General features: G+C 56.4%; 1 pseudogene across 1 annotated transcript; it reads right to left on the bottom strand.

The window, feature by feature from the left end:
• Positions 1-24853: 24853 nt before the first annotated feature.
• On the bottom strand, positions 24854-26812 carry LOC309583713 (olfactory receptor 14C36-like; annotated as a pseudogene). The gene is made up of 2 exons: positions 26791-26812; positions 24854-25835 (listed from the first exon to the last, which is right to left on the bottom strand). The product of its transcript is annotated as an olfactory receptor 14C36-like (transcript).
• Positions 26813-69972: the final 43160 nt, after the last annotated feature.

The raw sequence follows: 69972 nt of genomic DNA, 5'->3' as shown, positions 1-69972 counted from the left end.
TTTTGCAATGCAGAGGGAGAAACTGAGTCCCAAGGGGTGTCGCTTTCCATCAATCGCTATTTCTCCTCTCTTTTCCATGATGGATTTCACAGCGCTTCCTTTCGCCCCAGAGATTTGGAAAACAAAATTCCCGGCTGCCCCGGCATCCCTGCAGCTCTCCACAGCTCCAGCCTCGTCCCTCCTCTCCGTTTCCTTCTCTCCAGTCTCTCCCGCCTGGCCCTGCCGGCTCGGAGGAAGGAGATTCCCCCGGCACCCCCTGCCTCCTCCTCCTGTCCCGTGGGGCGCAGTTGGTGCTTCTGGAGCCGCCTGCCCGCGCAGCCGGACCCGCCCTGCGGCCGCTCAGCGCTGCAGCCGAGGGAATGAATTGCAGGCACCGCTGCGCTGGGCTGGCCCTGGCCGGGTGCCCGGGGCCACCAAAGCCGCTCTGGCACTCTGCTCACAGCTGCAGCACACAGAGCACTGAAGGAAAGGCTCGTGGGCTGGGATCGGGGCAGGGAGAGCTCACTCACTGCTCACTGCCAGGGCCACAACAGACCCAAACGGGGGAAATTAATGGAATTTATTTCCAAACCAATCACACCAGGACAAGGAGAACTAAAACAAATCCTAAAGAAACACCTTCCCCACCCCTCCCTCCTTCCCGGGCTCCCAGTCTCCGCCCGCAGTCCCTCCTCTGCCCTCCCTGCACGGCAATCGTGTCACCAGCCATGAACTTGGCTTTTGCCTCATCCCGGGATCTCTTCCCGGACAGGAAGAACTTTCCCCAGCACAGATTCAGGCTGTGGCGGCCTTTGAGGCTCAGGGTGTTTCTCCTGCAGCTCCTTGCAGGTCTCCTCTCCCCGTGCCGGCTCTCCTGCGCCACAGAACTCTGCCGGCTGCAGCTTTGCAAACGTCAGGTCCAGGTCTGGATGTTCCTGCACGATTTGCTCGAGGTCTTTGGGGGCTGCATCCGATCCACTGTTGTTGTGTTCCCCCTCGGCACGGAGCCCATGGATCTGATGGCCCCTGGCCAGGGCCTGGCACAGGAGGTGGAACCTGGGTGCTGCTGCAGCGGCGCCGGGGGAGCCCCAGGACTCGCTGTGGCCGCTGTGGCAGCCGCAGCACAGCCCGTTCCCAGCGAGGAGCCCAGGGCTCCGTGGGGCTCTGCAGGACCTCGGCCCTGGGGCTCGTCTGCATCAGCCCGGGCAGCTGGGCTGGACTTGGCTTCCTTTGTGTCTCTGGCTGCCCTGGCACAGCAGCTGCCCAGCGCCCAGGGGACAGCAATGGGAGCGGGGCAGGTCGGGGTGAGCTTCAGTGTCTGTGCCCGGCAGAAATGCCAAAGCCTTCCCTAAGGAGCAGCGAGTGCTGCCAGAGCACAGGATGCTGCTGCTGCTGCTGCTGCTGCTGAGCACGGGACGGCCCCAGGGCTGATGCCAGACAAAGCCGGGATGGGAGCCACAAACAACGGGAGGAGGGGGGGAGGGGCAGGAGAGGACGAGGAAGAGCGAGGGGGGAGGGCGGATGGAGGAGCAGGAGCGGGAGGAAGAGGAGAGATAAAAGGGGAGGGGCGGGAGGAAGAGGAGAGATAAAAGGGGAGGGGCGGGAGGAAGAGGAGAGATAAAAGGGGAGGAGCGGGAGGAAGAGGCAGGACAGAGGAGGCAGGAAGAGGAGCCTCCACGTGCATCCATCGCTCTCTGTGTCCGCAGCTCTCGGCTCCCCCCATCCCGCAGGTGACCGGGTAGGGACAGCTCGCCCCAAATATCTTGGGCGGTCACTGGGGATATTTTTGGGAGAGGGGGTTTTTGGAGCTTGGAGGACTCCAGCACCGAGCCCCAAATATCTTTGTTGGTTCCTGGGGGAAGGGGGTTTGGTGGGGCGGGGGGGGGAGGCGGATGTTTGGATCTTACAGGGCTCCAAATGTGAGTCGGAAATGCCCCTTGGGGGATATTGGGGAGCCCCCGGCACGCGGGGTTTTTGGGGTCCCGGTGGCGGCTGCCGGGAGAAATGGGATGGGGCGGGATGGGGCCCGGGAAGGGTGGGATGTGGATTGGGGGGTGGGATGAAGTGTGGCGGAGGGGGATGGGCGGGATGGGGCCTGGGCTGAGGCAGCCGAAGGTTGGGGATGATGAGGCCGGGGGGACCCCACTCCTGAGGGGCGTGCGGGGTATCCGGCAGCTCGGAGGGAGTTTTGGGGCACCCCTAATCCTGAGGGGGTGGTGCCGGCAGCGGGGGACACGTGGCTCCGGCAGCTCTGGCCCCAGCTGAGCCCCCCCCGCCGCCAGCGCCCCCCGGAGCGGAATTTGGGGAGGGGGAGGTGGGGGCGGCCAGGCCGGGCCCCCCCGCGCTGTCCCGGCGGGGGCCGAGTGCGGGCGGGAGCCCCGCGGGGCCCGGCCCTGCCCGGGCACGGCTGATGCCGCCCGCCCGCGCTCCGCACTGGTCCGGACTGGTGCTCCCAGTGCCGTGCGGGGCGGGGCCGCTCTGGGGACCCCCCAGGGCACAGCGCGGCTGCTTTGGGGCTGTGGGCAGCGCCCGGCGCTGGGCATGGGGCGTGTGGGGGCAGCTGGGGCCGCACTGGTGGCACTGGTGGTGCTGGGAGCCCCCTCGGCCGCGGGGTGAGCGGTGAGAAAGGGGGCGGGTCTGGGACCCCAAATTGAGCGAAATGGGGAATGGAACCCCCAAAGTGAGCAGGAGGGGCCTGGAACCCCCAAAACCAAGGCCGGGGGAGGGGAGGTGGGGATTGGGGATGGGGAAGGTGCAGAAGGGGGGGGGGGCGATAGGGGGCTGGGAGCCCCAAACAAAGCGGGAGGGGGCTGGGACACCCAAATTGAGCTGGAATGGGGCTGTGGATTGGGGGAACGCTGAGAAAGGGGAGGAGAGGGGAGGGAAAGGTGGAGTTGGGGCAGAAGAAGAGCGGTTCCATGGGGGTCCAGTCCTGTCCCCCAGCACCTGAGCCCTGGAGCGATTCCCTGGGGCTCTGGGGAAGGGAGGGATCCGCACTGGGGGGGTCCCCAACCCCCCTGTCCATGCCTGGGGCTGATCGGGGCTCCCCCCACACAGCAGCCGGTGCTGCGGCAGCCGTGGGGCAGAGGGGGTGGGAAAGGGGGGGCAGGGTGGGAGTGGAGGAGGAGCGGGAGGGAGAGGAGGGAGAGAGGAGGAGGAGGAGCAGGAGAACCACGAGGTTCCACCGCCCGCCCACTGTGTCCACAGCACCCCCAGCCCCGGTAGCATCTTCCCCCCCATCCTGCAGGTGAGCGGGGAGGGGGAGCTCACCCCAAATCTATCGGGGGGTCAGCAGGAGGGGTTTTTTTGAAGGGGTGTTTGGAGCTTGCAGATTCTGGAATCGAGCCCCAGATGTCCTTGCATGTCCCTGGGAGGGATTTTTTGGGCCAGAGGGGATATGTGGGTCTTGCAGGACTCCAAAGCTGAGCCATAATTGCCCCTTGGGGGGGTCAGCAGGAGGGGTTTTTTTGGAGGGGTGTTTGGAGCTTGCAGATTCTGGAATCGAGCCCCAGATGTCCTTGCATGTCCCTGGGAGGGATTTTTTGGGCCAGAGGGGATATGTGGGTCTTGCAGGACTCCAAAGCTGAGCCATAATTGCCCCTTGGGGGTCCATGTGAGGATCACCCGGTACTTGCAGGGTTGGACGTTGGCTTTGGGGATCCCCAGGAGAGCTGGGGGCTGGAACATGGGACCCCTGGAGTGAGGAGAGCAGAGAGGGACGATACCAGAGCTGGGGGACCCCAAAGAGCCTGGAGGGGTGGGGGGGCCTGGAGATGAGGTGGGGCTGGGACCCCTCAGCCCTGAAAGGGGGTGGTGAGGAGAGGGGGGAGCCCCCAGTGCCTGGAGTGGAGGGAGGCTGAAGAGGGGACCCTGGGACCTCTGGGAGCCGAAGTAGAATCAGGAAAATAGGGACCTGTGCGACCCCCAAAGCCCCCCAGCATCCCTAAGCAGGACCCCGGAGAGGGGGATCCCCAGGACTCACGGGACCCCCAGCAGCCCTGACAAGGGGGACCCCCAGAACCCAAAGTGAGGAGACTGGAAAGGGGGGACTCCTGGAGGATTCTTTTGGAGTCACTGTCAATTTCTTGTTGGTTTTTATGGACACCGGTGACTTGTAGAGATGGACTTGAGCAGTAGGAAGCCCCAACCCAACACACTCATCCCTTGTTTTCCCCAAACCAGGATTTCCCACTCCCAGCCCTTGACCAGATGGAGGAGGAGGCTGTGAGGAAGAGGAAGATGCCCCGGGAGCCCCAGGCAGGTGAGGAGGAAGTCAGTGCCTCAGTGGGGCAGTGTGGGGAGTGTGGGAAGAGGTTTCACACCAGCTCCACTCTCCTCCGGCACCAGCGGATTCACACGGATGAGAGGCCCTTCCGCTGCCCCGACTGCAGGAAGGGCTTCAGGTACAACTCTGACCTCGTCACCCACCAGCGCATCCACACCGGGGAGAGGCCCTACGAGTGTCCTGAGTGTGGGAAGAGGTTTCAGAGCAGTTCCAATCTCCTCAAGCACCAGCGGATTCACACGGATGAGAGGCCCTTCCGCTGCCCCGACTGCAGGAAGGGCTTCAAACAAAACTCCCACCTCGTCACCCACCGGCGCATCCACACCGGGGAGAGGCCCTACGAGTGTCCCCAGTGTGGGAAGAGCTTCTCCAGGAGCTCTCACTTGACCCAACACCAACGGAGGCACCGCTAAGGGAAGCCCTGCGAGTGCCCCGACTGTGGGAAGAGCTTTGTCCTCTGCTCCAACTCCATCTCCCATCAGAGGAGCCACGTTTGGCAGAGCCCTGGTGACCCACATTCCCTGTGATCCGTGTTGGGAAGAGCCCTGGCTGGTGCTCTCCACGTTCTCCTGGATCCCTGTAGGCACCTGGGTGAACGCAGGGGCAGGAACATCCATCGGGACTCAGATCAACATTGGAGATCCATTGGGATGAGCTGATTTTTTACCTTTACACCCTAAAATTTTCATCTGCTCTGTCCAATTGTTTTCTCTGGTGGTATCAAGCAACCCTGGATGATCTTGGAGATCTTCTGCAGCCTAAGTAATTTCTGTGTTAATCCTACTGAAACAACCAAAATTGGAGTAAAAATAAAGAAATGAAACAGAGAGATCTAAAGTTCCACCATTTTACCGGAATTTGGGGGTGACTTTACTGTTCAGGGGAATATTCGGGAGGATCTGAGTGTTGTGGGGCTGTGAAGCCAGATTGGGGCCACAATCTCGTAGTTGTGCTGGCCGAAGGTGTCCACCTGAGCCCATCTGTTCTCCAGGAATTCCAGTTGTCTGTCCCAGTCCCTGCCCTGGGTCTCCCCCTTTGGGGTGTGACCTCCAAAGTGCCCAAATCACTGCTGAAGTGCCTGAGCTGCTCTGGGCTGTGGATGTTCCTATCCCCCAGCCTGTTCTGGTCAGTGCTATGGGGGAGGGTGGGAGGGTGTCTGGGGGCTCCTTGGGGGACTCGGAGGGGCTTTTGTGTCTCTTGAGGGCATTTGTGGTGCTTGGAGGGGCCTTTTGGGGTGGTCTCTGAGAGAGTTTTGGTGATCTTGGCTGGGCTGTGTGGCTTGGAGAGAATTTTGTGGTTCTTGGGGTCATTTATGATGCAGAGTGTGGTTGGCGGGTTCCTGGCCGGGAGCTGTGGGGTGGTTTGAGGGGTCCGGGAGTGGCTGTGGGGCTGGGAGGGGGTTTTAGGGCAGTTGTGCTCTCTCCCCCAGACCCCCAAAGCTGCCACCAGACCCCACCCCCAAGATGCTGCTGGGGGTCAGGGGCTCCATGTTGGGGTTAATCGTCCTGGCACTGCAGGAGAAGGTGAGGGGGGGTCCCCAGGAGCCGTGTGTGTCCCCCCAGAGCGTGTGTGAACCCCCCCCTTCCCGGACTCACCCCCTTTTCCCTGCCCACAGGGCTCCTGAGGCAGCCCCTGCTGCCCCGGGAGGGAATTTGGGGAGGGGGCAGAGGGGGTGCGCAGCCCCCGCCGGGGGATGACCCCGGCCCAGCGCCCTTCGTTCAGCACCGAGCTGGGCTTGGGGCCGCAGGAGGAAGAGGCCGATGGGAAGCAGATCCTGCAGGGGGGACAGGGCTTGGGCTCAGGGCAAGGTCCTGCCCTGCACACCTGGCTCAGGTGTGAGCCTGCCCCGGGAAGGGAGCGGGACATTGCCATCCCCACGGATCAGGGCTGGGAGCAGCGCTGGGAGCACGGACATGGAAATCCTGGGAGCCACTGGGACCGCCCTGGGGGGTGAATGATCCCCCCCAGCACCTTTCCAGGCCGCCCTGCGAGCTGAGAAATGCTCGCTGGGCCTCGGCCTTGGCCAAGAGCCCCCGGGCTCAGCTGCTCTGAGCTCAGGCGCTGCCGGCTCCCGCAGCCCGCCCAGGGCCACCCTGCCCGTGCCGGGGCTGTGCTGGAATTCTCTGCTGCTGCTGGGCCACTCGGGGGCTCTGGCCCAGCAGGAAAGGTGACCCTGAGCCAGGAGCTTTCCTTGGCCGCAGCAAAGCCTCGGCACGGAAAGACCTTCCCAGCGCTGGGCCCTGGGCCGGGAGGGATTGTGCCACCACAGCTGTCCCTCCATTTCTTCTGCCAGGCAGCTTTAGCACAGGAGAAGTGGAGAAGCCAGAGCTGCCTCTCAGCTTTCCACAGCGCCCGCAGAGCTCCAGGGCAAGGTCCTGGCCCTGGCTTGGGGCTGGGCCGGGGCCAGCGGCAGAAAATCAACTTGCAGCTTGGGCCCCGCAGCAGGGAGGAGCAGCAATTGCTGGCTGAGAGAGACTCTTGCCAAGGGCCTGCGGGGCCGGGCCCCAGGGAACGGCTTCCCGCTGCCCGAGGGCAGGCTGAGATGGGATGTGGGGCAGCAATGGTTCCCTGGCAGGGCGCTCAGGGCCTGGCCCAGGCTGGCCCCAGAAGCTGCGGCTGCCCCCGCATCCCTGCAAGTGTCCCAGGCCGGCTCGGCCATTGGGGCTTCCTGCCCAGGAGGGCTGGGCTGGGCTGGGCTGGGGCTGCTGAGGGCGGGATGGGCTCTGCCTGAGACAGCTGAAGGCTGCGCATGATGAGGCCGGGGGGACCCCGTTCCTCAGTGGGTTCTGGGGTATCCCACATTCCTGAAGGGATCTCAGGGTATGTCCCGTTCCTGAGGCAGTTTTGGGGTCCCCCCAATGCTTAGGGAGGGGTTGTGAGAGGGGGTCTCTGGTACTTGGAAGGGGGACCTATTGTCAGGGATGCGGGGAGCCCATTTTGGGAAGGATGCTGCTGTTTGTGGCAATGTTGAGAGGTTCTGAATGGGCTGTGGGGCCCTGGCTCTCATTTTGGGACTTGAGGTGAGCCCATGGGCACAGCAAGGGCTCAGGAGAGGTTCCAAGCTCCCATTTGGGATGGAGGGATTGAGCAGGAGCCTCCAATCAACTCAATGCCAGCCCCAATGTGTCGATGGCAGCCCCAAATGGCTCGATCCGTCAGCCCCAAGGCCCGGCTGTGGGGAGTCAGGAAGCACAGAAGGGGAATTGGTGTCCAGGAGGGGTGGGATGGGATGGGATGGGGGTTGGTTGAAGTTTGGGATTGATGGGGTGGTTTGGGCACTTGGAGTGGGGCATTTCAGGGAGGGAAAGCAGGAGCTGCTTTTGGGGAGGCTCCTGCTGCTTTTTGACAATTCTGGGGCCTCTAAGTGGCTTCTGGGAAGTTGCAGTGAATTTGGGGAAGGTGCCGTAAACCCCCTGCAATTTGGGTGGCTGAGGTGAAGTCCCCACATTTTGGGAGGGTGAGAGGACCCCAACTGGGAGGGGATCCTGCTGCTTTGCACCCCTTCAATGTGGCGAGAAGCAGCCTGTGAGGGAGGGGGGGAGGGAAAGAAGGAAAGAAGGAAGGAAGGAATTCGGAAGGAAGGAAGGAAGGAATTCGGAAGGAATTCGGAAGGAATTCGGAAGGAAGGAAGGAAGGAAGGAAGGAAGGAAGGAAGGAAGGAAGGAAGGAAGGAAGGAAGGAAGGAAGGAAGGAAGGAAGGAAGGAAGGAAGGAAGGAAGGAAGGAAGGAAGGAAGGAAGGAAGGAAGGAAGGAAGGAAGGAAGGAAGGAAGGAAGGAAGGAAGGAAGGAAGGGAAAGAAAGAAAGAAAAGAAAGTAAGAAAGAAAAGAAAGAAAGAAAGAAAGAAAGAAAGAAAGAAAGAAAGAAAGAAAGAAAGAAAGAAGAAAGAAAAAGAAAAAAAGAAACAAAGTAAGAAGAAACAATAAAAAAAAAAAGAAAGAAAAAAGAAAGAAAGAAAAAGTCCTAGAACAAAAAGCCAGTGCTGCCTTTCATAGCCCCTTTGCTGTCTAGGAACTAGAGGAAACAAGCTCGTGATACGCACTTTCTTTCTCAACTCCATCGAGCGCATCCTTCTCGCAAGGTGGCAGAGTCCTTGGTGGAAGTGAAGCATCTCCAGCTGCCGTTCAGACTGAGACATGTGCCAGGACAGGAAACATTTGCTGACCTTCCCTCTTCCCTGTGCAACATGATTCTTGCAGCCCAGTCACTCTCGCACACTTTCGGGATCCCTGAGTCCAAGCACCTGAAGCTCCCACAGACAGACGTGTCAGGAAGGAAAACGTTCCAAAATCACCCCCTTCTCTTATCAGCATAGAAATTGTGCACAACACGCTGCGGCACTGAACCTTCCTTCTCAGATAGACATGCCATCACACTTTTCACTCCTGCAGCTCGGTTGAAAATGTCCACCAGCTGCTCCCGCAATAGCAAAAGGTTCTCGAAGTGAAAGCCAGCTCTGGGCTGCAGCTTCTCCTTGCCGCATGTAAGCCACACCAAACTCACTGATGCACTCTGTCCTTCCCTTCTCAAACGAGTACACGGCGGCCATCAGGACACACCTGTGTCCCAGCAGCTGCGTGCCCAGCCGGGACCAGCAGCAGGGCTGGGGCTGCTGCCAAAGTTCCCCTGCCCCAATGACACAGCCGGGCTGATGGGGGGCTGGATCAGGCTTTCTTGTCCACCTGCATGCCAGGAGGGAGCACAAAATCTACCTGCATTCTCTGCAGCATGCCATCCTGGAGCAGAGCCATTCCCAAAGGAAGCCGTGAGCCCGTGACAAGCCAGTGCCGCAGGGGCATCCTAGCAGCACCTGTGGAAGCTGGGAGAGAGGAGCCCACCTGGAGCAGGTTCCTGCCAGCATTAATCATCCCGTGGCTTCCCACCAGGGTCTCCTTGCTTCCAAAAGGCCCCAGAGTGTCACTGTAGCCCCTCCATTCCACCAGGTTCCACAGCGTCACTGTGGTGCCCAGGCTTCCGTCAGCTTCCCCAGCATCCCCACGGTCTGCAGGGATCCCCGAGCTTCTGTGCTGGTGTCACAGTGGAGCCAGGGTTCCGTGTAGGTCCCCAGCATCACAAAGGCTCTCCTGGCAGCCACGGGTCACAAAGCACCGTGGCTTCTGTGCAGCCCCGCTGGGTCACAATGGCCGCTGGCTTCCACGAGCCCCCGCAGTGTCCCAGTGGGCCCGTGGCTTTAGGAGTGGCTGGCTGGGAGTTGGTGCCCCGCCAGCGGCTGGGCGAGAAGCAGCAGGGACAGCGTGCGGACAGTGCCATGGCCACTTCTGTGGCCACTCGTGTCTCTGTCCCAGGCACAGCCGTGGTGGGGAACACCGGCTCCTTTGGCTGTGCAGCTGGCAGTGACGGCCTGGAGCATGGCTGCTCCCGGGGGACACTCTGGGGCAGGAGGCTGCTGGAGATTCATCCCCACACGCTGCAGCTCCTTGTCATGAGGTGCTTGGAGTGATTCTAAAGGCTCCTCCCACCAGGCTTAGAGCTGTTGAGCTGTCAGCGGGAATGCAAAGGCCAAGCTCGGGAGCCTTTTGTCCTGGTGCCTTTCGTGTGTGAGCAGTCCCTGGTGCCGTTGTCTTTGGATCCTGACTCTGGCAGAGGGAAGGCTTAGGATGGTGCCTAGAGCTGAGAAGGAAAGTGCAAGTTAGGGCAAAGGAGTTCATCTTGCTCTTGAAGTGTGGGTGCAAAGAGGAGTCTGCACTTGCAAGGGGAAGATGAGGGAAATCTTTTTGTCCTGATACCGTTGATTTGAGAGCAGGGAAGTTTCCAAGTTGCCTCTGCCCTTGGGCTGCTTTCGAGCTGGGCTCGCAGTGATTCCTTCTCCTGCAAGTGGGCAGCGCTATCGTGTGCTTGTTTCCATGAGCGCTGACAGTGGCCAGCAAAAAGCCAAGCGCTTGGCTGGCGCGGCCCGAGTCGTGTGCGAGCAGTGGGTGGAAGAGCTCGGCTGTGCATCCTGCCTCTTGGAGACAGAAAGGAATGGGATCCTGCATGGAGCAGGCAAGGAGGAGGAGGAATCGTTTTTGCTGTTGGCTGTGCAGTTTCTAGGCTGCAAAAGAAAAGGCAATTCCAGCACGGCCTCTTTCTTTAGAACCTTTTCTGTGCCATCAGCTGCTCAGCATGGAACTCACAGCCTCTGAAATGCATCCAAATCCCTGAAGATAGGCTTTTTCTCTCAAGCTCAGTGTACCATCTTACCCTCTCATTTTTGCATATCTCAAACGCCCTTCCTAACATCCAGCAGCTGCTTGTCAAGAAAAAGTCCTAGAACAAAAAGCCAGTGCTGCCTTTCACAGCCCCTTTGCTGTCTAGGAACTAGAGGAAACAAGCTCGTGATACGCACTTTCTTTCTCAACTCCATCGAGCGCATCCTTCTCTCCAGGTGGCAGAGTCCTTGGTGGAAGTGAAGCATCTCCAGCTGCAGTTCAGACTGAGACATGTGCCAGGACAGGAAACATTTGCTGACCTTCCCTCTTCCCTGTGCAACATGATTCTCGCAGCCCAGTCACTTTCACACACCTTCGCTATCCCTGAGTCCAAGCACCTGAAGCTCCCACAGACAGACGTGTCAGGAAGGAAAACGTTCCAAAAGCACCCCCTTCTCTTATCAGCATAGAAATTGTGCACAACACGCTGCGGCACTGAACTGATTTTGGGGGGTCGTGTGTCCCCCCCAGCCCCGCTGTCACTCTGCCCCTGCCCGGCTGCTCCCAGTGTTCCCAGGAAGGCTTCCCAGTTCGCCCCGGTCCCGTTTATTGGGGAACAGTGGGAAGGGACTTTGGGGGATCCCGCGCGGGGACCGAGAGTGGAGGGGGCGGAACCGGCCCCAGGATGGATCGGGAATGGGACCCCCGTGTGTCACCCGTGTGTCGCCCCCCCCGGGGGGTCCTTGGGAGGCACCTCAACCCCAAATCGCCACCCAGCGAACCCCAAAGGCGCAGAGACCCCACCCCCCCCAAGCCGCCCCACAGCCCCCAAGGACCAACCAAAATTCCCCGCGAGTGTCAGAGAATCAGAGAAGGCGCTGAACAACCTTCAGCCAATCAGAGCGCGCGGCGCTGGTGACTCACCAGTTGCCAGGCAGACCCGCAGCGCCCAGCGCTCCCCCCCCGGACCCCACCTGCGCCCCCCCTCGCCCCCAGCGCCCCCCGCCAGGGGAATTTGAGGAGGGGGCGCGTGGGGGGCTCCCAGGCCGGGCCCACAGCCCAGCCCTGCCCCAGCCCGACCTGCCCCGGCTCCATCCCGGCTCCTCCCGCGGGATGCGACCGCGCTGGGAAAACGGGGGGCCAAGGGTGGGCGCTGGGCCCGGGGGGAGCAGGAGAAGGGATGGGGGAGGAGGAGAAGGAGAAGGAGAAGGAGGCATCTTTTAATGGTATTTTATTGAGTCACATTTTTTAGAGACCAGGATCAATACTCCCCGGGCATCAGGGCGAGTCCCTCAGGGCTCTGGGGCCCTGCTCCCGGCTCACCCCGTGCCAGCGCAGCGCCAGCGCTCAGCGGGGCTTTGGCTTCCCGTGCCCTTTCCCGTGCCCTTTCCCGTGTCCCCAGCCCACCGTCACCACCCCCGTGTCCCCAGCTCGTGCCCCACCCCTCCCCCTCTCCCGCTCTGTCGAGACATGGAGATTGAGAATTTCCCCACCATCCACCCCAAAGGTTCCCCCGAGGCCATTTCCTCTCGTCCTTTCCCTTGGCAGCAGAGCTCCAGCCCTCCTGGCTGCCCCCTCCTGTCAGGGACTTGGAGAGAGCCAGCTCCCCCCTGAGCCTCCTTTCCTCCAGGCTCAGCCCCCTCAGATCCCTCAGCTGCCCCTCAGAAGTCCTCCAGACCCTTCCCCAGCTCCATTCCCATCTCTGGACATGCTCCAGCCCCTCCATGTCTTTCTTGCAGTTTGAAGCCCAATCGCTACCCTGTCGCTGCAGGTGCCAAAACCCCAGGGAGACTCCTTGGAAATGGGAGGAGAGAGGAGCCCTTCAAAGGGAAACGTGTGCAAAAATGCTCCCAAAGGCCGAGCGGGTTTGCTGTGGCTGCGGGAGGAAGAGATGCTCCGGGACTCCGCCTCGGCCCCGGAGCGGAGCGGCCCGTGCTGCCCCGGGGCGCGCGGGGCTCGGCCGTGGGGCGCGCGGGGGGCAACGGACACACGGGCACCGGACACACGGACACGCGGACAAACGCTCCCAGCGCTTCAGCGGCAGCGGCAGCAGCGGCAGCAGCGGCAGCAGCACAAGAGCAGCAGAAGAGCAGCGAGTCCACGAACCCTCTGCTAAGTCCCTTCTCCTGCTCCTCCTCTCCCTCTCCCAGGGTCTCGCACCCTCTCCCGCTCTCCCTTTCGTTCCCCAACCCCCCCGTCCCGCGGCCTCCCTCTCCCCGTGCCCGGCCGGGCCATGCCCCCGGCCCGGCCCCGGCCCCGGGCGGGGCTGCCCCCTCCCCGCCCCCGGGCGTCCCGCCGCGGTCCCGCCTCCGCCCGGCTCTCGCCGTCCTGGCTGTGGCGCTGCTGGGCGGGCATCAGTGCCTGGCTCCTGGGCACCATCGCCAGCCCCTGGCTCCAGCTGGCCCGAGCCCGACCCCCACCCCGACCCCGGCCCCGGCCTCGGCTCCTCCCGGGGCCCGCCGGGGACACAGGCGGCGCGGCCGCTCCCGCCGCCTCGGCAGCGTCTTCCCCGCTCCGAAGTCCGCCGCTCTTGAGCGCGGCCGCCGGCCCCGAGCCGCCGGTGTCCGCTTCAAAAGAGGCAACATGTGGGGATGGCCGGCCCGGGGCGGTTGAGCGGCGCTCGGGGGCCGTTCCTGGCCCCGGGCCGAGCGCTGACGGCCGCGTCTCGCCGGCACGGAAGGCGCAGCAGGGCCTGAAGGAGCGCTACCGGCTGGGTTCGCTGCTGGGGCGAGGCGGCTTCGGCAGCGTCTTGGCGGCGACGCGGCTCTCGGACGGAGCCCCGGTGAGTGGCGGGGCCGGCGGCGGGCGCGGGAGGCGGGGGGCAAAGGAGGAGGAGAAGGAGCATGGGGCTCGGCAGGGCGGGCGGCGAGCTCAGCCCGCTGCTCCCCTTGCCTTGCAGGTGGCCATCAAACGTGTGCCGCGGAACCGCATCCACCATTGGGGCCAGCTGGTGAGTGAGCGAGGGGCAGCGCGAGAAGCCGGGGCGCGACGGGCGGGGATGAGCCGAGGCCCGGCAGGGTGGAAGCCGCCAGAACGCCTCGAGGGAGAGCGGCCGTGGGGCCAGCGGAGCGCGCAGAGCGTCCCCGGCTGGCTGAGGGCTTGCCGAGCCCCGGCACGGCATGGGCCCCGCTGACGGCATCGTGCTCCTCCCGCAGCCCGACGGCACCCGAGCACCACTGGAGATCGTGCTACTGGCCAAGGTGTCCGCTGGCTTCCCTGGCATCGTCCAGCTCCACGAGTGGCTGGAGCTCCCCAACAACGTGGTGATGGTGCTGGAGCGCCCGGAGCGGTCTCAGGACCTCCTTCATTTCATTCGGGCACGGGGCTTCCTGTGCGAGGAGGTGGCGCGGCACCTGTTCCGCCAGGTGCTGGAGGCCGTGCGGCACTGCACCAGCTGCGGGGTCCTGCACCGGGACATCAAACCAGAGAACATCCTGGTTGACCTGGCCACCGGGCAGGCCAAACTCATCGACTTTGGCTGTGGCACCTACCTGCAAGCCGCAGCCTACACCAGCTTTGCAGGTGAGCCCACGCAGGGGGAGGCTCCTGGTAGCGGCATCTCAGAGCCCAACAGCTCACAGCCCAAGGCAGCTGTGGCAGGGGGGATTCTTCCTTTTGCTGCCAGTCATGGCAGCCGGAGTCTTCAGCCTTGCTGCTTTTGAGCGGCGCTGGCTGAGGGGCCATCTTCCAGCCCTGCTGGCAGCCTTTGCCAGCCCCTCTGCCCAGGACTGGCGCTGGGGCTGGGGCAGCCAGCGCCACAGAAACACCCGTGGGTGGGGGTAGCAGAGAGGGGGGCCCAGAACCTGTGCTCCAGCCCGTTTGGTGTGCAGGCGAGACAGGGCTCAGACTGCTCTGCTGCCCGTGCTTGCCTTGCCTTAAGAATGGTTTCTGGGGCAGTGCAGGCAGGGAGGATGAAAGCGTGGTTTTTCCCCAGCACCAAGTGGGTTTTTCCTTTGCATGGAATGCTCGGGCCTTGCCAGGGCTTCCGCTGCCCTCTTGCGACACCGGCGGCTTCTTTTCCAACCCCCAGTCTGTACACAAGCCCCAGGTGCTGGCGAGAGGGCAGCGGGTCAGGCCGCGTGCCGCTGGTGCGGCCCCCGCATGCCCGGGGATGCTGGGGCGAGGCTCTGGGAGCAGGCAGCGTCCCCCTGAAGAACTCCATCTCTATTCCATAGGAACACCGTCCTACAGCCCCCCGGAATGGACGCACCTGGGCTGGTACCACGGCGAGGCAGCGACCGTCTGGTCCCTGGGCATCGTGCTGCACCAGATGGTCTGCGGGGAGCACCCTTTCAGGAGGGGCTGGAACAGCACCTGGGGCCGGCTCTCGCTCCCACGACGGCTCTCTCCAGGTGGATCCTCGTCTCTGCAGCACGGGGGGAATAGCAGTGCTGGGAGGCAGCAGCGGGCTCAGGAGCATCCCACACTGGCAGCTGCTGAGGAGGTGGCAATGTCCTGCTCTCCTCCAAAAGAAAGAACTGATGGCAAAGTTTAGGCAAAGCCCTGAGCACATGCAGCACGGCCTGGCCATGGCAAGAGTGGGGCAAAGCAGACAGGAGCCTTCTGCGACTGACTGGTGCTTTCTGCTTTCTCTGCACAGAGTGCCAGGATCTCATCCGACGGTGTTTATCCGTGCTCTCCTCGGAAAGGCCCTCATTAGAAGACCTGTCCTGTGCTCCTTGGATGCAGGATATTCGCGTGCCATAGGAGAAGGGAGAGAGCCACACGCACGCTTTGAGCCAGGGAGCCGGTGAGTTCCAGCTGCACACGCGCCTTGGCAAGGAGCAGCAAAGAAAGGCAGAGTTTTTGTCCTGCCTGAATCGCTGCGCAGGGCTCCTCAGCTGGGCACGCGCAGCCCTGCTGCTGGAGCTGAGCTGCTCTTCCCAGCACTGGTGGCCCCCGTGCCAGCTGCTTTTGCTTGTCCTGCTTCAGCAACAGCCGGGGCCCTGGGCAGAGCACTGACAGCCTGCTCCAGCCCCAGGGAAGAAGAAGCCCCTGGAGAAGCTGTGCCAGGTGCGGCTGCTGCTGCTGGAGACATGGAGGGTGACATCAAGGATGACAAGCTCTTCCTCCACCTGGCAAGCTGAAGATGATGGACTTCAATTGTGGCACCTTCTTCAAAGCCAGGCTCCACAGCGAATTTACAGATGAGTCCACACCCAGGGGGATGCTCCCAGATTTGGGCATTGCACGGCCTGGCCAGGAAGCAAAGGTTCCTCCCTTTGCTGGGGCGGATGCAACCAATCCTTCAGCCGGCTGCCAAGCTGCTTTTTGGCAGGGTGGGCGGGATGGGCTGGGGTGCTTACGAAATGGGAGTCAGCCCCTGGCCCTGCCAACAGCCCCCACCACCCACTGTTCCCTGGGCTGGGGCTGGGGCTGGGGCTGGCAGCCCGACACAAACAAGCCCCCATGGCAGGAGCAGAGGTGGCACTCCAGGAGCTGTGCACGGGCTGCTTTCTTTTGCAGGAAAGGAAGGGCTTGGGCTGCTCCCCTCCCCTTGTTTGCTTTGGGCTCGCCGTGCCTGTTGGGGGGCAGTGCAGGGGGGAAGGGAGAAAGCGTGGGCTTCCCTCGCCCGTGGGTGGGTTTTTCCCCAGCATGTAGGGAAGGTTGGGCCTTGCTCAGGCCCCTGACAGAGAGAAGATTTTTTAGCTTTTTTCTTGTTTCTCCTTTTTGTCTGTAATGCCTTTTCTTTAATTTGTTGTTTTTCTTCAAGGAAGCATTGTAGGTGGTGTCCAGTCTGGATCGGGAAGTGCTTGGGAGCAGCTGCGGCGTGGATGGGACGTGGCCTTGGAGAAGGCCGAGGACATGGCTTGGGAGCAGCTTTTCTTCCGGCGGCGGGTGGCGTGCGGTGGGTCCCCGTCTTCTTGGCACGGCTGGGATAAGGGCTTTTGGGAGATGGCAGCGAGCACAGCAGCATCCCGCTCTGGGCGGCTGCTGAGGAGGTGGCTGTGCCACGGCCGGCTGCAGGCTGGGCACATGTCCTGCCCTCCTGCTCTCCTGCCAAAGGCAGCAGGGACGGGCGGCTTCGGGCACCGCTCTGAGCACGGCCAGCACGGCCTGGGCACCGCGGGCGGCTGGGACAAGGGGGACGGGAGCCTTCAGCTGACGGGCGGTTTCTGCTTTCTCTCCTTGCAGCCGGGCTCTGTGGATGCTGAGGCTGCTCTGGGCTCCGCCAGGGCTCTGCTGCGGCTCAGCACCGGGCCGGAAGAAGCCAAAGAAGAACCGGTGTGAGCTGCAGCAGAGACGTGCCCGAGCATTTCGGCAATGCAGCTCAAGCCTGCAGAGTGCACGCCTCCAGGGGAAAACATGACACCCCCCCGCCCAAAATAAACTTGTTCAATAACTTGTGAAATGAAATCAATCTGGGATGACCCCAAATGACATTTTTCAGCTTGCTCAAGCTTTAGCTCAGCCCTTCTCTGCACAGTTCTCTGCCCCACCTGCCTTTACTTCACAAGTGCTCCCTCTTTTCCCCCAGTGAGTTGCCAGCTCAGGGCAGTCTCTGTCGCACTGTAGCCTTCCTTGATGCCCCTGACCACGAGGAGGAGCGAGCCCCAGGTTTAGGGACTCATCCTTTCACTGGCAGAAGAACAGCAATGTCTCAGAGGTCCGGTGAGATTTGAGTGTCATTCAAGAGCTGCCCTCCAGGCCTCAGCTCTCCTCACTGTTAGCTTCCCACTGCCACTTTTGCTCGTCCTTGCAGCAGGATGAGCTCTGGGAATCCCCTTGACCCTTGCCACTCCTGCCAGCCCAGCCACCCAGCTCAGTTTGGCTTAAGCTGAAGCTTCTCTGTCTCCTCTGGCACGGCAGTGCAGTTCCCTCTGCGGGGAGCAGCAGCCCCAGAGCACAGCAGGCAGCAGCGCAGGCCGCACCTGCACCAGCTCCCCTCCACGCGTGGCTGGGCTCTTGGTGGCAACTAAATGCTCCCTGTTTGCAGCTGTCACTGGAGGATGGCCCCAGGGCAGAGCCCAGCCGGGCTCCCAGTGCATCCCCCGGAGCTTGGGGCAGACAGTGGTCCCAGAGCTGAGGTTAATGGTGCGCAGCCGGCGCTGTGGCTCGCAGTCAGTGTTTGCAAGTGTTGCCTTCTCACCTCCTGCAGCTTGTGGGGAAAATGAGCTGTGCGGCCGGGCCAGCACTGCCCCTCTGGGCAGTGACAAGGCTGAAGGTCTTTGCTGTTGCAGAGGAGCCGGCATTGAGCCTTAGCAGGGCCCGGCAGGTGCGGAGCCGGATCTCGCCCGCTGCCCGGGGCTCGCTGCCCGCCAACCGCCCCCAGCCGCCGCGCTCCGTTCTGCAGGGATAGAAGGCTCTGGCTGCACAAGGGTTCCCAGAATGTCTTTGTACCCGTGGCTGCAGAACGAACACGGAGAGGGAAAGTGTCAGTCACGTTGCTGGCACATTCCTTCCTTTAGATACAAGACCCATCTGTGCGCACCCCCGTGTACAGATCTCTTCAAAGGATAGGCAGGGATAGAGATTTCCCACATAGCCCTTCTTTGGCGTAACTCACCTTGTAAGCTGGCATCCGGGGCATTTTTGTCCCAGCTCTGTGTGAGTAGGTGTCCAAGAGCTGAAGTGAGCAGCATTTAGAAGCAGTTTCAAGATTTCTAGGCAGGCAGTGGAGCTGACAAGCATCTGTGTAACTCACCGTATTCATTGGGAGGGGCTGCTGGTTCTTTAGGAATATGGCACAATGGAGACACGAGACCGGGGAAAATCCCAGCTCTCTGTGGATTTGTGCAAAAGGGGGAAGCAGCAGAAACACTTTGTGTCTGCTTGTGTGGACACAAGGTCCAAGGAGCTGGGGTGGCAAAGGGTGGCCTGGGCTGGTGGCAGGTTAAGTCCTGTTTCATGTCATCATAGAGTGGCACAGGACAAAGCTAAAAGCACCCACAGCCACACTGATGAAGTCTTTCTGATGCTGCACATCCTATAGGAAATTGTTGCTGTCACACAATCCATTGGTATTTATAACTTTGATTTGCAATACTTTAGGTCCAAGTTTCAAACTGCAATATTTTTACACTCAAGACACGGTCATGCACAATCCATATTTCAATTTCCTATTGCTTCAACCACAATTTAAAATAACTTAATATTGGCAACAAACCCCAAAACCTTTAAAAAAAGGCTGCTGAGGTCAGTGAGATGGATCCATGCCATCAGCACATTTGCAAAGTAAATAACTTAGTTCTCTTTTTAAAAGGATCAGTTACCACTTAAACCAAAGTTACAAAAGATTTTTCACTACACATTTGGTTTTTTCCTCTTTCATATTTTTTCTGTTTTTTCTTTTTTCTTTTTTTTTTAAAAGAGATAACACGTTTTAAAAAAGGATTGTACAGCAAAATGAGATACATTTCTGCTCAACAACGAAAATGTAGCCTCCTCCTCTGTTTCCTTTTGTCTGGATACCCTGAAGAAAAAAACCTAGCAGACACCAGCAGAGGTGTAAACTGGTTGCTTTGGACTAAAGTGGAGTTCAGCACTGGTGACATCCTGACCCAGTCAAGAGTTGCAGAATTCTTTTGCAGATCTCGAACCATGTGCTTGCGGGCACAGCAGCTGCAGTGCTGATGCACCAGTGCACGAGAATAACTCTGTTATTGCCCCACCGAATCTGGGCTCTGCCCAAGAAGGAGGTGCTGCAGTCCTTTGCTCCTCGTTCCCGTGTGGAGCAGCTCCCTTCCTGCTGGCTGAGCTGCTCAGGCAGAGCCCGGCAGCTCCTGACACTGAAGGGCTGAGGCCTTTCCCCTGCTGCTGTGCTACAGACGGATTGAGCAGCATTGCTTAACGTGGCGATACACAGCGGGACCAAAAGCAGTTGCCTTTGTAGACCTTAAGCTCAAAGGTGAAAAATCCCAAGAGACGAGGATGGAAGAGACTCGCAGGCTGCCTGTTTGCTGTGCTGCCCCACTTGTGAGCGGCCCAGCTTTGCGTGAGGCAGAGTGAGAACAAGGGGCAGCTCCCTGCCAGCCCCGCAGCCAAGGGGCCCCTCCAGTCCCGGGGCTTGGGGCACCATCAGAACCTTCCCAGCAAAGGTTCTCTTTGAACTTGCTCATTAATGAAATGTGCATGGTCATTAGCGCTCTGATAGATGTATCCACCCATTAGTGAAACATGGATTGACCTTTCTGTATTTGGAAGCTGGACAAGGCCATGAAATCTGACATCTGGCCTTGTTTGGGGCTGTATGGTCAAAGTCAACTCCCTTGCTTCCTCCTTGAGCCCTGGCCAGGCTTGGGGAGAAACCAATCAGGAGAATGAAACCAGATATTCCCACACTAGAAGTGCTGTCGGTTTGTCAGTTCAACACTATCAAAGCCGGGCCCTCTCCCAGCGGGGTTGGAGCCTCAGCTGTGGCTGGAGGCAGCTGCAGGAATTCCCAGTGTCCGTGAATGGCTCTCCAGTCCTTGGCTGGGACAGCTTCCCCCAGCTGATGTGTGCATGTGGGCGATGGTAAAGTCTGAGGGGAACTGGGGCTGTCTCTTTCTTAATCACTACGGGCAATCTTTGGCAGTGATGATTGGGTGCATTGCTGAGCTTCTCCTTTTGTGATTCTCTGCTGCTTTGAACTACAGTAAATGACGCTGATTCCTTGAGTTGGTGTCTGTGTCTGGTGCTGACCCTGCCCACTGGTAAAACAAATTTGGTATGGTCTGGCTGGATCCCAACAAAATGCTGCTTTTTAAATGAAAGTGTAAGGAATCAGTGCCATCCAAAATTCCCGGATGGGAAGACCTTCCCGAGGGTTTGCTGGCTGTGGCGTGGGCTGAGGTCGGAGCACCGTGCGAGCAATGAGGACGTCAACTGAAAGAAGCTGAAGCACTGGATGTATTAGAATGCATCCAAAAATTGCATATGGAAAAAGGAAAAGAACTTGTGGGTTTGGGAAGATGAGGGTGAATTTTGTTAACAGCATCTCGGAAACAGCACCAACAGAAGGAACGCTTGTTGTTGAAACGCTCCCACATGGAGCCACAGAAGAAGTTTTTAATCTTGAGCTTGGATTTGTTTGAGCAAAGGAAATAATAATAATAACAACAAGAATAAAAATAAAAAGAATTATCTACATGTATATAATATAATAAAAATTGTATGTTTATGTTTTCACATGTATATAATGACATTGTGAAATAATGCTCCAAATACCAATTTGTTAGCTTTGGCTGCTCAGGGATATAAGACTAAGTACTCTACAGAAAATGATTGGCCAGGACCCCAACATTGCTGGGAAACTGTGTGAGATTGTATACAAGAGATGAAGGAGGAAGGGATGAAACTGGCTGTTTTGATAGGGTTTGCTGATGCCAGGACGTGGAATGCTTTGTCTGTTCCTGTGCAAAATAAAGTGAGTAAGACTGCTGGGTTTTTCATATACCAGACTATCCACAAGCTGCAGAATTGATTGAACAGATGAAGGGGTTGTTAAAAGAGCAGTTGAAAAATGTAGGAGATGGGAAGCTGTTGCAATGAAAAACCCACCTCACAGATGTGCTCCATATCCTTAACAATGGGCCCACTGGGGAAATGGAAACCGCCTCGATGCGCGTGGCTGCACCCAATTTGCAAATACAACCACGGACAGTGACACTCTGACTTCCTGGGAAATTGTTCTGGGGGTGATGGCCCCTGACAGGGCCATCCCAGAGGCTGCAGGGCTGGACCTTTACGCATTAGAATTAATTAGGATAAATCAGAAGCAAATGAGAGTTATCAATACCGGCACAGGAATTCAGATTCCTCCGGGACACTGGTTTGATAACTGCTCACTCAAGCTTGGCCTTGACAAGTGTTCATATGGTGGGAGGAGTGCTTGGTGCAGATTATCAAGGAGAAATTAAAGTAGTTCTGTTAAACAACAGTGAACAACACTGGATTTTTCAACCCCACGGCAGGGTAGCACAATTATTGATATTGCCAGTTTTTAAAACAACCATGAAAAAAGAACATCCACCTCACATCACTACTGTTCATGGAGATAAAGGGCTTGGATCCAGCAGTCCTAATCATGGAGCCAGAGTGTGGGTCCAGAGGCCAAATGGCCCACCCGAGCCAGCTGAAGGAAGAGCTGTAGGCAAAGACAACACTGTTTGAATCCTGAAACCTGGGTGAGAAAGATGGGAACATGTCCCTGCAGCCAAGTGTTCTATGTGAGAACAAAGAGATGTTACAGGATATTGTTTTGCAGAGCCTGCCAGACCAAATCTCCCTCTTTGCCCCAATGGTCCCTTTGGAAAGTGCTCTGATCCACGGCGCTCGATGTGAAGACTGATGTGCCACTGAGTGACTTCTGCAGACAGAAAGGGACCGCTTAACAGTGAAACTATGGTTGATCTTGTTGGTTTAATGTTGTCATTGTAATCAGAGCACTGGTTGGGAAAACAGATTTCTAACAGTAGGAGCAGAGATAGGGAACTCATTTAACCTCAGTAATTGCTGGGTGCGTGGAAGTCCAGAAGGATTCGATGACTGGCCTTGGCTGGCCCATCTGGCCCAACCCAAACGGTGGGTTAGAAACTTGAGCACAGTTCATGATAAAAACAGGGTTCTAGACCGAGGGTGGCGATCCCTGACCGCTGCATTTTCGTAGAAAAGGCATTTCTTGCCTAAATCGGATAAAGAGGAATATATGTAGGAAAAAGTGTCTGTGGATGGATGTTGTCTCCTGGAATAGGTTGTATGCACCCACACTGTGAACTGTTCAGTTGCACCCAGTATAAAGGGAAATGGAATCAAAGTCACGTACAGCTCTTTAATCATGGCTGGGTTAAGCGTTCCTATGAAGATTGTGAAAAGATATCCTTAAAGCACTTCCCGTATGATATTTTGGCTTGTCAACAAAGTAATTCAAATGCTTAAATCTAAAAGATTGTAGTATCAAAAGGATTGTTGTGAAGGTTGTAGTTCGTCTCTAGGTCAAAGGACTGATTGAAGTACTGAGGCCTGAACAACAGGCCCTGACTGAGGCCTGAACAACAGGCTCTGAGCTAAAGTTGACATCTACATGAACCTTCCAACCAAATGTTCTATTTCTATCTGCTCATTAACAGAGCATTATTAGCAATATGCTCTATGTTCATTGGTGAAACACGGATTTACCTTTCTGTATTTAGAAACTGGACAGGGCCCCATCTGGCCTTGTTTGGGGGTTTAGGATCAAACTCCCTCGGTTCCTCCTTGAGCCCCGGCCAGGCTTTGGGAGAAACCAAAGAGGAGAATGAGACCAGATGTTCCCACACTAGAAGTGATGTCAGCTTGTTTGTTCAACGCTGTCAAAGCTGGGCCCTCTCACAGCGAGGTTGAAGCCTCGGTGCCCGCAAAGGTGGATGTACCTGCAGGAATTCCCAGGGTCTGGGAATGGCTCTCCAGTCCTTGGCTGGGACAGCTTCCCCCAGCTGATGTGAGGATGTGGATGATGGCAAGGTCTGAGGGTGACTGGTGCTGTCTCTTTCTTGATTACTGTACACAATCTTGGGTAGTGATGATTGGGTGCTTTGCTGGGCTTCTCCTTTTGTGATTCTTTGCAGTTTTGCATTATAATAAATTCCACTATTCCTGAACTTGGTGTCTGTGTCTTTGGTGCTGACCCTGCCCACTGGCAAAACAGACACTGAGGGCCCTGGGAGAACCAAAGGGGCCTTGCGACACCGCGGGGCCTCGTGTAACCAAGGGCGCCATAGTGACACCGTGGGGCCCAAAGGAACCAAGGGGCCAGCGTGACACTGCAAGGCCTCGTGGAACCATGGAGAGCATTGTGACACTGTGGGGACTCCTACAATCAAGGGTCCATTGTTTTCCTCTCCCTGCCCCGGCCCCAGCCCTGCAAAGAAGCCCAGTCCTGTCTGGCCCTGCAGCAGGAACTGGAGGCAGTGCAGGTCCGGGACAGTGACTCTGTGTCTGGGATGCTCAGGAGATCCTCAGCTCGGGCAGCTCGTGCAGCCCCAGGGCCCCGCTGCCCAGCACAGCAGCAGAGAGTTGGCTCCGGGGCTCCTCAGGCTGCTCCTGCTGCCATCCCAGGCACAGGGCAGCCTCTTGCCAGGGCTCCTCTGCACACACACGAGCTCCTGCTCTTCTCCTGGCCCATGCCAGCTCCCCACAGAGCCTTTTCCAGGGGAACATGTCTGTGCTGGCCTGAGCAGCCATTGCTGTAGCCTCTGCCCTGCTGCCCAGAGCCCCCGAGCTGGGGGTGCTGCTCTGCAGAGCATGGGGGCTGTGCTTCCCAGGGCCATGGGCTGCCTCTGCTGGGCTGTGCTGCTCAAGCTGGGAGACAGAGCTCTGCAGCTGATGGTGCTCCCTGCACTGACCCCCTCCCACACAGGCTCTGCTGTGGCCATGGAGGGTGCTCAGAGGTGCCTGCCTTGTTCCAGGGCGGGCACATGGGCTGGGGCTGCCCTGGATCCTCCTCTGCAAGTTCCCCGAGGGTCAGACGAGTCACTGCTCAGACTCCTTTCCCTGTACCTGCTGTGTCCCCTGGGCTGCAGAGCTCTCATGGGTCACAGGAAACATTCAGTCCTTTATCTGTGGGTGAGCCCACCCTGGACAGGCCTGTGCCCAGTGAGCTCCACTCACTGCTGATCCCTGGCACACACTGTCCCTGCAGGTCCCCCGTGTTCTGCTGGCAGCTCCCAAGTCCCTCCAGAAGAACATTCCCCTGCCATCAGCCCTGGCACAAGCTGCAGAGCCCCAGGAAGGTTCATCACAGACCATTCACCATCTGGTGGGCACTGGCCACCAACAAGCAAAACCTGAAGCACACCCCAGTCTCTTGAAGGCCACACTGGGACCCTGATCTCATCCCACTGAGCCCTGGGAGAACAAGGAACACAGGCAGCCTCTTTAGAGTCTGGTCCTTGGGCCTGTTCCTGACAGTGACTGTGGAGGGAGAGCAAAGCCTTCCTGCAGTGCCTTCAGGAGATGCCCTTTGCTGATGGAACTGCTGTGGCGGAGCCCAGCTGTGTCCCAGCAGTGCCCATGGCCTGTCCCTGCCTGTGACACGCAGCAGGACTCGCACCACCCGGACAGAGCTGTTGGCCTTACACCATCACAGCGGCTCCAAAGGAGAGAGTGGAAGTAATAAGAGAGGAGCTCTGAAAAGACCAAGCTCTGCTGCTCCCTGGCTGTGCTGCTCTGCTGGGACTCTTCCCCCCCAATGCCTGCAACACTGGCCCTGCCCTCCAGCTCCAGGGATGGACTTAACCAAAGGATCTCAAACAGACACCTTGCTGATGGGTCCTTTATTTAATGTGAATACCCACAGAGCAGACTCCTTATTGACACAGTCCCTGCCAACAGTCACATTCAGCCCGTAAACAGTGAATAAGATGCATAACAAAATCTTTTGGATACAACCTTAACATATGAGAAGAAAAAAAAGCCACCAAAACCACCACCACCAAAACAACCTGAGAAGGCAGGCTGGGCCTCTAATGATTACACTTTAGCCTATGGAGCTGAAAACAGGCAGGTTTTTGCTTCTGGAAAGCATCCAGTCATCACTTTCCTCAGGGCGTCCCTGAGCTCCTGGTTCCTCAGGCTGTAGATGAGGGGCTTCAGGGCTGGAGGTGCCACCGAGTACAGAACTGGCAGTGCCAGGTCCAGGGATGGGGAGGAGATGGAGGGGGGCTTCAGGCAGGCAACAAAGCCAGTGCTGAGGAACAGGGAGACCACGGCCAGGTGAGGGAGGCACGTGGAAAAGGCTTTGTGCCATCCCTGCTCAGAGGGGATCCTCAGCACAGCCCTGAAGATCTGCACATAGGAGAAAACAATGAACACAAAAGAACCAAAAGTTAAACAGATGGAAAACACAACAAGCCCGAGCTCCCTGAGGTGGCAGTGTGAGCAGGAGAGCTTGAGGATGTGTGGGATTTCACAGAAGAACTGGCCCAGGGCATTGCCCTGGCCCAGGGGCAGGGAAAATGTATTGGCCGTGTGCAGGAGAGCGTAGAGAAAGGCACTGGCCCAGGCAGCTGCTGCCATGTGGGCACAAGCTCTGCTGCCCAGGAGGGTCCCGTAGTGCAGGGCTTTGCAGATGGACACGTAGCGCTCGTAGCACTCGACAGCGAGGAGGGAAAACTCTGCTGAAATGAAAAAGAGAAAGAGAAAGAGGCTGTGCAGCACCTCCTGCCTAGGAGGTGGTTCTGGTGTCCCAAAAGGGAATTGTGCATGGCCTTGGGGACAGTGGTGCAGATGGAGCCCAGGTCGGTGAGGGCCAGGCTGAGCAGGAAGAAGAACATGGGGCTGTGCAGGTGCTGGCCGCAGGCTCCGGCGCTGATGATGAGGCCGCTGCCCAGGAGGGCAGCCAGGGAGATGCCCAGGAAGAGGCAGAAGTGCAGGAGCTGCAGCTGCCGCGTGTCTGCCAATGCCAGCAGGAGGAAGGGGCTGATGGAGCTGCTGTTGGACACTCGCCGTGTCTGGCCATGGGGACCTGTTCATGGAGAAGTCAGTGACAGCTTAAGGGAAACGTCTCTCAGCAAAATCAAAGACATGCCCCACAAATCCTTCTCCTGTCACACACTGACACCTTATGGGGATTCAGAGTGTGGCCACAGAGAAGGGCTTTGGCTGGCGTGGGGCCTTGCGAGAGACGGGGCGGGCCGGGGCCGTGTCTGGCAGGAGGCGAGACAAAGAGCAAGAGGCGAGACAAAGAGTAGGATAGTTAATGGGAGATTGGCGAGGAGATGGTAATCTGTAGCCCTTGGAGATGTAAAACATAGAACCTTAGCAGCTGAAGTTTGTAGCTGCTGAACTGCTGGTTTGAACAGTATATAAAGATGGGACTTGTGCGATAGAATTTGGCTTTGCATGCAGCCGGCCAAGTCCGTGTTCGATCACCGACAACACCCTTCTGTTTTTCTAGCAGATCTTCCTTCAGCTCCAGCCGCAGCCCTGGTTGGTGCTGGCTGAGTGTGACATGAGTTTCAGGGCAGTTGCTCCGGGGGTTTTTATAATTCAGCCTTGCTGTGCAGAAGTGGGAGGGGGACAGGGACCTGTCCTGGTGTTCCACTTTGAAAGCCCAGCTAACACAAGGGCACTCCCAGGGCCCAAGAACAGGAATGGCAAAAGCTGTTAAAGTGTTCTAGAGGTTTTTATAGCTCCTCTTCATCTCCCCTGCTGACTGTTTTTGGATGTCAGAAACACTCAGCATTTCTGCTGCCCTCGGGGAGAATAGAGCGAGTTCTGTGAGGCAAGGTGGTGAGTGGAGAGTGAGGGGAGCTGGTCTGTCACTCTGTCCTGTTCCAAGATCCTCTGGCCTTTCACCCTCCTCAGAGGATAATCACCCTCCCATATTTCCCTTAAAAACCATCCCAATGCTGCTGAGAGCAGATCGATCCACCACAGCCCATCAAATGTCCATCCCCTTCTCGAGCTCTCAGCCCCACACTGGTAGCCAAATACACACATGGCTCGTTTCACCAACCCAACAGCCCTTTCTCCATCATAAAACTTTTGTGTCTCACTGTGGGGCTTTCAGGTAACACCAAGATGCTACACGACCTGTTTGCGCCCTGGAGGCAAGCTCAGAGCTTAGGGGGAATCCTCAAGAAGAAAGCCAAGTGTCCTAATGATGGCATTGGATGTAGGGAGATGGAGCTCCTTCCCTGGCTGCATTGCCCACAGCCGGGCTCTGGGGCCAGCGTCACCCTGAGCCAGCTGTGCCCCCTCCCAGAGTCCCCAGGGCCGGGCAGCTGCTCCCAGCCCTGTGCTCTGCAGAGGGAACCGGGCCCGGGGCTGCAGAGCTGCCCCACGGCTCTGCTGCAGCTCTGCCTGCCCAGGAGGGGCTTCACGCCTTGGACCCCCGGCCCTGAGGGCAGAGGCTTGGCTGAGGGAGAGAGGAGGGGAGGGGGCTTGTTCAGAGGGAGGGGCTGCACTCGAGGGCATCCTGTGGAGGTCTCTAAGCTCTCCCTGCCACAACATTTCTGCCTTTTGTTTTCTCTCATTGCCTGATCTTCTCTCTGCTTGCTGAAGATCTTCCTCCCGGAGGTGTTTCCCTGTGCCTGACCTCTTCCTGCCAGCACTCACAGACCCCATATCTCTGTGCACTCTCCTTGGCCCTACAGAAACCTGCCTGTGTGCAGGGCACTGGCTGGGGACAGGTTCTGTTTGCAGCTGGGAGAAAGGACAGCTCAGACTGAGCCCGGTGGGTCCAGCAAAGGTGATGCCGGTGGGGTGCATGGGCAGAGGAGTGTCTTGAAAGCACTTTAGGAAACTCCTGCAGAGCACTCAAGTTACAGTTCCGATGCCTTAGGGACTCTTAAAAATGATGAATGCCTTTATCACTTCCCCCCTCCCATTCCCCAAGAGTAGGAGACTGAAAACAGTCTCAGGAAATTTCATCCCTATAGAAAGGATTGTGTTGGAAATACTACTGGACTGAGCTGAAGGCCTGAGCATGTCCTCATGTTCTACACCAGAGATACTCAGAGAATGTACTTCCTGAATCCACAGTCAGTGGCATGTTCCAGCTTGAGGAGATCACTCCAGGAACTGCAGCTGCACTGTCCTGCAGCCAGAGGCTTCCTGTGTCAAGGGCTGGGAATGATTCTCCCCCGGTCACTTCTCAGCATCTTCCCAGCCCTAACGGATGGAACCCCTCTGTGCCTCTGTGCTGTGCCCGGGCTGGCTGCAGGCAGTGCCCCAGCCGCCGGAAAGGCAGATCCTGTCCCTCCCTCAGTGCTCGGGACTCTTCCCGGGGCACTGGGATGTGGGCATGTGCAATGCCAAGGGCAGGACCATGGGGTGGCCCCTGCCATGCTGCTGAGCAGGAAAAAAGAGGCAATGAGGCCCCAGGGCTGCAGGGGTCACTTGTCTCCCAACTGGCCTCAGGGCCAGGGCCAGCAGCCCTGGCCAAAGTGCTGCAGAAGTTGCCTCTGTCAGGGCCTTTCAGCTTCTGCACACCCCTCTGCCCTCTCCGGCCCAGGCTGTCCCACCGTGTCCCTGCCCTGCGCCTCTGTCCCTGCAGGCTGTCCTCATCCCCCCGGCTGCCCCACCTGGCTGGCCCCTTCCTTTGCTGGCAGCTCTGCGTCCTGCCTGCCTCTGCCTGGGCACACAGAGCCTTGGGCTGCTCCAGACTCCTTCTGGGGGACACGTTGCACCACTGCACTGCCCGGGGAGAGAAATTCCTTTCTCCTCGTGTCCAGTTTGGACCTCCCCAGCTGCCCTTTGCATTAATTCTTTCTTTTGCCGGCTGTTCTCTACTGTGTCAAAAGGATCCACCATCTCTGAAACCACCCTTCAAGCCCTCCCAGGACTCTCCTCCGCTGTCCTCAGTCTCCACTCCACTGAGCACAGAGCTCCTTTGTCCCTGTGTAGTGATCATGTGCTTGAGGCCACGGGCACCTGGACAAGAAGGTCAGTTCTTTTCTACAGCAAGGAAACCACAGAAGCCCAGTGTTTTGAAGGCAGATGAGAGGCAGCCACCAGAGGCCAAGGCAAGCCAGACCTGTGTGTCCTTGCAGCTTCTGTCTGAAAGCAACCCTTGGACATATGGGGAGTTTTGGAGGTGGAATTCCATTTCAGCTGTGGGTGCCTGGACCGGAATGACAGTTCTTCTCGCCAGGAAGGAAAGGGCAGAGCCCCAGTGTTTCAAAGGCTGATTAGTGGTGGCTCAAGGAGGCCAAGGCCAGCCAGACCTGTTTGTCTTGGCAGCTTTTGTCTTGGAGCAATCCTTGGATAGACGGATCTTGGGCGGCCAAATCCCACTTTTGTCCATGGACGTCTGACCCATAAGGACAGTTCTTTTCCACTGGCAGAAAAGTGAGGAGCCCCAGTGTTTCAAAGGCAGATGAGAGCTGGCCCTCAGGAAGCCAAGGGAAGCTGGACATTCCTGGCAGCTTTTGTCTGGGAGCTATTCCTTGGATAGATGGAATTTCAGAGGTGGATTCCCAATTTTGGCCATGGATGGCTGGACTTGAAAGATGGTTTTTTCCATGGCAAGAAAAGCACAGCCCCCCTGTGTTTTGAAGGCAGATGCGAGGTGGCCCCTAAGAGGCCAAGGCCAGCCTGAGCTGTCTGTCCTGGCAGGTTTCACATGGGAACAATCCTTGGATAGAATCCAATTTGGAGGTAGAATCCTAATTTCGGCCATGGGTCCCTGGAGGAGGACAGCTCTTTCCCACAGAAAGGAAAGCACAGAACTCCAGCGTTTCAGGGGCAGAGGAGAAGCAACCCTCAACATGCCAAGGTCAGCTGGACCAGGCAGGTGGCCCCCAGGAGGCCAAGCCAACCAGTCCTGTTCCACGTTCTTTGCAGCCTTGGGGCCCTGCAGCATCACAATTGCCCCTTAGTTCCATGAGGCCCCATGGTATCACAAGAGATCTTTGTTCCCCTGAGGCCCAGCAATATCACAGTGGTCTCCTTGGCTCTACAGCGGCACAAAGGCCCCTTGCTTCCATGAGGCCTTGCTGTGTCAAAACGGTTTCCTTGGTTCCACGGGGCTGCAAAATAACACAATGGCCCACTGGTTCCATGAGGTCACAGAGTGTCACAGCGGTCTCCATGATTCCATAAGGTCCTGCAGCGTCACAGTGACTCCTTGGTTCTATTGGGCTTCCCAGGATCACAATGGCCCCTTGCTTCCACAAGGCCTGGCTGTGTCACACTGGCCCTTTGCTTCCATGAGACCTTGCAGTGTCACAATGGTTTCCTTGGTTCTATCAGGCCCTGTGGTGTCACAATGGCCCCTTGATTCCATTGGGCCTCTTACTGTTACATAGTTCTTAGTTCCGTGACGCCCTGTAGTGTCACAGTGGTCTCCTTGGCTCCATGGTGCCACGCAGTGTCACAACGGCCCCTTGGTTCTCTGAGGCCCGGCTGTGTCACAATGGCCCCTGGCTCCCATGAGGCCCTGTGATGTCACAATGGTCTCATTGGTTCCACGAGGCCCTGCAGTTCCACAATGGCCCTTTGGTCTCACAAGGCCTTGGAGTGCCATAATAGTCTCAGCGGGTTCCCCCGCTGCTTCACAATGGCCTCCTTGGTTCCATGGTGCCCCGTAGCGTAACAATGGTATCCTTGCTTCCACACAGTCAGAATGGCCCCGGGGCCTCCTGGAGCCCCACAGTGTCACTACGATCCCCTTGATTCCACCAGGCCCTGCCGTGCTACAATGACCCCTTGGTTATACAAGGCCCTGCAGTGTCACAATGGCCCCTTGGTTCTGAAGTGTGCAAGAGCCTAATACTAAGAGAAAGGCTCCAAAAAATGCTGCGTCATTATCACTGCTCAACACCGGAAAGGCTTCAAAAGTGCTTCATCATTATGGCTGCTTATCATAATCACTTTTGAACGCCTGGAAACTACGTGCCGTACGGGCCGTGCATAGCCCGCCTGGAGGCCCATAAAAAGGAAGGCAAAACGGGTGCAAAATGTGGAGGTGAAAGCAAAAGGTAGAATCCCCGCCCTTTGCCTTTCCCCCCACCACCACCATCGCCTGCTGCCAGACACCCTGAGGCCTCTGGGAGCCGACGCCGCCCGCCTGGGGAGCACCCCCCAATCCTTCACCCCTGCACTGAAATCCCGAGGGAGTTGTGCAACCCCTAGCCCTGCTCCTTCGTCCCAGGCGGACCCAGGTTCAGCTGCAAGCATCGAGCCTGCATCTCGGAGGATGGGCCGCTGCTTTCCAGCCAAACTGCTCCAGACATCAGAAGAGGCAGATAGGACCCTTCAAACAGCAGGAAAAAAAAAGGCAAAAACCTCTCCACTTCCCCCACCCTGTCTCAGCAGCAACAAAGGTAGCACAGTGTGGTGCTGACTTATCCTATGCTTTTTAGAGTAACCTTGGCTTTTTCTAACTTTTCTCCACTTTTCTCCTTCTTTCTCTTTGCCTCTCTTACCATTAGATAAACAGATACCCATTTTTTTGGCACCAACATTTAATCTCGTTTGGTTTTAATCTGGTCTTTGGGAATATTTTGAACCTTCAAAGTTCTTTCCTTTTATACTCAGAGATTTTGGTTTCTTTGCCCTTCTGGGTGTAAATCAGATAGTAACAAAGTGTCATAATGCTCTCCACAGTTCCATGAGGCCCCACAATGTCCCAATGGACTTTTGGTTCCATGAACTTTGGTACTGTCAGCAACAGTCTCCTTGGGTCCGCAGTGTCACAATGGACCCTTGGCTCCGTGAGGCTCCGTAGCGTAACATGGACGCCTTGACTCCATGAGGTTGTGGAGTGTCACAAGGATCTCCTTGGTTCTGCTGCCCTGCTGTGTGACAATGGGCCTGTGCTTCCATGAAGTTCTGTACTGTCAACCATGATCTCCTTGCTTGCACAGTGTCATAACTGACCCTTGGTTCCATGAGGTGCCTGGCCTCCAACAGCCTCTAAGAGACCCTTATGGCCCCTCAAGGCCCCTCACAGCCCCTCATGACCCCTCAATGTCCCTCACAGTTCCCCATGGCCCCTCATGGCAGCTCACAGTCCCTCACAGCCCCTCACAGTTCCTGGCCACTCATGACCCTTCACAGCCCCTAACAAACCCTCAAGGCACCTCACAGCCCTTCACAGCCCCTCAAAACCTCTTGGAGATCTTCTGCAGCCTAAGTAATTTCTGTGTTAATCCCACTGAAACAACCAAAAGTGGAGAAGTGGAGTAAAAATAAAGAAATTAAGCAAAGAGGTCTAAAGCTGGTTAATTTTACTGGAATTTGGGGGTGAATTTGGGGTTCAGGGGAATATTTGGGAGGATCTGAGTGTTGTGGAGCCACGAAGCCAGGCAGACTGGGACCACAATCTCACAGTTGTGCTGGCAGAACGTGTCCACCTGAGCCAGTCTGTTCTCCAGGAATTCCAGTTGTCTGTCTCAGTCCCTGGCCTGAGTCTCCCCATTTGGGGTGTGGCCTCCCAAGTGCCCAAATCGCTGCTGAAGTGCCCAAGCTGCTCCTGGCTGTGGATGTTCCTGTCCCCCACCCTGTCCTGGTCGGTGCCATGGGGTGTGGGAGGGGGTCTGAGTGCTCCTTGGGGGACTGGGATGGGCTTTTATGGCCCTTGGAGCTGTTTGAGGTGCTGAGACAGGGTTTGGGGGCTTTTGGGGCAGTCTGTGTGGGAGTTTTGGGGTGTTGGCAGGGCTGTGTGGCTTGGAGAGAATTTGGGTGGGTGTTGGGGGAGATGGGTTGGGAATTTTGTGGCTTTTGGGGCCACTGCTATTGCAGGGAGTGGTTGGGGGAGTCGTGGCTGGGAGCTGTGGGGTGGTTTGAGGGGTCTGGGAGTGGCTGTGGAGCTGGGAGGGGGTTTTAGGGCAGATGTGACCTCCTCCCCAGATAGCCAAACTCGCCACCAGACCCCAAGATGCTGCCAGGAGTCGGGGGCTCCATGTTGCGGTTCATCCTCCTGGTGCTGCAGGAGAAGGTGAGGGGGGGTCCCCAGGGGCCGTGTGTGTCCCCCCAGAGCGTGTGTGACCTCCCCCATCCCGGTGTCACCCCCTTTTCCCTGCCCACAGGGCTCCTGAGGCAGCCCCTGCTGCCCCGGGAGGGAATTTGGGGAGGGGGCAGAGGGGGTGCGCAGCCCCCGCCGGGGGATGACCCCGGCCCAGCGCCCTTCGTTCAGCACCGAGCTGGGCTTGGGGCCGCAGGAGGAAGAGGCCGATGGGAAGCAGATCCTGCAGGGGGGACAGGGCTTGGGCTCAGGGCAAGGTCCTGCCCTGCACACCTGGCTCAGGTGTGAGCCTGCCCCGGGAAGGGAGCGGGACATTGCCATCCCCAGGGATCAGGGCTGGGAGCAGCGCTGGGAGCACGGACATGGAAATCCTGGGAGCCACTGGGACCGCCCTGGGGGGTGAATGATCCCCCCCAGCACCTTTCCAGGCCGCCCTGCAAGCTGAGAAATGCTCGCTGGGCCTCGGCCTTGGCCAAGAGCCCCCGGGCTCAGCTGCTCTGAGCTCAGGCGCTGCCGGCTCCCGCAGCCCGCCCAGGGCCGCCCTGCCCGTGCCGGGGCTGTGCTGGAATTCTCTGCTGCTGCTGGGCCACTCGGGGGCTCTGGCCCAGCAGGAAAGGTGACCCTGAGCCAGGAGCTTTCCTTGGCCGCAGCAAAGCCTCGGCACGGAAAGACCTTCCCAGCGCTGGGCCCTGGGCCGGGAGGGATTGTGCCACCAGAGCTGTCCCTCCATTTCTTCTGCCAGGCAGCTTTAGCTCATGAAAAGTGGAAAAGCCAGAGCTGCCTCTCAGCTTTCCACAGCGCCCGCAGAGCTCCAGGGCAAGGTCCTGGCCCTGGCTCGGGGCTGGGCCGGGGCCAGCGGCAGAAAATCAACTTGCAGCTTGGGCCCCGCAGCAGGGAGGAGCAGCAATTGCTGGCTGAGAGAGACTCTTGCCAAGGGCCTGCGGGGCCGGGCCCCAGGGAACGGCTTCCCGCTGCCCGAGGGCAGGCTGAGATGGGATGTGGGGCAGCAATGGTTCCCTGGCAGGGCGCTCAGGGCCTGGCCCAGGCTGGCCCCAGAAGCTGCGGCTGCCCCCGCATCCCTGCAAGTGTCCCAGGCCGGCTCGGCCATTGGGGCTTCCTGCCCAGGAGGGCTGGGCTGGGCTGGGCTGGGGCTGCTGAGGGCGGGATGGGCTCTGCCTGAGACAGCTGAAGGCTGCGCATGATGAGGCCGGGGGGACCCCGTTCCTCAGTGGGTTCTGGGGTATCCTGGGGCTCCTGGGGCTCCATGCTTTCCTTCCTAAGGAAAAGAACCATCCTTCTCATCCAGGCTCCCATGGCCAAAACTGAGATTTACCTCCCAAATTCTGTCTATCCAAGGATTGCTCCCAGACAAAAGCTGCCATGAGAGACAGGTCTGGCTGCTCTCGCCCATGGTGGCCACCTCTCATCTTCTTTCAAAACTCTTGGACTTTGTGCTTTTCTTTCATGTGGAATAAACCCATCCTTCTCAACAAACGCCCATGGCCAAAATTGGGATTCCACCTCCCAAATTCCCAATATCCAAGGGCTGCTCCCAGACAAACCTGCCAGGACAGACAGATGTGGCTGGCCTTGGCCTCTGGTGGCTGTGTCTCCTCTGCCCCTGAAACCCTGGGGCTCGGTGCTGCCCTTCCTCTGGAGACCACTGTGACCCTGCGTGGCCTCGTGGAACCCAGGGGCCGTTGTGACCCTGCAGGGCTGGTGGCACCAAGGGGACCATTGTGACCCTGTGGCTTTCCATGGAACCAAGGGGCCACTGTGGCACTGCTGGCCCCAAAGAACCGAGGGGCCTTTGTGACAGGGCAGCTGGGGAGGCCCAGAGTGGACACCAGGAGAAAGGAATTTCCCTCCCAGGCAGGGCTGGGCTGCAACACGTCCCCCAGAAGGAGCCTGGAGCAGCCCAAGGCTCTGTGTGCCCAGGCAGAGGCAGGCAGGATGCAGAGCTGCCAGCAAAGGAAGGGGCCAGCCAGGTGGGGCAGCCGGGGGGATGAGGACAGCCTGCAGGGACAGAGGCGCAGGGCAGGGACACCGTGGGACAGCCTGGGCTGCAGAGGGCAGAGGGATGGGCAGCAGCTGCAAGGCCCTGACAGAGCCAACTTGTGCAGCCCTTTGGCCATGGCTGCTGGCCCTGGCCTGAGGCCAGGAGGGGACAAGTGACCCCTGCAGCCCTGGGGCCTCAGGGCCTCCTTGTCCCTGCCCAGGGGTGCAGGATCAGGGGGGTTCTCCTCAGGCGGGCAGCGTCGGCTCCAGGAGGCCCCAGAGTGTCTGGCAGCAGGCGATGGTGGTGGGGGGAAAGGCAAAGGTCAGGGACTCTGCCCCTCGCTTTTCCCTCCACACCTGCACCAGTTTCACCTTCCTTTTTATGGGCCTCAAGGCGAGCTACCCATGGTCTGTACCGCCCATTTTATGATAAGCAGACCAAATGACGAGGCATTTTTGAAGCAGTCATAATGACAAAGCACTTTTTGGAGCCTTTCTCTTATTATTAGGCTCTTACAGTGACCCTGCAGGGCCCATGGAACCAAGGGAACGTGGAACAGCTCTGACTGCCTTGGGCTCCCGGGGCCGCCTGACAGCTCTGGCTGACCTTGGCATGTCCAGGGCTGATTCTCATCTGCCCCTGGAGTGCTGGGGCTCCGTGCTTTCCTTCCTATGGAACAGAACTGTCCTTCTCCTCCAGGGGCCCGTGGTCCAAAGTGGAATTCTGCCTCCAAAATTCCGTCTGTCAAAGGATTGCTCTGTGACGAAAGGTGCCAGGACAGACGGGTCTGGCTGGCCTTGGCCTCTGGCGGTCGCCTCTCATCTGCCTTCCAAACGCTGGGGCTCCGTGATTTCTTCCCATGGAAAAGAAACGTCCTTCTCCTCCAGCAACAAATGGCCAAAAGTGGGATTCTATCTCCCACATTCTGTCTATCCAAGGATTGCTCCTAGGCAGGAGCTGCCAGGACAGACGGGCCTGGCTGGCCTTGGCCTCCTGGGGGCCACTTCTCATCAACCTTCAAAACACCGGTGCTCCACTGTGGGAATTAACAGCAGGTCAGCGAGCCTGTCTGATTCCGACATCGATCTTAGCACAATCCGTTTGTACCCATGAGAAACTTAGTGTGAACAGAAGCAAGACACCTAAACAACAGAAAGAGAAAACAGCAACAAGGCTGCACCTGGTGTTTTTCTGAACGCTCAGAATGCTGATGCTATAGGTAACCAATAACAGGATGTTGCAGTTAAATAATAGCCAATGACTCTGTTGTAGAAGTGAAGCAACCAATGGATAAGTTAATGAATGATAAACATACAAAAGTGTATAAATGACACTGGCTTTTTAGAATAAACAGCCTTTTGCCTGGGGTTGTTGTTGGGGTTGGTGTGTGTCGTGCCCATCCCAACAGCAACTCTCCACCCTTTCCCTACAGTGGAAAAGAACCGTCATTCCCGTCCAGGTGCCCATGGCCAAAACTGGGATTCCACCTCCAAATTTCTGTATATCCAAGGATTGTTCCCAGATGAAACCTTCCAGGACAGACAGCTCTGCCTGGCTTGGCCTCCCAGGGACCACCTCTCATCTTCCCATGGAATTAAATATCTTTTATGTCCGGGCATCCATGACCGATATTGAGAATCCACCTCCAAAATTCCAGATATCCAAGGATGGCTCCCAGACCAAAGCTGCCATGAGAGACAGGTCTGGCTGCCCTCACCCATGGTGACCACCTCTCATCTTCTTCCAAAACACTCGGACTTTGTGCTTTTCTTTCATATGGAAAAAAACCCATCCATCTCAACAAGGCACCCATGGCCAAAATTGGGATTCCACCTCCCAAATTCCCAATATCCAAGGGCTGCTCCCAGACAAAAGCTGCCATTACCATCAAGTCTGGCTGGCTTGGCCTCCTGAGGGCCAGATCTCACCCACCTTCCAAACCCTGGGGCTCTGTGCTTTCCTTCCTATGGAAAAGACTCATCCTGCCTGTCCAGGCACAAATGGCCAAAATTGGGATCCCACCTCCCAGATTCCCAATATCCAAGGGCTGCTCCCAGACAAACCTGCCAGGACAGACAGATGTGGCTGGCCTTGGCCTCTGGTGGCTGTGTCTCCTCTGCCCCTGAAACCCTGGGGCTCGGTGCTGCCCTTCCTCTGGAGACCACTGTGACCCTGACCCTGCGTGGCCTCGTGGAACCCAGGGGCCGTTGTGACCCTGCAGGGCTGGTGGCACCAAGGGGACCATTGTGACCCTGTGGCGTTCCATGGAACCAAGGGGCCACTGTGGCACTGCTGGCCCCAAAGAACCAAGGGGCCTTTGTGACCCTGCAGGGCCCACGGAACCAAGGGAACATGGAACAGCTCTGGCTGCCTTGGGCTCCTGGGGCCGCCTGGCAGCTCCGGCTGACCTTGGCATGGCCAGAGCTGCTTCTCACCTGCCCTGCAGTGCTGGGGCTCCGTGCTTTCCTTCCTATGGAGCAGAACTGTCCTTCTCCTCCAGGGGCCCATGGCCAAAACTGGGATTCTACATCCAAATTTGATTATGTAAGGATTGTTCCCATATGAAACTTGCCAGGACAGACAGCTCTGGCTGGCCTTGGCCTCTTGGGGGCCACCTCTCATGTGCCTTTGAAACACTGCGGGGCTGTGCTGTTCTTCCCATGGAAAAGAAACATCTTTCAAGTCCAGGTGTCCATGGCCAAAACTGGGAATCCAGCTCCAAAATTCCATATATCCAAGTACAGCTCCCAGGCAAAATCTGCCAGGACTGACAAGTCCAGCTTCCCTTGGCTTCCTGAGGGCCAGCTCTCAGCTGCCTTTGAAACGCTGGGGCTGTGCTGCTCTTCCTGTGGAACAGAACCATCCTTCTCCTCCAGCTGCCCATGGCCAAAATTGGAATTTGGCCTCCAAAATTCCATCTATCCAAGGATTGCTGCCAGACAAAAGCTGCCAAGGCCAACAGGTCTGGCTGGCCTTGGCCTCCGGTGGCCGCCTTTCATGGATCACAGGGATACAGTTTGTTTTATCACAGATACTGTCCATGGTTACATCCACCCCTCGGTCTCGTGCCACCTATAGGTGGCATCTCTGCCCTGATGACCTGAGGCATCATGGGCCCACGAGTAGGGCTAATGAGGAACACCAAAACAACAAGCAGGTAGATCAGGCTGCAAAGATAGAAGTGTCACAGGTAGACTTGGACTGGAAACACAAGGGAGAGTTGTTCCTAGCTTGATGGGCCCATGATGCCTCAGGCCATCAGGGCAGAGATGCCACCTATAAGTGGGCACGAGACCGAGGGGTGGATCTGACCATGGACAGTATCTCCCAGGTGATCCATGACTGTGAGACATGCGCTGCGATCAAGCAGGCCAAGCGGGTGAAGCCTCTGTGGTACGGTGGGCGATGGTCCAAATACAAGTATGGGGAGGCCTGGCAGATTGATTACATCACACTGCCTCAAACCCGCCAAGGCAAGCGCTGTGTGCTCACAATGGTAGAAGGCACCACAGGATGGCTGGAGACCTACCCTGTGCCTCACGCTACTGCCCGGAACACCATCCTGGGCCTGGAAAAGCAAGTCCTTTGGAGGCATGGCACCCCTGAGAGAATTGAATCTGACAATGGGACTCATTTTAAGACAGCCTTATAAACACCTGGGCTAGAGAACATGGCACTGAGTGGGTGTACCACATCCCTTACCATGCACCAGCTGCAGGCAAAGTGGAACGGTGCCATGGATTGTTGAAAACCACCTTGAAGGCACTGGGTGGGGGAACTTTCAAAAATTGGGAACAGAATCTGGCAAAGGCCACCTGGTTAGTTAACACCTGAGGTTCCACCAATAGAGCTGGTCCAGCCCAGTCTGAATCCCTGCATACAGCAGATGGAGATAAGGCCCCAGTAATGCATGTCAGAGGTCTGTTAGGAAAGACTGTGGGGATGAATTCTGCCTCGAGTACAGACCAACCCATCCGTGGGGTTGTCTTTTCTCAGGGACCTGGTTGCACATGGTGGGTAATGCAGAAAGATGGAACAACACGTTGTGTACCACAGGGAGATCTGATTGTTGGGTGAAAACCATCTGTAATGTGGAATGCCTGGGTACCACTGCTTGCTGAGGGTCACTGTCACTGTTCGTACATAGCTGTGTGTATATATATATATATATATATATATATGTATGTATTAATGTGTGTGTAGAGTTAGAATATCTTAGTTTGGGCATTGAGCCAATGATATGGGATAAGGGGTGGAATGTCTTGGGGTGACCTTATGATGTGTATCCCATATCGCTGCCTATGCCCAGAAATTAATTTTTGTGCTTTTCTGTGCCTCTAAACTGAGCCTGAGAGAGGGAAGGAAAAACTGAGCAAAACTTTCTCAAAGCAGTTTTTGCTTGTTCAAGGTCACACACAGACAGCAATTGGTTTTCCCCACTGTGGCAGGGGAGGGAGGAAGCACCTGGCTTGCTGCTCCCAGGACAGTTTTTTTTGGCCAGTGGTTCAGCTGCTTTGTTCTCCGGAGAGAGACTGAGAGTTGAATTTTTCCTTCCCTGGAATTTTGGATTTTCTCCCTTTTCTACTGGACTGCTTGATTGCTTTAACATCAGAGCACATCAGGAGGACTTTCCACCAGGCACAGAGGGCCTGGCCCCGGCCCAAGCCCCAGCTCCGAGGAGACCAAAGGGAGGACTCAAACACTTTCCCAGGTTTTTCCTCTACAGCGAAAGATTTTACCAGTTAACATTATTTTCCTTTCCCGTGTGTTTGTTAAATAAATAGTTTTATCTTCTTCACTTTTCTTCAAGGAAAATTTATTTTTTTCCCGAACCTGGGGGGGGAGGAGTGGTTGTGCATTCTCTCAGAGGATATATTTCTAAATTTGGCCAAACCGGAACAGTTTATATACACTTCAACATCCAGAAATTTCTCATATCCCCCCAACAGCCTGTCCTACATGTCACGTCTCTGAAGTCGATATCTTGCTTCACAGCGCTACTCTTTCATGGAGCAGGGCTGTCCTTTTCAGGTAATTCTGTGTAGGGAGTCTCTTCACTTCTTCATTATCTTCATCTTTGTCATTCTGTCCTCCAGCTGACCTGTTCAGGCTGGCTGCTCGTTGTGACACATGAAGAGATCAGGGACACCACCAACAAAAATGCGGGTTAATCTAGGATTTTATTCGGAAGCACTCAGTGTATATACCTCTAAACCTAAAGGCTAATTTTAGCTACAGCTTGCAGGCTTAATCACAGTGCTACAATAAATCTGTCCTATAGGAGAAGGGTTCACAAAGGATGTCTGGACTTCAGGCGGCTCTCTTGAAAGCTGTTTATTGCCTAGGTGAAGTTACAGCAGCTCAGGGAGTGGGTATCCAGAGCCAGCCCTACAGCTGCCAGCTCCAGCTGTAGGCATACCTGAAGCCGCTTGCTACTCAAGTTACAAAGCATCAGATACTTTTCTTTGCTGAGTATCTTAATACATAACAACCCATAAGCACCACACACAATACCTTTACATTTGCCTATAGCCTATCATAGCTACTACCATCACCATATTATAGTCATTATTATCCAATCACAAGAGTAAGTAAGTTACAATTTAAGCTTACAGTGGAAAATTCTCAGACCTCTCTTCTTCTTGCTACATCAACATTTCTTGTTTGCCTGCCATATCTTTCTTTTTGGTAAAAACCTGTTTTCTATTTACTTATGCTCTTCTTGAGACTCATTTACTTGGTGAAAAACATGTCTTTGTTTGTAGTCACATACCTTTGTCCTATTTATAAAAATCTCCTTCCAACTCATCTCCAACCTTTGCCTTCTCAGCTATTCAGTGATCACTGGTTCAGCAAAACATCTTTTACTCTATATCAAAACTTGCTTTCATTTCTACATTCGGAGATCCTTCTGCCAAGCCTACATACCTGTGAAACTTTCTTACCAAACTTTCATCCTCTCCAACAAGAGAAAAAGAGAGAGAAAGAGAAAAGGAAAAAAAAGGCAACAAGAGAAAAGGAAGGAGGGAGGGACATGGCAGGACATCCTCCTGCCAGGGCTGACGCTCCTCTCAGCCCCTCTCGGCCCCTCTCAGCCCCTCTCGGCCCCTCTCAGCCCCTCTCAGCCCCTCACGGCCCCTCTCAGCCCCTCACGGCCCCTCTCAGCCCCTCACAGCCCCAGGCACGGGGCTCCTCCCAAGGAGAAGGGGTCAGGCCCTGCTTGTTCTCCTTTTATTTCGGGCACTTCACAGCAACGAGCACAGAAAGGCTGAACCGGAGCCTTTCCGCAGCGTTTCCCTCGGGGTTAATGCCGAGGCCGAAGCTCTGTGCCGGCGCTGGCCCGAGCGCGAACATCCCTGCAGCCCCCGAGCCTTTGCTGTCCCCCGGGCCCGTTCCCTGTCCCCGAGTCCCGCCCGGCTCTGGCAGCAGCAGGAGCCGCAGCGCAGCGGGCGCCGGCCCGGCCCGGCCGGGGCTGCCGGGCACGAGCAGCAGCAGCGCCGGCCCTTCCCGCCCGCTCCCGCCTCGGCTTCCCAAGGGCTTTTTCCAGGGGAGTTCTGGAGCAGAGCAACCATCACCCCCAAACAGCCCCGATTCCTCAAGGCCCGGCTGTGCTGCCCTGAGCCAGCCTTCAGAGAAAAAAGGAAGGATCGGCTTCCAGCGCTGCTCTCAGCACGGTTTTACTCCCCCTGAGCTGACAGCACGGGGCTGTTGTTGCCTTTGCCTTGGGAACTGGAGATCGCGGCTGCTCTTGCCCCTCTTCTGGTTGCCACCTGAATTTTATCAGAAAACCGCAATTGCCTCTTTCGATCAGCGCTACCCACGGTGCTTTCGTGACAGTGAACTCAGTATTTTTGTCACAGGCATCATGACTAGCAGAGATTGAAATGCTCAGAAGCCTGGAGCCCTGGGCACGGCCGCCAATTGCGGGGCAGCGGCGCAGAGGGAACGTCCTGCGGCCCAAACCTCCTGCTCCTCCCACACAGCGCCCATCCCATCGCTCTCCCCCTCCTGCTCTCCCAGCACGGCACAAATTCCAGCTGGGAGGAGGCTTCCCAAGGAAGGGCTCGGCTCCTGTTACAGCCTGAGTGTCCCTGCAGAAGAACAGGGCATCTTTCAGGCACTTCCACAAGCTCAGGGTTCTCATTTGATCTGGGATGCAAATGGCCTTGTTAGGAAGGATAAAAGCAGAGGAAATGGATTAGAAATTATTAGAAAAAATCACCCTTCTTCCAGACAAAGTTCACAAAATCATTCCCTGCATTTCTCCTTTTCAGATTATTTCAGTGTCTGAGAGGTCCAGCTTGCACGAACTGATTGTGCTCTTGATTTATAGCAGTGCAAGAGATGTAGACTGATCTAAACTGAACACAGAAACAAAGTACCTCTGTCAGCCCATTTTCATGTTCTAGATCACTTTCCAGATGTCCACGGAAATGTGGGAATGATTATCACACAGCTCTCCATTTCTGGCTGCAGGCTCTGGGGATTCTTTCTCTGAATTCAGCCAGGGTTGCAGTCCCTAACAATTCCTGGTTCCACCTCCTGATTTCTTAGGTTAGAACAGCCACAATGAAAACCTCACCAATGGCACAACTGCCCAGCCCACAGGGAAAAGAAAGGACAATTTGTAAACTTCTCCCAACATTTGTCCTGCTTTGCTGCAGCACTCGTGCTGCACTCACAGTGTGGGAAGCCAAGAGAAGCTGCAGTTGGTGGCACATCTTGTGACAGGAGCTGCACCTCATTCTCCCAGAAAGATTCTTGAAAAGAGCAGACAGGACTGCAGAGAAGATTCCCAGAAAACTGAAACAGCTTTCCAGAAGTGAAATGAAAATGGAAAGAAACAATCCGAGGTGTTTTCCTCTCTATTTCTGTGCTCCCCTTTTTCATGTTGCACTGCTTCTCCATCCCATGCATTCCAAATGGATCTCACCTCTAAGATCTGTGCCTTAGCAAGTTTTAGACACTCTGAAGTACCGTGAGCTGCACACAGTTTGCCTTCCCCTGTTTTTATTGGAAAGCAATGCTGGAGACAAAAGTGCAGAGCTTGGGTGGGGCACGAATTCTACAGGCAGGGAATGTGGCCCGGCAGTGTCTGACCCTCAGCAGGGACAAGGCACAACAGCAGCCGAGGGGATTCCTCTGCCACCGTGCAGGAGCCAGGACTCTGGATCCGGGCTGGACACGGCAAAGTTCCCGTGTTTGCCCAGACTCAGGGGCTGCCCCCGGGGCGAGCGGGGCTCGGCCGTGGGGAGCGTGGGGCGAGCGGGGAACGGACACGCGGACACTCGGACACGCGGACACTCGGACACGCGGACACTCGGACACTCGGACACGCGGACACTCGGACAAACGGCCCCGGCGCTTCAGTTGCAGCGGCAGCAGCGGCAGCAGCGATCACAAGCGACTCTACAGACTCTCTCCGTTTCTTGCTCTTGCTCCTCCTCTCCCTCTGTTCCGCACCTTCCCCGCGCCTCCCATTCCCGGTGACCCCCTCCTCTCCCGGTCTCTCCCCCTCCCCCTGCCGGGCCGGGCCATGCCCCAGGCCCGCCCCAGGCCCCGGGCGGGGCCGCCCCCTCCCCGGCCCCGGGCGTCCCGCCGCGGTCTCGCCTCCGCCCGGCTCTCGCTGTGGCTGTGGCGCTGCCGGGCGGTCATCGGTGCCCGGGGCTGGGGCGGCATCGCCACCCTTTGGCTCCGCCTGTCCCGAGCCCGGCCCCGGCCCCGGCCCCGACGCGGAGTCCGGCTCCGCCCTCGGCTCCGCCCTCGGCGCCGGCCCCGGCTCCTCCCGGGGCCCGCGGAGGACACACGGGGCGCGGCCGCTCCCGCCGCCTCCGCTGCGGCTTCCCCGGCCCGAGCTCCGCCGCTCGGCAGCGCGGCCGCCGGCCCCGAGCCGCCGGTGTTCCGTTCGGATGGGGATGCCCGGGCCGGGGCGGTCGGGGGGCGGTCGGGAGCCGTGTCTGGCCCCGGGCCGAGCGCTGACGGCCGCGTGTCGCCCGCAGGGAAGGCGCAGGAGGCCCTGCAGGAGCGGTACCGGGTGGGTTCGCTGCTGGGCAGCGGCGGCTTCGGCAGCGTCTTCTCGGGCACGCGGCTCGCGGACGGCGCCCCGGTGAGTGGCGGGGCCGGCGGAGGAGGAGGAGGGTGCAGGAGGAGAAGGAGGGTGCAGGAGGAGGAGGGCGGAGGAGGAGGAGAAGGAGGGTGCAGGAGGAGGGCGGAGGAGGAGAAGGCCGGGGCGCAGCGGGGCGGGCGGTGAGCTCAGCCCGCTGCTGCCCCTTGCTCGCAGGTGGCCATCAAATGCGTGCCGCGGGACCGCGTCCGGCACTGGGGCGAGCTGGTGAGTGAGCGGGGCCAGCGGCAGAGCCGGGGCGTGCCGGGCGGCGAGGAGCCGGGGCCCGGCGGGGTGGGAGCCGCCGGGAGCCCCGGAGGGAGAGCGGGCGGGGGCTGAGCGGGGGGCGCAGAGCGTCCCGGGCTGGGTGAGGGGTCCCAGAGCCCTGGCACGGCCTCAGCCCCGCTGACGGCACCGTGCTCCTCCCGCAGCCCGACGGCGCCCGTGCGCCCCTGGAGATCGTGCTGCTGGACAAGGTGTCCACTGGGTTCCGTGGTGTCATCCGGCTCCTGGAGTGGGTTGAGCTGCCCAGCAGCTTCTTGCTGGTGCTGGAGCGTCCGGAGCGGTGTCAGGACCTGTCGGGTTTGCTGGCGGAGCGGAGGTTCCTGCCCGAGGAGGAGGCGCGGGGGCTGTTCGGCCAGGTGCTGGAGGCCGTGCGGCACTGCACCAGCTGCGGGGTCCTGCACCGGGACATCAAGCCCGAGAACATCGTGCTCGACCTGGCCACCGGGCTGGTGAAACTGATCGACTTTGGCTGCGGCGCCTTCCTCCAGGACACAGCCTACACTCAGTTTGCAGGTGAGCCCTCCCAGGGGATGCTCCTGGGCATCTCATGGCCCAGCCTGGGTGTGGCACCGGGGCTTTCCCTCATTGTTGCCGGGATGGGATTAATTCTTAAGCCAAGTTGCTTTTGGGTGGGGCTGGGAGGGGGCAGTTCCCAGCCCTGCTGCCAGCCTTCAGCACCCACTCTGCCCTGGGCTGGGGCTGGAGCGGGGGCAGCCAGCCCAACAAAATCTCCCGTGGGGGTAGCAGAGAGGGGGCTCAGACCCCGTGCACCGGCCGGTTTGGTGTGCAGGCGAGGAAGGGCCTGGACTGTTCTGCTGCCCTGGTCTGCCTTGGCTTCTTGATGTTTCTTGGGGCACTGGAGGCAGGGAGGAGAGTGGGGTTTCGCCACCACTGGGTGGGTTTTTCATTTGCATGTCATGGTTGGGCCTCCCCAGGGCTTCCGCTGCCCTTTTCCAACACCAGTGGCCTCTTTTCCAACCCCAAGTTTGTACACAAGTCACAGGTGCTGGCAGGAGGGCAGCGGGTCACCCCATGTGCCACTGGTGCAGCCCCTGCGTGCCCAGGGATGCTGGGGCGAGGCTCTGGGAGCAGCAGCATCCCCTGATGGACTCGGTCTGTGTTCCACAGGAACCCTGTTGTACAGCCCACCCGAGTGGATCCACCACCAACGCTACCACGGCGAGGCAGCGACGATCTGGTCCCTGGGCCTCCTGCTGTACCACCTGGTGGTGGGGAAGCACCCGTTCAGGAGGGGCCAGGAGATCATCTGGGGGCGGATCCTGTTCCCACGATGGCTCTCTCCAGGTGGCTACCTCATCTCTGCGGCACGGGGGGAATAGCAGTGCTGGGAGGCAGCAGCGGGCTCAGGAGCATCCCGCTCTGGCAGCTCTGAGCAGGTGGCACATGTCCTGCTCTCCTGCTGCCTCCAAAGCACAGAATGCATGGGCAAGTTTAGGCACAGCTCTGGGCACAGCCAGCATGGCCTGGGCACGGGAACAGGGGGCAAAGCGGGTGGGATCCTTCTGCAGCTGACTGGTGGTTTCTGCTTTCTGTGCCCAGAGTGCCAGGATGTTCTGAAGAGGTGCTTGTCCATGCAGCCCTTGGCCAGGCCGTCCTTGGAAGAGCTCTTCCGTGAGCCTTGGCTGCAGGGTGTTCATGTGCCCTAGAGGATGGCAGAGAGCCACAGGCACAGTGTGATCCAGGGGCCTGGCAGGGAACAGCCCCACCCATCTCTTGGCAATCAGTGGCAAAGCAAAGCAGACTCTTTTGTCCTGCCTGTAGCTCTGAGCAGGGAGCATCAGAAGGGAACACGCAGCTCTTGGGCTGCAGCTGAGCTGGAGGCCTGCTCTGGCAAGCCCTGGTGGCCACCATCCCCTCTGGTTTTGCTTGTCTGGTTCATTGATTGTCTGCTGGGGCCCTGGGCAGAACGCTGAGAGCCTGGTGTGGCCCCAGGGAAGGAGAAGGAGCCCCTGGAGAAGCTGTAGCAGGTGGGGCTGCTGCTGCTGGAGCCACCAAGGCCGAGCTCAAGGCCGACAACCTCTTCCTGGAGCTGGCCAGCGGCAGCTGAAGATGATGGCCTTTGATTGTGGCACCTTCTCCAAAGACACGCTCCACGGCCAGTGTGCAGGTGAGTCCAGAGCCAGGGGGATGCTGCCAGAGCTGGGCATGGCACGGCCTGGCCGGGCACCAAAGGTTCCCCCTTTGCTGGGGCGGCTGCAGGGAATTCTTCAGTGGCTGCCAAGCTGCTTTTGGGCTCTGGGCAGCTGCTGAGGAGGTGGCTGTGCCATGGCTGGCTGCAGGCTGGGCACATGTCCTGCCCTGCTGCTCTGCTCCCAAAGGCAGCAATGCTGGGCAGCTTTGGGCCCAGCTCTGAGCACGGCCAGCACGGCCTGGGCACTGCGGGCGGCTGGGACAAGGGGACAGGAGGCTTCAGCTGACGGGCGGGTTCTGCTTTCTCTCCTCACAGCCGGGCTCTGCCGATGCTGAGGCTGCTCCGGGCTCTGCCAGGGCTCTGCTGGGGCTCAGCCCCGGGCACGGCTGGGCCCGCTCTCCCCTCACAGGGCTCTGACAGCTTTGCATCAGACGAGCCCCTTGCGAGCACAGCGACGGAGCTTTCTGCTTTTGCAGGTGAGTGAGACTCTGGTGCAGGCCAAGAGATTGCAGTCAGGGACACACATCCCACTGGCAAGAACCCAAACTCTGCACAGTCCCAGCTGAACGCCTGGATCTGCACAGGGTGTTCTGTCTGTCCCACTCTTCCTTCCTTTTGGGCTGGAATTGTGCCATTGCACTTTCTTCCTCCTCTGGAAGTGCCACAAGTGGGCCCAACCTGGCGAGTGGGCCGTGTTCCTGAGGCAGTGCAGTCTGGAGCTGATGGATGAAGAATCGCCCTTCTCCACGACCAAAGCAGAGCAAAAAGCCCTGAGTGGGACTTGGTGTCTTTAAGAACCCCCTGACAATTTCCAAGGGAATGTGCAGCTCATTGCAGGGTGAGAAGGAAGGGCATCTTCTCCATGAGTTGGGGTGGGACAGAGTTTAGATTGCCACTCCTGCTCAGAGCTGGCAGGGCACAAGCAATTTCCTATTGCTTCAACCACAATTTAAAATAACAATGTTGGAAACAAAGCCCAAAATCTTTAACAAAGGACTGCTGAGGTCAGTAAGATGGATCAATGCCCTCAGCATATTTACAAATACCTGAGTTGTCTTTTTGAAAAGATCAGTTACCTCTTAATCTAGAGTTACAAAAGACTTTTCACTCCACATTTGGGTTTTGGTTTTATGTTTCATAATATTTTCTGGGTTTTTTCTTTTTTGTTTTTCTAATTATTTAAACAGAAAACATATCCTAAATGATGGAGCAGCACTGCTGAACATGGGGACATGCAGAGGGAGCAGAAGCAGCTGCCTTTGTCCCCCTGCAGCTCCAAGGCCCAATCTCTGAGCAGACAGGGCTGGCAGAGACTCGCAGGCTCCCTGTTTGCTGTGCTGCCCCACTTGTGAGCGGCCCAGCTCTGCGTGAGGCACAGGGAGAACAAGGGGCAGCTCCCTGCCAGCCCCGCAGCCCAGGCACCCCTCGGGCCCCGGGGCTCGGGGCACTGTCAGCACCCGCTGCTCCAGCGCCCGCTCCTGCTGGCACTGACAGCAACACCCAAACTGTGCCTGATCCCGAGGGAGCAGCAGCAGGGCCTGGATCTGATCCCTGGCTCTGGGGCAGGGCTGGACAAATGACCCCCACAGCAGCAGCAGCAGCAGCAAATGGAGCTGACTTTCAGCACAGCCCCTGCCGCTGTTCCCTCCCGTTGGCAGCGGTGTCACAGCAGCCTGGGGCACCTGGGAGCCCTCAGTGCCAGCAGGGACTGCAGATGGCAGCCCTGGGCTCCTGGAGGGTGTGCAAGGAGCAGAGGTGGGCACTCCCTGTCCATGTGGAGCTTCCAGGTGGAAAAGGCTGCTGTGAGCAGGCAGCTCCGAGGGCAGAGAAAGGAGGGTCTCGAGCACTGGATCTGTGCCAGTGCCATAGCCCTGGGCAGCAGCCACCGAGCCCCGGGGGCACAGAGGGCACAGCAAGAAGGACAAAAGCAGCCAAGGGCAGAGACTGGGAAGGGCGAGAGCTGGGAGCAGGAACAGCTGCTCCATTGCACTCTTGGAGAAAGCTCTTGGCTGTTTCAAAGCGCTGAAAGGCGTGAAGGGCACAGAGGAGGCCACAGCAAACAATGCTCCTGTTTTCACAGCCTCCCCTCTCCGTGTGCCAGAAGGAATTGGATGAACTGTATTCTTCTCTCCGAGTCATCTCGTTCAGCATGAGCAGCTCAGCACCAGGAGCTGAAGGAGCTGAAGCCTTAGGCCACAAGAGCTGAGCCAGAGGAGACTTTTGACCAAAGTAATGCTGGTGCCATGGACCTGGCTGAATGCAGCAGACAGAATCCTGGAATGACAGAATCCTTCCTGTTGGAAAAGACCTCTGAGCTCATCGAGTCCAACCATTAACCCAGCACTGTCAAGCCCAGCACTAAACCACATCCCTGAAGTGCCAAGGCCTGGACAAGAGGCCCTGAGCCAAAGGTGACCTCTGGATGAACCTTCCAACCAAAGGTTATCTTTGTATCTGCTCATTACCGAAATATGCATGATCATTAGCGTTGTGATTGATGTATCCTCTCATTAGTGAAACATGTATTGACCTTTCTGTGTTTAGACACCAGACAAGGCCATGAAATCCCACATCTGGCCTTGTCTGGGGCTGTATGGTCAAAGGCAGCTGCCTTGGCTCCTCCTTGAGCCCTGGCCAGGCTTAGGAGGAAGCCAAGAGGAGGATGAAAGCAGATGTTCCCGCACTAGAAGTGCTGTCAGTTTGTTTCTCCAGCACTGTCAAAGCTGGGCCCTCTCCCAGCGGGGTTGGAGCCTCAGCTGTGGCTGGAGGCAGCTGCAGGAATTCCCAGTGTCCGCGAGTGGCTCTCCAGTCCTTGGCTGGGACAGCTTCCCCCAGCTGATGGGTGGCTCTGGGTGATGCTAAAGTCTGAGGGGAACTGGGGCTGCATCTTGGTTAATCACTGCAGGCAATCTTTGGCAGGGATGATTGGGGGCATTGCTGAGCTGCTCCTGCTCTGATTCTTTGCTGCTTTGAGCTGTAGCAAATGACACAGTTCCTTCAGTTGGTGTCTGTGACTTTGGTGCTGGCCCTGCCCACTGGTACAACAAAACTGGCGTAGTCTGGCCGGATCGCACCAAAATGTCACTTTTTAAATGTAAATGTAAGGAATCAGTCCTGTCCGAAATCCCAGATGGGAAGAGCTTCCCTGGAGTTCGCTGGCTCTGGAGTGGGCTGCGGTCGGAGCACCGTGCGAGCAGTGGGGCAGTTGGTTAAAAGGAGCTGAAGCGCTGGATGTCTTAAAATGCATCCAAAAATTGGATATGGAAAAAGGAAAAGAGCTTGTGGGTTTGGGAAGAGGAGGATGGATTTTGTTAACAGCGTATTGGAAGCAGCACCAACAGAAGGAACAATTGTTGTTGGAACGCTCCCACATGGAGCAATAGAAGAAGTTTCTAATCTTGAGCTCAAATGTCTTTGTGCAAGTGAACTAATAATAATATCCTAGTTGATATATATATAAAAGAATATTTATATTGTATATAAATAATAATGTGAAATAGTGCTGACAATACGAATTCTTTAGATGTAACACTATTATTATTATATAATACTACTATATAATTAGATGTAACACTAAATACCCTCCAGAAAATGGTTGGCCAGGACCCAAAGGTTACTGGTAAACTCTGTGAGATTGCATACAATGAATAAAGGAGGAAGGGATGGAATTGGCTGTTTTTATAGGGTTTGCTGATACTGTGATCTGGAATGCTTTGTCTGTTCCTGTGAAAAAGAGAGTGATGAAGACTGCTGGGTTTTTCATATCCCAGACTATGCACAAGCTGCAGGATTGGTTGAGCAGATGAAGGGGTTGTTAAAAGAGCAGCTGAAAAAATGCGGAGATGGGAACCCGTCCTGATGGAGAACCCATCTCCCAGATGTGCTCCATAGCCTTAACAATGGGCCCGCTGGGGAAATGGAAACCCCTGGGTGTGCCCGGCTGCACCCAGTCTGCAAATCCACCCATGGACAGGGAGACTTGGACTTCCTGGGAAATCGTTCTGGGTGCGATGGGCCCTGACAGGGCCACCCCAGAGGCTGCAGGGCTGGGCCTTCCTGCATTAGGATTAATTGGGATAAATCAGGAGCAAGGGAGAGTTATCAATGCAGGAATAGGAATTCAGATTCCTCCGGGACACTTTGGTTTGATAACTGCTTGCTGGAGCTTGGCCTTGCAAAGTGTTCATGTCATGGGAGGAGGAATTGATGCAGATTATCAAGGAGAAATCAAAGGAATTCTGGTAAACAATAGTGAACAAGATTGGATTATTTAACTCCATGACAGGCCAGCACAATTACTGATACTGCAGGTTTATAAACAATTGTGAAAAAGGGAGATCCACCTCAAATGACCACTGTTGGTGGAGAGAAAGGGTTTGGATCCAGCAGTCCTAATAATGGAGCCCGAGTGTGGGTCCAGAGGCCCAATGGCCCTCCCGAGGCAGCTGAAGGAACAGCTCCGGGGAAAGACAGCGCTGTTTGAACCCTGGAACCCGGGCAGGAACGATGGGAATGTGTCCCTGCAGCCAAGTGTTCTGTGTGAGAACAAGGAGATGTTACAGGATATTGTTTCACAGATCCTGCCAGACCCAATCTCCCTGTTTGCCCCCACGGCCCCTCTGGAAAATGCTCTGATCCACGGGGCTCCATGTGAAGGCTGATGTGACTCTGAGTGACTTCCACACGGATTCCAGCCAGGAGCCTGGGTGCCCCTCAGGGACTGGGACCCGGCACCTCTCCAGCCGAAGGGGAAAGGGCCCCACCAAGCCTTGTTACCCCCAGACACGGCGGTAAGGCTGAACAGCAAAGGACCTTGGGGGCATTATTCTGGAATTAAAAAGGTGCCAGCTCCATGGACAATGGAATTATTGTTCCTAACCCCAGTGAGACTGAGGAAAAAGAGTGATGCCTCCCTTTAGGGTGCTTCAGCAACAACTGCAAGGAAGAGTTTCATGTTAAGAGACCATTCTCCACCCAAAGAGTGCCTTGGATTTCAGAAAGCCAAAGATTCTGGTTCACCCTGTGCCCCACATGCGCTGCCTCGTCCTGTGGAGTTCACATTAACGAGCTGAATCGATTATTAGAAGAAGCAGCAAATGATACTGTTAAAATATCCAACAGCACATCCTGTGAGCTCCAACAAACACGAACGGGGGCTCTGCAGACCCGCATGGCCTTGGATTATCTGCCTGCTGGCCAAGGAGGAGCCTGGGCTATTCTAGGACAGGAATGCTGCACTGGTATCAGTGATGGGTTTGAAGTCCAACAGTCAGGAATCACCTCGATGGAAAGAGCAGTGGAAGAGTGGCAGGAAGAAGAAAATTCTCCTTGCTGGGATTGGCTTTGGGGCTGCCAAACTGGAGGCTGCTGCGAAATGCATTTGTGGCAGTCACTGTAATCACTGCAGTGTGAGCACTTGGTGTGTTATGATTCCATGTTAGAGCTGTTGTGACACTTTGTGCTGGGAAATGGAGCACTGAGACTTGTCTAAAAAGAGACACAGTCTCACGAAAAAGGGGGATTTGATAAAGAACAGAGAATAGCAACTAATGAGGCATGTTTTAAAAGGAATGTGAATTATAGCTCTGAGTGATGACCTTGAGCAGCACTTAACTGGAGAACAAGAGGTGATGCCTTTATGCCTGATACCTAAATCTAAGACTCCATTATTAGAAGAATTGTTATGAAGGTTGCAGTTCATGTCTAGGTCAAAGCACTGATTGAAATTCCAAGGCCTGAACACCAGGCCCTGAGTGAGGCCTGAACACCAGGCCCTGAGTGAGGCCTGAACAACAGGCCCTGGGCCACAGCTGACCTCCTGATGAACATTCGAACCAAATGTTATATTTGTATCCCACTCATTAACTCATTAACAAAGTACTTTTAACAATATGTTCTATGTAACCAGGCATTGGTGAAACACAGATTTACCTTTCTGTATTTAGAAACCGGACATGAAATCCCACATCTGGCCTTGTTTGGGGCTGTATGGTCAAAGGCAGCTGCCTTGGCTCCTCCTTGAGCCCTGGCCAGGCTTAGGAGGAAGCCAAGAGGAGGATGAAAGCAGATGTTCCTGCACTAGAAGTGCTGTCAGTTTGTTTCTCCAGCACTGTCAAAGCTGGGCCCTCTCCCAGCGGGGTTGGAGCCTCAGCTGTGGCTGGAGGCAGCTGCAGGAATTCCCAGTGTCCACGAGTGGCTCTCCAGTCCTTGGCTGGGACAGCTTCCCCCAGCTGATGGGTGGCTCTGGGTGCTGGTAAAGTCTGAGGGGAACTGGGGCTGCATCTTGGTTAATCACTGCAGGCAATCTTTGGCAGGGATGACTGGGGGCATTTCTGAGCTGCTCCTGCTGTGATTCTTTGCTAATGATTATGTGCTTTGCTGAGCTTATGCTTTTGTGACTTTTTGCAGATTTGCATTTTATAAATGGCACAACCCCTTCAGTTGGTGTCTGTGTCTTTGGTGCTGACCCTGCCCACCAGCAAAACAGGGCCCCATCCTGCCTGAGTGTTACCTGGGAAGAGAAAACCCCTCACTCCAAATGTCCCCCCTTCCTCCTTGTTCCCCCCACTTTATACACTGGCCATGATGTCCTGTGGTCTGGGATATGCCTGGGGTCAGTTGGGGTCAGCTGTCCTGGCTGTGACCCCTGCCAAGCTGCCCCGCACCCCCAGCCCCTCGCCAGCGTGGCCGGACGAGGGGCAGGAAAGGCCTTGGCTCTGTGCAAGCTGAGCAAGAACAAAACCATCTCAGTGTGAGCAACGCTGTGCTCAGCACAGAGCCCAACACAGCCCCAGAGAAAGGGCTGGCAAGGAAATTCCCTGTGGCCCAGCCCACAGCAGCACCCCATGGCCACCCAGCATCACCACGGCTCCACGGGTTCCTTTCCATGGCCCCGGCCCTGGCCACGGGACCTTGGGCTGGTGGCCACGGCAGCCGCCTGTGGCCCAGGGCTGCGTGCCCGTGTCCATGGCAGCAGTGCCCGGCCACGGGCCCTGAGTGCAGGTGACCGTGCCAATGCCCATGGCAGCGGGGCCAAGCGTTGGTGTCCGTGGCACCAAAGTGAGGAACGGGTCCCTGTGGCCGCTGCCGTGGCACCTGAGGGCATCAGCGAGTGTCACTGCAATTGTAGCTGGCACCAGCCCGGCACCGCTCTGTCCTGAGGGCTGCCATGGCAGCCGAGGGCAGCCACAGCTCTGCGGGCAAGTGGCCACGGAGCCTGACTGCAGCAATGGGGCCTGGGGGGGTTTCCAAGGGCACTGGAACTGCTGAGGGTTGCCATGGCATCCAACCCCCTGGGATGGCACACAGCCACCCTGGGATGTCACACAGCCACCCTGGGATGTCACAACCCATTCTGTGATGTCACAGCCACTCAGTGATGTCATAGTCCACTCTATGATGTCAGACTTCTGCTCTGTGATATCACAGCCATGTCTGTGCTGTCACAGCTCACTCTGTGAGGTCACACAGCTCACTATGCGATGTCATTGCCACTCTGTGATGTCACACAGCCACCCTGGGATGTCACAGCCCATTCTGTGATGTCACAACCACTCAGTGATGTCATAGTCCACTCTATGATGTCAGACCTCTGCCCTCTGATATCACAGCCTTATCTGTGCTGTCACAGCTCACTCTGTGATTTCACAGCACCACTCTCTGATGTCACAGCACCACTTGTGATGTCATGGAGCTGTTCCATGATGCCACAGTAGAGTCTCTGATGTCATACAGCCACCCTGTGATGTCACAACCCACTCTGTGATGTCACAGCCTGTTCTGGGATGTCACCCGACCCCTCTGTTATGTCACAGAGCTATCTGTGATGTCACATGTGAGAAATGAGACAACTCTTAAAAAGATTAATTCATTGAAAACAGAAAAATTGAAAAATTACAGAAATTAGAAAAATATAAAAATTTGAGATCCTATGGCTTGGTAGATGGTATGCCCCAGGAGCGCAGGGATTTGAGATCTTCTGGCTGAGACAGCACTAGACCTCAGGTAGAGAAAAAGAACTTGCAGTGCTGGACTGGCTTTTGGCTGGTCCAAAAGTAAAAAAATTACTAAAGGCTCCTTAAAAGGAGTAAGGCTTTGAATGCCCAGCACCGACATCTACCACAGACAGCCTGCAGAGAAAAAGAGAGGAAAGAGGCCCCACCTCCCTGCCTCGCTGTTTTTATAGTGTCTTTGCTCCGCCCCATCCACCCACAGCCCGCCCCTTTGGTCCAAAGCGATTGGTGCTTTCCCTTTGATGGATCATCTCCATCCACCAATGGCTCATTGCTGCCAGAGGGGTGGTACTAGTTGAGACAAGGGGGCTAAAATGCCCCCACCAAAACCCAGGTTGCCGTGGAGCTTGCCCCCAGGGCAACAGCTATGGGCTAAAAATAGCTGCTGGCTGTTAGAACTGGGATTTTTGGCCTTGGAACCAAATGCAAGTAAAAACACCTAAAAAAAGTATTAAAATACATCCAACACATCTCAAAACACCTGCAAAAGTACACAGCAAACACAGGAAAGACAACTCCCACAATGCACAAGTGGCCCGAAGCCTGAAAAGGGAGCAAGCTGGTGATCTCTAACTGGGGAATTTCCAACTGGGAAGGGTGAACTCTCCCAATAAACCACCCTGAACAATTGAAAACACTGATACTGGAACTGGATTTTTGTACCTGGGCTAATGGGTTAATTTTAAGATTCAATCTAAAAATATTTAACTCAAAATTAATTAATTAAAGCACTTAATATGCAAAGACCAAGCACAAATAGGGATTTCATGTATGACATCACAACTCTGCACTGTGATGTCACACCAGCACCCTGTGATGTCACAGCCTCCTCTGTGATGTCACAATTGTTCTGTGATGTCATAGTCTGCTAGATGATGTCTGACCTCAGACCTGTGATGTCAGGACCCAATCTGTGATGTCACAGCACCACTCTGTGATGTCACAGAGCTGCTCCATGATGTCACAGTAGACTCTATGATGTCATACAGCCACCCTGGGATGTCACAACCCACTCTGTGATGTCACAGCCTGTTCTGGGATGGCCCAGCCCACTCTGTGATGTCACACAAATACCCTGTGATGTCACAACCCACCCTGTGATGTCACAGCCTGTTCTGGGATGGCCCAGCCCTCTCTGTGATGACACACCAATACCCTGTGATGTCACAGCCCACTCTGTGATGTCACACAGCCCCTTCCTGACATCACAGCTGCTCTGGGGGTCTGTGACACAGGCACAGAGGTGTTCCCAAAACTTCAGTGAAACAAAACCTCCTCAGCACCAGCGCAGCACGAAGCAGCAGCATTCTTTATTGGGCCGGATGCACGAGGGGAGAGCCCCTCCCAAAGCCGTGGGTGCCGAGTTCAGGAATGTTCCTGTTTGCAGACTGTGCTTCACAGACACATTCCCAGATTGTCCCACCAGAAACACACACACGATCATCATTGCCCCAAAATCATTGCAGATTTCCCCCACCCCTTTGCACATCCCTTCTTCTGCCCTGGGGGTCTCCTTGGGGGTCCCTGGTGGTCGCTGACCCCAAAGCCAGCCCTGACTGCCCGGTGAACTGGTGAAAGTTGGCACACCTGGGCTGGTTGTTGCCCACAGAATCAGCCTTGGGCGGGTCCATGGCCAGTGGCTTTTGGAGAAGAAGCATTGTATGAACCCACCAGGTGCAAACGGTTTTTCATCTGGCAAATTTCCCCCCCTTGGAGGGCTGTGAAGCTTCTCTTCCCTTCAAGCCTTCAGAAGCCTCACTCTGCTCCTTTACTCACATCCCACGAGTTTCTCAGCTGCTTTCACAACCATGTTCTTTACACAGCTCAAAGCAAGTGTCATAAGCACAAGTAGTGCTGTGATCCCAGTTAGACTTTGCAAAAGTGACACCAACCATCAGTCAGGGAAAATCCAAGTCCTCTAAATATTTTATCCAGTTACTGCCTAACCCTCCCCTTAATTCCCTGCTGGATGCAGCAGCCGATTTTATCCTCTCTACCTGATCATCCAATCCAGCATCACATTTGGAATGTGCACACAACAAGTGTTGCTGTTTCAGTTCAAGAATCCACACACTCCCTGTCCATGTAGCAGCAATAGGGCTAAAGCCAATCTGCTCTGGAAGGTCATTTTAGCTGGGGCTGGCAATTGTTCCTTTATTTCAGCAAACCCCAAAGGAGCTGCATTCACTGAAGTTCCCATTTGCAGAGCCCAATGGTGTGGGGCTGGTCTGTTCCTAAAGGCAGATCTTTGCGGAGCAGAGATGGATTCTAAAATCCATCCCGCTGGAGTTCCCACACTGGGATGTTTCCCAGTTCCATCCCCTTTAACCTTTCCCCACAGTCGGGTTCCCGGTGGTGACTCCTTGCACGAGGGACGGAACGTTCATACCCCCAGTGTCCGTGGTGCTCCTGATTCTCCCAGGGGCAAACGTGTGCTCCAAATTCCATCCCTTCCCACCCATCCTGGGGCTCCTAAGGATCTGACCGTGTCCTGCTGACACTCTGTGCCTCTCCAAGGCTCCTTGTTTGTTGGCTCAGCCCACGTGTCCCTGAGAAAGGCAGAATCATTTCTACAAACACAGCCCAGCCTCAGAGCCTGGGCCACAGCCAGGAGCCGCTGGACCTCAGCATTCCAAACAGCTCAAGTGTCTGTCCCAGGGCAATCCCACTTTTCCTTGGTCCTGGCATCCTTTGGCCTTGACCTTGTTAAATCTGGATATTTTATACCCACCTCTAAGGGGTCCTGTGGGAGGCCTGGGCTCCCTGCCCAGCCCAGACACCCCTGAACTGGCTGGAAACATTCCCAGTGTCCTGTCTGAGGGCCATTCCATACTGCTGGAATTTGACAGCCCCAGGGGGTATCAGTGCAATCTGTCAGCTGATCAATATTTCCTGAGGTAATTTCCAGATCCGCTTTGGAAATGTTACAATTCTCAGCACTATTGTTCTGATGTGTCCATGGTAAGGAATATTCTCCTTCCATCCCTGTCCAGGTGCCCTGGGTGCTCTTTCCTTCCCACACGTGTTCCCAGATTTTTGTCAAATTGCTGACTGAAGCTCCCCATGGCACTGGATTTTCTGCAGAGGTTGGTGTTGGCAAACAAGCTGTTACAGGGGTTACATTCTGTCATCTGCCAACATCTTGCACTGACTTTGAAAACCACATTTCCCTTCCCAGAAGTTGGGAACATCATTTCGATTATTATTATAGATACACAATTATTGATCATCTCCATCTAGATCCAATAAATAGTATCCCCTTAGAAAATCATATTCAATACCTAAAACAATAGGATTTATGTAAAACCCCAAACCCCACGGTGTCAGTCAGTCTTGTTTCTGCTGTGTTTAATGTGTGCTCGCTGGTTTTACCCACATGTGATGAACCCCAAGTTGGATTCCTTCTACCTTGAGTGCAGGGTAGGTTACCAGGAGGACTTGAGATGGTCCCTTCCACTTTGGCTGGATTGTTCCAAAATTCCAGGTTCTGGTGCACACCGCATCTCCTGGTTGGAAAGGATGTACAGGCAAGTCCAGCCCCAATGATCTGTTGAGAACCATGCACCTTTTAAGGCTTACAAGAGTTAGTCCCAGTGCTATTAAATATTCATTTCTGCAAAGCTTCTGAGACTTCCCTTGTCTTGTTGGTGCCACATGGGAAAGCTTCTGGCCATCCAGAAAAAGGATCCATCAATGCCAAAGTGTGCCAGTGCCCCTTCTGCCTGGGCACTTCTGCAAAATCAGTTGGCCAAAATCACCTGGTGATTCCCATTTAACGAGCCCTGCAGGCAGCCTTCTTCCTTCAAAACCAATCCCATCTTTCTCAACAACTGATCTATTATTTTTTGCCATTTTGGTGCTTACTAGATGCCTTTGTAAACTGGCCACCAGATTCTCCATTTCCTCCTGTGTTTGCTGATGTTTTAGTTCCGTTCTACATTAATTGTGGAGCTACAATTACCTGCCCACACGGGGTTACCAATCACCTGCTGGGATTTTCCGTAGCTGCTGCTGCTGCTGGGGCTGACTGCCTGTCCTGATCACTGGAATCTGGTTGTTGTTGCAGAACATTCCAGTTTTTGCTAGGTATTAGTGCAAGGAGAGCTTTTGCAGCCCCCTCTTGAGCTGTTTGGTCAGCCAATGGATTCCCTGGATTACCTGGGGAGTCTCCAAACCCATGGGCTTTACAAGGGCACCAGGGCCACTTCTTTTGGCTTTGGCACACTCTGCAGTAGGGGACTGATTTCTTTTTGTACTCACTGGAGACCTCTGTGCCCTTTCCTTCCATGTGGCTCCCTGGGCGTGTATTATTGCAAACCCAGAGTTCAAATCAGTCCATATGGTCACCCTTTGTCCTTCAGGGATTTCTAGGCAAGGTCATTCATTCTGCTTTTTGTGCTGCTCTGTTCAAAGCTAAAGCCTGGCCTTCTAGGACCTGGCTCGAGGTTGCCACTGCACACCCAGCTGCCCGTTTCCCATCCGCACCACACTGCTCCCACCAGGGTGCAGGGCCAGTGCTGGCTCCTGCATGGGATTGCTCTCGAGGTCCCAGAGTCTGCCAGAACACACTTGTTCCATGCATCCCAGGCAGTCATGGCACAAAGACTCCAAGCCTTCTCTTAGAAGGGACTTGAACACTTCCCTGTTCCCACCTTGGGGACCTTGAACCAAACCCTGCAAAGCTTTTGCTGCACCTTACAGGCAGGTCAACAGTTTACACCAGGAAAGGGAAAGCGAAAGGAAAAGGGAGAGGAAAAGGAAAAGGAAAAGGAAAAGGAAAAGGAAAAGGAAAAGGAAAAGGAAAAGGAAAAGGAAAAGGAAAAGGTGCCTTGATCTGAGCAGGGCTCTTTCTCTGATTTCCTTTGGAGCAGGGATCAAAGGCTCTCCCCAGAATCCTTCCGTGCTGCCTGCAGGTGCTGCCATCCCTCAGATGTGTTGGAATTCCAGAGGATGAGGCCACGGGGTGTCCCAATGGTGCCTTGGTTCCATGGCCCCGCAGTGTAACCATGGTGTCCTTGGCTCTGCAGTGGCACCATGGACCCTTCATTCCATGAGGCCCCACAGTGTGGCAATGGTCCCTTGAGTCCAGGAGGCCCCACAAGGTCCCAATGGTCCCTTGGTTCCGTGGCCCCGCACTCTCACAATGCTCTCCTTGGCTGCACAAGGTCCCACAGTGGCACAAGGGTTTCATTTTCTCCTGGATTTCTTTTAGCTTGCTTTCTTTCTTCATTCTTTCATCTTTTTTCTTTCTTTTTCCTATTTTTTTGTTGCTTTCTTCTTTCTTTCTTCTTTTATTTTTTCTTGTGTCTTTCTTTTTTTCCTTTTCTCTTTCTTTTTTGGTTCTTTCCTCTTTTTTTAAAAAAGTTTTTTTGTTTCACATTACTTAGTCTTTCTTTCTTCTTCCCTTTTTCTTTACTTTTTAAAATTTCTTGTTGATTTGTGTTTTCTTTCCTTCTTTTTCTTTCCTTCATTTTTTTACCTTTTTTCTTTTTCTTTTCTTTGTTGCTGTTTTTCGTCTTTCTCTCTTTTTGCTTTCTTTGGTTCTCTTGGACTTTTATTTTTTCTCATGTCTTTCTTTCTGTCATTTTCTTTCTTCCTTGTTTTGTTCTTTCTTCTTTTTTTGACTTTTCTTAACATTTATTTTCTTTTTGGTTTCATGTTTTCAGTCTTTCTTTTTTTCTTCCTTTCCTTCTTTCATTTTTATTACCTTTTTTAGTTGTTTTGGTTCAAAATATTCATTACTTACTTATTTTCCTCAGTGAGATAAGAATTACGAGAAAGCAAAGCAGGCACAAACTTTAAACAGTACAATGAAAGAGTTTTATTACTAATAGAATTAAAAGTAAAGAGAAAATAGCAAGAAATTAAAGCAAATCCCCCCCCACCCCCTTTCCAGCACTTCTCTCCTTTTACCCAGCTCGCACAAAGGATAACAGAACATGGGATGTTAGTCAGTGTTGCAGTTCTTGAAAAGTCTCTCTCTTATGCTTAAGGGAAAAAGGGTTTTTCTTCAGTTGCACGTGGTTCCCAAACTGCCACCAACAGCAGACCCGCCTGGAAACAATCAATCTGCTCTGGTATTAAGCATCTCTTCCATGAAAAAATCTCACAGTTCCTTCACACTGCAAAACATGGGCCATCACATGGGGTTATTCATCTTTTTAAGGATAAGTTATTTTGGCCTGCACACAAAGGCTCTTCTTCGCCACAAGTCTCTAGCAGCCTCTTACTACTTCTATATAGCCTGGCATAGGCATTCTTCACAATCTTCACAGGCCACACGAGGATTCTCCATCCCCCCATGTTCTTCAAATGGATTAAAGAGACAAACAGTTTGTGGTATTACAGTTTCTTACCACGGCATGCAAGAAGGTTTCTTTTAAGCTGCGCGCCAGAATCGCGGCACCGCCCTCTTTTCTCCCGTCGCCATTTCCAGCTCCGTCCCACAGGACTCACTTCTCTTCCTCTCTGACTCTGCAGCCGCCACGTTGAAGGGTGTTCTTGTTCGGCCTTTACGGTGGGGAAAGCCTCGCTCCCCTTGTGCTGCTGGCTGCGTGGTGTCCTCTTCAGTTCAGCACGAAGTGTGCTGGCTGCAGACAGGAGGCTCCGCCGGCTCCTGCTGGCTCTGCCGGCTCCGCATGGAGAGGAGAGGGACCCGCCTGTCCCCAGAAGCCGCGCTGGATGGGTTTAGCTGTGGCAGTCCATGGCTGGTTTGAGCTGCCTGCGGCTCTGGGACAGTCCCCCCCAGCGACCCAGGGTCCGTGCCGTAGCGTTGGGAAAGGGGGGAAGGGGCAGTGGCCCCGGCCCGGCCCGGCGGGGCCTGGAGGCTCCAGAGCCCCCCCACCTTCCAGCAGGCGAGCTCCGACAAAAAGGGAAATCCCGCATTTCCATGCAGTTTAAATATGTAAATTGTGAGAAGTGTCATTGGTCTAAAAGACTGTCCATCAACTCAGGTTCAACCCAGTACAACCAGCTCAGCTGGTGGAACCTCAGGTGTTAACTAACCAGGTGGCCTTTGCCAGATGCTGTTCCCAGTTTTTGAAAGTTCCCCCACCCAGTGCCTTCAAGGTGGTTTTCAGCAATCCATGGCACCGTTCCACTTTGCCTGCAGCTGGTGCATGGTAAGGGATGTGGTACACCCACTCAGTGCCATGTTCTCTAGCCCAGGTGTTAATAAGGCTGTTCTTAAAATGAGTCCCATTGTCAGATTCAATTCTCTCAGGGGTGCCATGCCTCCAAAGGACTTGCTTTTCCAGGCCCAGGATGGTGTTCTGGGCAGTAGCGTGAGGCACAGGGTAGGTCTCCAGCCATCCTGTGGTGCCTTCTACCATTGTGAGCACACAGCGCTTGCCTTGGCGGGTTTGAGGCAGTGTGATGTAATCAATCTGCCAGGCCTCCCCATACTTGTATTTGGACCATCGCCCACCGTACCACAGAGGCTTCACCCGCTTGGCCTGCTTGATCGCAGCGCATGTCTCACAGTCATGGATCACCTGGGAGATACTGTCCATGGTCAGATCCACCCCTCGGTCTCGTGCCCACTTATAGGTGGCATCTCTGCCCTGATGGCCTGAGGCATCATGGGCCCATCGAGCTAGGAACAACTCTCCTTTGTGTTTCCAGTCCAAGTCTACCTGTGACACTTCTATCTTTGCAGCCTGATCTACCTGCTTGTTGTTTTGAAAGGCGGCCACCAGAGGCCAAGGCCAGCCAGACCTGTTGGCCTTGGCAGCTTTTGTCTGGCAGCAATCCTTGGATAGATGGAATTTTGGAGGCCAAATTCCAATTTTGGCCATGGGCAGCTGGAGGAGAAGGATGGTTCTGTTCCACAGGAAGAGCAGCACAGCCCCAGCGTTTCAAAGGCAGCTGAGAGCTGGCCCTCAGGAAGCCAAGGGAAGCTGGACTTGTCAGTCCTGGCAGATTTTGCCTGGGAGCTGTACTTGGATATATGGAATTTTGGAGCTGGATTCCCAGTTTTGGCCATGGACACCTGCACTTGAAAGATGTTTCTTTTCCATGGGAAGAACAGCACAGCCCCACAGTGTTTCAAAGGCAGATGAGAGGTGGCCCCCAAGAGGCCAAGGCCAGCCAGAGCTGTCTGTCCTGGCAAGTTTCATATGGGAACAATCCTTACATAATCAAATTTGGATGTAGAATCCCAGTTTTGGCCATGGGCCCCTGGAGGAGAAGGACAGTTCTGCTCCATAGGAAGGAAAGCACGGAGCCCCAGCACTGCAGGGCAGGTGAGAAGCAGCTCTGGCCATGCCAAGGTTAGCCGGAGCTGCCAGGCGGCCCCAGGAGCCCAAGGCAGCCAGAGCTGTTCCATGTTCCCTTGGTTCCGTGGGCCCTGCAGGGTCACAAAGGCCCCTCGGTTCTTTGGGGCCAGCAGTGCCACAGTGGCCCCTTGGTTCCATGGAACGCCACAGGGTCACAATGGTCCCCTTGGTGCCACCAGCCCTGCAGGGTCACAACGGCCCCTGGGTTCCACGAGGCCACGCAGGGTCACAGTGGTCTCCAGAGGAAGGGCAGCACCGAGCCCCAGGGTTTCAGGGGCAGATGAGACACAGCCACCAGAGGCCAAGGCCAGCCATATCTGTCTGTCCTGGCAGGTTTCTCTGGGAGCAACCCTTGGATATTGGGAATTTGGGAGGTGGAATCCAAATTTTGGCCATTTGTGCCTGGACAGGCAGGATGAGTCTTTTCCATAGGAAGGAAAGCACAGAGCCCCAGGGTTTGGAAGGTGGGTGAGATCTGGCCCTCAGGAGGCCAAGCCAGACAGACTTGATGGTAATGGCAGCTTTTGTCTGGGAGCAGCCCTTGGATATTGGGAATTCAGGAGGTGGAATCCCAATTTTGGCCATGGGCGCCTTGTTGAGAAGGATGGGTTTTTCCATATGAAAGAAAAGCACAAAGTCCAAGTGTTTTGGAAGAAGATGAGAGGTGGTCACCATGGGTGAGGGCAGCCAGATCTGTCTCTCATGGCAGCTTTTGTCTGGGAGCCATCCTTGGATATCTGGAATTTTGGAGGTGGATTCTCAATATTGGCCATGGATGCCCGGACATAAAAGATATTTAATTCCATGGGAAGATGAGAGGTGGTCCCTGGGAGGCCAAGCCAGGCAGAGCTGTCTGTCCTGGAAGGTTTCATCTGGGAACAATCCTTGGATATACAGAAATTTGGAGGTGGAATCCCAGTTTTGGCCATGGGCACCTGGATGGGAATGACGGTTCTTTTCCACTGTAGGGAAAGGGTGGAGAGTTGCTGTTGGGACGGACACGACACACACCAACCCCAACAACAACCCCAGGCAAAAGGCTGTTTATTCTAAAAAGCCAGTGTCATTTATACACTTTTGTATGTTTATCATTCATTAACTTATCCATTGGTTGCTTCACTTCTACAACAGAGTCATTGGCTATTATTTAACTGCAACATCCTGTTATTGGTTACCTATAGCATCAGCATTCTGAGTGTTCAGAAAAACACCAGGTGCAGCCTTGTTGCTGTTTTCTCTTTCTGTTGTTTACGTGTCTTGCTTCTGTTCACACTAAGTTTCTCATGGGTACAAACGGATTGTGCTAAGATCGATGTCGGAATCAGACAGGCTCGCTGACCTGCTGTTAATTCCCACAGTGGAGCACCGGTGTTTTGAAGGTTGATGAGAAGTGGCCCCCAGGAGGCCAAGGCCAGCCAGGCCCGTCTGTCCTGGCAGCTCCTGCCTAGGAGCAATCCTTGGATAGACAGAATGTGGGAGATAGAATCCCACTTTTGGCCATTTGTTGCTGGAGGAGAAGGACGTTTCTTTTCCATGGGAAGAAATCATGGAGCCCCAGCGTTTGGAAGGCAGATGAGAGGCGACCGCCAGAGGCCAAGGCCAGCCAGACCCGTCTGTCCTGGCACCTTTCGTCACAGAGCAATCCTTTGACAGACGGAATTTTGGAGGCAGAATTCCACTTTGGACCACGGGCCCCTGGAGGAGAAGGACAGTTCTGTTCCATAGGAAGGAAAGCACGGAGCCCCAGCACTCCAGGGGCAGATGAGAATCAGCCCTGGACATGCCAAGGTCAGCCAGAGCTGTCAGGCAGCCCCGGGAGCCCAAGGCAGCCAGAGCTGCTCCACGTTCCCTTGGTTCCATGGGCCCTGCAGGGTCACTGTAAGAGCCTAATAATAAGAGAAAGGCTCCAAAAAGTGCTTTGTCATTATGACTGCTTCAAAAATGCCTCGTCATTTGGTCTGCTTATCATAAAATGGGCGGTACAGACCATGGGTAGCTCGCCTTGAGGCCCATAAAAAGGAAGGTGAAACTGGTGCAGGTGTGGAGGGAAAAGCGAGGGGCAGAGTCCCTGACCTTTGCCTTTCCCCCCACCACCATCGCCTGCTGCCAGACACTCTGGGGCCTCCTGGAGCCGACGCTGCCCGCCTGAGGAGAACCCCCCTGATCCTGCACCCCTGGGCAGGGACAAGGAAGCACTGAGGCCCCAGGGCTGCAGGGGTCACTTGTCCCCTCCTGGCCTCAGGGCCAGGGCCAGCAGCCGTGGCCAAAGGGCTGCACAAGTTGGCTCTGTCAGGGCCTTGCAGCTGCTGCCCATCCCTCTGCCCTCTGCAGCCCAGGCTGTCCCACGGTGTCCCTGCCCTGCGCCTCTGTCCCTGCAGGCTGTCCTCATCCCCCCGGCTGCCCCACCTGGCTGGCCCCTTCCTTTGCTGGCAGCTCTGCGTCCTGCCTGCCTCTGCCTGGGCACACAAAGCCTTGGGCTGCTCCAGACTCCTTCTGGGGGATGTGTTGCAGCCCAGCCCTGCCTGGGAGGGAAATTCCCTTCTCCTGGTGTCCACTCTGGGCCTCCCCAGCTGCCCTGTCACAAAGGCCCCTTGGTTCTTTGGGGCCAGCAGTGCCACAGTGGCCCCTTGGTTCCATGGAACGCCACAGGGTCACAATGGTCCCCTTGGTGCCACCAGCCCTGCAGGGTCACAACGGCCCCTGGGTTCCACGAGGCCACGCAGGGTCACAGTGGTCTCCAGAGGAAGGGCAGCCCCGAGCCCCAGGGTTTCAGGGGCAGATGAGACACAGCCACCAGAGGCCAAGGCCAGCCACATCTGTCTGTCCTGCCAGGTTTGTCTGGGAGCAGCCCTTGGATATTGGGAATTTGGGAGGTGGAATCCAAATTTTGGCCATGGGCGCCTTGTTGAGAAGGATGGGTTTATTCCACATGAAAGAAAAGCACAAAGTCCAAGAGTTTTGGAAGAAGATGAGAGGTGGCCACCATGGGCGAGAGCAGCCAGACCTGTCTCTCATGGCAGCCTTTGTCTGAGAGCAATCCTTGGATAGACAGAATTTGGGAGGTAAATCTCAGTTTTGGCCATGGGAGCCTGGATGAGAAGGACGGTTCTTTTCCTTAGGAAGGAAAGCATGGAGCCCCAGGAGCCCAAGGATGCCCCAGAACCCACTGAGGAACGGGGTCCCCCCGGCCTCATCATGCGCAGCCTTCAGCTGTCTCAGGCAGAGCCCATCCCGCCCTCAGCAGCCCCAGCCCAGCCCAGCCCAGCCCTCCTGGGCAGGAAGCCCCAATGGCCGAGCCGGCCTGGGACACTTGCAGGGATGCGGGGGCAGCCGCAGCTTCTGGGGCCAGCCTGGGCCAGGCCCTGAGCGCCCTGCCAGGGAACCATTGCTGCCCCACATCCCATCTCAGCCTGCCCTCGGGCAGCGGGAAGCCGTTCCCTGGGGCCCGGCCCCGCAGGCCCTTGGCAAGAGTCTCTCTCAGCCAGCAATTGCTGCTCCTCCCTGCTGCGGGGCCCAAGCTGCAAGTTGATTTTCTGCCGCTGGCCCCGGCCCAGCCCCGAGCCAGGGCCAGGCCCTTGCCCTGGAGCTCTGCGGGCGCTGTGGAAAGCTGAGAGGCAGCTCTGGCTTCTCCACTTCTCCTGTGCTAAAGCTGCCTGGCAGAAGAAATGGAGGGACAGCTCTGGTGGCACAATCCCTCCCGGCCCAGGGCCCAGCGCTGGGAAGGTCTTTCCGTGCCGAGGCTTTGCTGCGGCCAAGGAAAGCTCCTGGCTCAGGGTCACCTTTCCTGCTGGGCCAGAGCCCCCGAGTGGCCCAGCAGCAGCAGAGAATTCCAGCACAGCCCCGGCACGGGCAGGGCGGCCCTGGGCGGGCTGCGGGAGCCGGCAGCGCCTGAGCTCAGAGCAGCTGAGCCCGGGGGCTCTTGGCCAAGGCCGAGGCCCAGCGAGCATTTCTCAGCTCGCAGGGCGGCCTGGAAAGGTGCTGGGGGGGATCATTCACCCCCCAGGGCGGTCCCAGTGGCTCCCAGGATTTCCATGTCCGTGCTCCCAGCGCTGCTCCCAGCCCTGATCCCTGGGGATGGCAATGTCCCGCTCCCTTCCCGGGGCAGGCTCACACCTGAGCCAGGTGTGCAGGGCAGGACCTTGCCCTGAGCCCAAGCCCTGTCCCCCCTGCAGGATCTGCTTCCCATCGGCCTCTTCCTCCTGCGGCCCCAAGCCCAGCTCGGTGCTGAACGAAGGGCGCTGGGCCGGGGTCATCCCCCGGCGGGGGCTGCGCACCCCCTCTGCCCCCTCCCCAAATTCCCTCCCGGGGCAGCAGGGGCTGCCTCAGGAGCCCTGTGGGCAGGGAAAAGGGGGTGACACCGGCATGGGGGAGGTCACACACACTCTGGGGGGACACACACGGCCCCTGGGGACGCTCCCCCACCTTCTCCCGCAGCACCAGGAAGATGAACCCCAACATGAAGCTCCCGACCCATGGAAGCATCTTGGGGGTGGGGTCTGGTGGCAGCTTTGGGGTCTGGGGGAGAGAGCACAACTGCCCTAAAACCCCCTCCCAGCCCCACAGCCATTCCCAGACCCCTCAAACCACCCCACAGCTCCTGGCCAGGAATCCTCCCCCAACCACTCCCTGCATCATAAATGACCCCAAGAACCACAAAATTCTCTCCAAGCCACACAGCCCAGCCAAGATCACCAAAACTCTCTCAGAGACCACCCCAAAAGGCCCCTCCAAGCACCACCAATGCCCTCAAGAGACACAAAAGCCCCTCCCAGTCCCCCAAGGAGCCCCCAGACACCCTCCCACCCCCCATGGCACTGACCAGGACAGGCTGGGGCACAGGAACATCCACAGCCAGGAGCAGCTTGGGCACTTCAGCAGCGATTTGGGCACTTGGGAGGTCACACCCCAAAGGGGGAGACACAGGCCAGGGACTGGGACACACAACCGGAATTCCTGGAGAACAGACGGGCTCAGGTGAACATGTTCTGCCAGCACTACGAGATTGTGGCCCCAATCTGCCCGGCTTTGGAGCCCCACAACACTCAGATCCTCCCGAATATTCCCCTGAACAGCAAAGTCACCCCCAAATTCCGGTAAAATGGTGCCGCTTTAGATCTCTTTGTTTAATTTCTTTATTTTTACCCCAATTTTGGTTCTTTCAGCAGGATTAACACAGAAGTTACTTAGGCTGCAGAAGATCTCCAAGATCATCCAGGGTTGCTTGATACCACCAGTAGAAACAATTGGACAGAGCAGATGAAAATTTTAGGGTGTAAAGGTAAAAAAATCAGCTCATCCCAATGGATCTCCAATGTTGATCTGAGTCCCGATGGATGTTCCTGCCCCTGCATTCACCCAGGTGCCAATGGGGATCCAGGAGAACGTGGAGAGCACCAGCAAGGGCTCTTCCCAACCTGGATCACAGGGAATGTGGGTCACCAGGGCTCTGCCAAACGTGGCTCCTCTGATGGGAGATGGAGTTGGAGCAGAGGACAAAGCTCTTGCCACAGTCAGGGCACTCGCAGGGCTTCCCTTAGTGGTACCTCCGTTGGTGTTTGGTCAAGTGAGAGCTCTGTCTGAAGCTCTTCCCACACTGGGGACACTCGTAGGGCCTCTCCCCGGTGTGGATGCGCCGGTGGGTGATGAGGTGGGAGTTTTGTTTGAATCCCTCCCTGCAGTCGGGGCAGCGGAAGGGCCTCTCATCCGTGTGAATCCGCTGGTGCCGGAGGAGACTGGAGCTAGTCTGAAACCTCTTCCCACACTCAGGACACTCGTAGGGCCTCTCCCCTGTGTGGATGCGCCGGTGCTTGATGAGGCCAGAGTTGTACCTAAAGCCCTTCCTGCAGTCGGGGCAGCGGAAGGGCCTCTCATCCGTGTGAATCCGCTGGTGCCAGAGGAGATGGGAGCTGGTCTGAAACCTCTTCCCACACTCCCCACACTCGTAGGGCCTCTCCCCTGTGTGGATGCGCTGGTGGATGATCAGGTGAGAGCTGTACCTGAAGCTCTTCCCACATTCCCCACACTTGTGGGGCTTCTCCCCATTGTGAAGCTGCTCATGAACCACCAGCTCTGACCTCTGGCTGCATCTCCGGCCGCCTTCCCCGCACAGGGTGGGTCTTTCCTCCTCAGAGCACCCTGGGCTGCGTTTGCAGCCCCTCCTCCTGCGGGATCTCCAGGGCTTTTCCTCCCCATTGGATTCCTGCGCCGTGGAGCCGCTCAAAACGGCCTCTTCCACCAGGTTCTGCCGCAGGGATTTGTCCTCCCTGGGCTCCGTGCTCAGCTCCTTGTCTGGGGAGGAAGGACAAGGAGAGGATGGGATTTGCCTCCAGGCCACAGGGAAGGGGAAGGAGATCCCCCCAGTCCGTCCCCGGCAGGACGGCGTCGGCAGCGGGGTTGTCCTGCAGCCGGGGGCGATGCTGGGCTGGGAGATGGAGCAGGAGAGAGGGGAAAGGGGCACTGACTTCCTCCTCACCTGCCTGGGGCTCCCGGGGCATCTTCCTCTTCCTCACAGCCTCCTCCTCCATCTGGCCAAGGGTTGGGAGTGGGAAATCCTGGTTTGGGGAGAAACAAGGGATGAGTGTCCTGGGTTGGGGCTTCCTACTGCTCAAGTCCATCTCTACAAGTCACCGGTGTCCATAAAAACCAACAAGAAATTGACAGTGACTCCAAAAGAATCCTCCAGGAGTCCCCCCTTTCCAGTCTCCTCACTTTGGGTTCTGGGGGCCTCCCTTGTCAGGGCTGCTGGGGGTCCCGTGGGTCCTGGGGATCCCCCTCTCCGGGGTCCTGCTTAGGGATGCTGGGGGTTTCAGGGGTCCCACAGGTCCCTTTTTTCCTGATTCTGCTTTGGCTCCCAGAGGTCCCAGGGTCTCCCTCTTCAGCCTCCCTCCACTCCAGGCACTTGGGGCTCCCCTCTCTCCTCACCCCCCCTTTCAGGGCTGAGGGGTCCCAGCCCCACCTCATCTCCAGGCCCCCCCACCCCTCCAGGCTCTTTGGGGTCCCCCAGCTCTGCTATCGTCCCTCTCTGCTCTCCTCACTCCAGGGGTCCCATGTTCCAGCCCCCAGCTCTCCTGGGGATCCCCAAAGCCAACGTCCAACCCTGCAAGTACCGGGTGATCCTCACATGGACCCCCAAGGGGCAATTATGGCTCAGCTTTGGAGTCCTGCAAGATCCACATATCCCCTCTGGCCCAAAAAATCCCTCCCAGGGACATGCAAGGACATCTGGGGCTCGATTCCAGAATCTGCAAGCTCCAAACACCCTTCCAAAAAAACCCCTCCTGCTGACCCCCCGATAGATTTGGGGTGAGCTCCCCCTCCCCGCTCACCTGCAGGATGGGGGGGAAGATGCTACCGGGGCTGGGG

Source organism: Coloeus monedula (assembly GCF_965178545.1).
Source record: "Coloeus monedula genome assembly, chromosome: 32".
In the NCBI taxonomy this organism is placed as follows: domain Eukaryota; kingdom Metazoa; phylum Chordata; class Aves; order Passeriformes; family Corvidae; genus Coloeus; species Coloeus monedula.
This window is presented reverse-complemented; position numbering and strand designations above follow the sequence as displayed.